This window comes from Mus musculus, chromosome 4, assembly GCF_000001635.26.
Source record: "Mus musculus strain C57BL/6J chromosome 4, GRCm38.p6 C57BL/6J".
NCBI classification, from domain to species: Eukaryota; Metazoa; Chordata; class Mammalia; order Rodentia; family Muridae; genus Mus; species Mus musculus.
The window spans coordinates 47446536-47517742 of NC_000070.6; the positions used below are offsets into that span (position 1 = coordinate 47446536).

Sequence of the window (71207 nt, forward strand, 5' to 3'; positions counted from 1 at the left end):
TCTTAGGTGGTTCTAGGTCCTGTCAAGTTAATCAATAACAATCAACTCAGATGGGATTCTTTCTTCGTTCTGAGAGTACCCTCTCAATCTGGAGTAAGTAGATTTAAAAAAAATGTCTCTCCAGAAAAAAAATCACACAATGGAGCAAGCAACTCTGTCGCCTAAGGAGGGAGAAGCCCCATCTCAGTTTGAGGTGATTGGTGGCTTTCTTTCTAGTAACAACACAGAGGGCTATCAGCTAAGAAAAACTGCGTCTGTGTACTGTGGTCTCCATTGTGACTGCCCTGGTCACTTGATCACTAAGGTGGCTCAGCAGGGTGTAGACAACCATTTAAATCATGGCATGGATCTTCTAGGGGAAGCCAATTGCTCCCTGGTTGGATCTGAGGACTGCCCTGGGAAGAACATATGCCGTCACTACAGACCTGTCAAAACTGGATGACTAGGGAGGTCGCAGGCCCTATGGGAGAATCCATGGTGGATATTTTGCCAAATGGAACTTGTGTGTAGTCAGAACGCCTCCTCAATCTATGTGTTTATACCCATTCTTCATTGCAAGCTCTCAGCTTTGGCCAGAGAAGCCTCTCTCTGCTGTGGCCATCAGTAAAAGCCGGGCCTCACAACTAACTGGGCAAAGTGCTAGGAATAAGTGTTTGCTGTGTGTTCAGTCTCAAGAGGAGGCCACGGAGCATCACGAAAGGGGTGTGTAGAAGGATCCTGGGAGCCAAAGTGTGAGGAGGAGGAGAGTGGCGGGTCTTCTCCATATGGCACGGCCATTGCAGGCATGAGTACATAGCAGCTTTAGCAACCATAGCGGCCATGACTGCCTGCCTAGGACTGAGAGAGGGGATAGAGGAGAGGAAAGAAAGTACAAGAGCCTGGACCACTCGGGGAGAAGGAGGTTAGCAGGAAGGGGCAAGAGAGGGTAATGAATGAGACTATAGTGGGGTTCCGGCCAAAACCCACCAACCCCCAGTAAATCATGGAAGCAAATTCTGTTCCTTAAAAAACAAAAACAAACAAACAAACAAACAACAAAAAAAACAAGGCTAACTTCCCGCTTCTGCTGAACATGAAAGATATGGCCGACTCCTTTTCTAAAAAAAAACAAAAAACAAAAACAAAAAAAAACAAAAAACCCCAATAATTTTATATTGTGCTGCTAATCTTATGTCACTTGACAAGGGCTAGGGTCATCTGAGGGGAGGGAACACCTATTGAGAAAATGCCATCATAAAATCAGGCTATAAGTAAGCTTATAGAACGTTTTCTTAATTAGTGATTGATGAGGCTGGGCCTAGCCCATTGTGAGTAGTTGCATCCTTGGGCTGGTGGTCCTGGGTTTTATAAGAAAGCAGTCTGGGGCTGGAGAGATGGCTCAGAGGTTAAGAGCACTGACTGTTCTTCTGAAGGTCCTGAGTTCAAATCCCAGCAACCACATGGTGGCTCACACCCATCTGTAATGAGATCTGAGGCCCTCTTCTGGAGTGTCTGAAGACAGCTACAGTGTACTTACATATAATAAATAAATAAATTAAAAAAAAAAAAAGAAAGAAAGAAAGCAGTCTGAGCAAGCCGGTAAGTAGCACTTCTTTATTACCTCTGCGCCAGCCATTGCCTCATGGTTCCTGCCCTGACTTCCTTTGATAATGAACAATGGTGTGGAAGTGTAAGCTGAATAAACCCTTTTTTCCCCAAGTTGTTTTGGTCATGGTGCTTCATCGCAGCAACAGTAACCCTGACTAGGACAGATAGCATGGCGTGTTTGTGGGTACACCACACTGTTTTTCTGTTGCTGACCTCACACATTGCTATTCTACTCTGCTGTTATAGTTAAGGGAACATTACTGGTCATTATTATTAATCGGTGTTAGAGCACATGCAGATTGTCTTAGTGTTTATCCATTTCCCCTCTGTCCTTCTGATGTCCCCAGCATCTGACATGGGGTTGAACCTTCCACATGGTCACTGCGTCTTCCTGTGCCCGTGACAGTTTCAGCTTTCCTTGTTTCTGATCCTGGCTGTTTGGAGGCTGTTTGGTGGGATGTCTCTCTGTTAGAATGTATCTGAGGCTTTTCCCTCAGAGTTTGCATTGGGGAGGAGCTGGAGAAGCAAAGTGCACTTCTCATGCCGTGTTGTCCTGTGACATCATAGCATGTCAAGAAGGCTACATCCTGTGATGCAACTTCTCACCATTGGTTCTAACCTCGGTCACCTGAGTGAGGTGACTTTCCCTATTGCTAAATTACTCTTTTCTCTCAACTTCCTTCATGTGCTTTTTACAAGGAAGTAACTGTGCCAGTCCCAAGATGGAGGCTGGAGAGATGCCCTCTGCATCCTTTGTCTACCTAACTTATTTGGAATTCTTCGTAAGGGAGACTGTACCACTTATTTATATGCTTATTCCATCATTTATGTGCGTCAGTGTGGACTCCTGGATATTTGTTTTACTCATTGTGGGACACATACTTCTGTTTTTGTTTTTGTTGGTCCTGTGTTTCTTTGATATTCCCCAATTCCCCCCATGAATGTAGGGCTTGTATTTTTCAAAGCACTTTCTTACTCTCTAGCCTTGTATGTAGCTCTGTGTCTTGTGGTTTCTCCCTTTCAGCAATTTCTCTAAGGAGCTTGGTACTGTAAGAGTGGAGCATGATAAACATCCTGTCAGCTGTGACAGTGCATGCTCGAAATCCTAGCACTGGGCAAGCTGAACTAGGAGGAGGCCAGCCAGGGAGACCTTATTTCTCAAGCAGGAAAATCTGAGTTCTGAATGAGGACGGGGGACACAACCATGACTAAATGAATGGAGGAAACCACCACGAGGGCGGGCTGCAAACCTGGGCTCCATCACACCACATGTGTGCAGACTTTAGATGTCTCCAAACCAAGTTCTCTCCGGTAGCAAAATTTTAGTTGCTTTGAAATGTGTTCTTCAAATTACATCTATTAAAATGCAACTCAAAATGGAGCCTCATAAACTACTTTGAGAAATCACCCACTGCCCCCCTGAAAGGTGATCTAAATAACACTCTGGTACTCATAATTATCCCAGTGGCTCTGAGGCTAGGGGCTTGAGGTCTGAAGTGACCTCCCTGTCAATGCGGTCCCTGGGGATTCAGAGCTAGTCTGACAGCTCCTTGCCTTTGATAAGCACCTTTCTTATTCTAATGACACCTTTCCCTAACTTAACTCAGTGCTTGGCTCCCCTCCACACCTGACCCTTGGCTCCATTTGAAAGGAGCTCCCAGAGGCAGCTGGTGGACAATGGTGCTCAGGGATGGCTTAATCGGGAAAGGAAACCTGTAGAGAGCCTTATCTGGGGTGAGGTCTCAAGCATCCAAGATTATGTCCCTGTCACCCCGTGACCCATCTTCTTCATGCCACCTTTTAATTTTGGTAGCAATTACGGTGTATATGGATAATGCCCATTAGCATATTCATAGTCATCTCTTCATATTTATTGTCCACGCAACTCATTAATCTTCATCTACTTTGTGTGCTTGACAGCTCAATCTATTTTGCAATCTCTGGGAAGCCGCCATAGCCCTCCAAAGCCTTTGTTTTCCTGTAAATAAACTGTGTTGGGGACCAGAGGACAATGGTGCATCCTGTGGTGATTGACACCAGCCATGGCTACTAATCAGGATGGGACTTCATTGCCAGCTGAGTCGAGTGCATTATGAGGCCATTGTTCCGATGCTGCCAGGGCAAGAACATACGCAGCCAGTCACCTTCGCAAGATGGGCTGATTGTTCTTCAAGATTAGCTCGAGTTGCCTTATTATCCGTCCTAGACGACAACGCATCTCACCCAAACAGACGCGTTTTCAGGGATGGCCCGCACAGCAGCCAGATTTGAATTGCTAATGTGTAATCTGCCCACACAGATGTGCAATGAATATTTGGATGTTGTTTGGCCCGTCAGTTGAGGAGGATGAATTGATGAGGTGAGGAGTATTCTGAGATGGGTCCTGGATGTTGGCCAACAGCAGAGTCTAAGCACCCCCATGGGGGATAATCAGGTCACTCTAAAAGTACCTTTACCACCATGCAGCAGCCAGGCTGCGACTGCCCAGCAGGGCGCATTTCTGGTGGTGGAAAGTCCCCTTACTATTCTTGGGCAATTAGAAGTTTTTCTGACTTGAAGAGGGAAGAGGATTCTCTTATGTGACATTCTATGGCTACAAAGAAGAAGAAAAAGAAAAAAAAAAACAAAACCCAAACGGTGTGGAAATCAACTGTGATTTCCTAGCTTTATTAAAGCTCTTGTACCTTAACTTCCTCTTCTGTTAAAACATTTATTTTTTTACCAATTCCATAGGGCTAATGTGAGGACCAAGCCAGTTGCTGGACCCAGGCTAAGTCCCAGAACACCTTGTAACATAGTAATAACTCAATATGTGTTACCATCCTTACATTTTTGGCCATTTCTCATCTCATCTCGTCTCTCTCCTCTCCTCTCCTCTCCTCTCCTCTCCTCTCCTCTCCTCTCCTCTCCTCTCCTCTCCTCTCCTCTCCTCTCCTCTCCTCTCCTCTCCTCCCTCTCTGACTTTTTTTTTTTTTAGGTCCAAGTTTCTCTGTATAACAAACAGCCCTGGCTGTCTTGAAACTTGCTTTGTAGACTGGGCTGGCCTTGAACTCACAGAGATCTGTCTGTTTTAATCCTGAATGCTGGGATAAAAGTCGTGCACCACCATACCCAGGCCAAGTAGTTGTGTGTGGATACACTGGAAATAAAGCCAAACCATCTTGATGGCCTCTGTTCTCTGGGCATCCCCTTAGCTATGTTGGCACATTTCTGATCGAATAGACTCTACCCTACACGTAAATAACCAAGGAGCCCCTTATTTCAGAGCTTTCATTTTTTTTTTTTTTCAGCTTAGGTCCTCAATATTTACTTTATAGGAAAACTTGACCCGGATGATAGTAGAAAATTTACAGAATTTTGAAAGAATGTGATTTAAGAATTTAAGTACAATGTGCAGAATTTTATGACAATGGGAACTATGCACATGGATATTATACCATTCTCTCGTGGGGAAAACAACTCAAATGTTCAACAGAAAGGGAGTAGTGGAGCTGAGGTGTGGACTCAGTGTCTGATGATAACTACTACAGATCATGGAATCAACTGACTACGTTGAAATAAGTCCAGTCACGGTAAATACATCCTCATACTTGAAACCATATTATTTAAATCTTTCTCCCTGCCGGACAGCCTTCTTCATGCTGGACAGTGGGGGCTGCTGTTAGGAGCAAGCGCATCAACAGTTCACCAAGATGGAAAGCAAGCCCTGCGTGCTACCAATTCCACCTGCCCTGTAAGGAGTGCTCTCTGATTAGACTGAAGCTCCTCCATATGAAGGAATACATGATTGCTTCTCTAAGCCTGGTGAAAAGTGCATGGCTCAATGAGGTCTTAGGTCTCCTTAGATGGAGGGGCTACAGAAGATGCTGATGGTTTGCTAAATAGGCAAGTTCTAACCCCTATAGGGATTTCATTCTCAGACCTGGGGAGGCAGAGATGCTCCTTTTTTGCAGTAGGGAGTGGTTACTATAGAGACATATCTGGTGCAAGTGCTGAGAATATGAGTGTTCACCCCAACATCACATCTGTGTTAGGCATCTCTATTGCCTGCTCCAAGGGAACATCTCACAAGCGGGGGTAGAGAGAACTAAGAGAGTAGAGAGCAGTGCTTTGAAAACTGCTAACTGGAGCGCACATGGTTGCAGTCGTGGACAGACACGACTGTGGGCACTTTTCACAAGGCTCCACAATCAGGGAACCCCTTAACATTGCATCATGGATGGGAAGGCATCCATGAGAGGCCCTGCTCCTTCCTGAGATGTTAGCAGTTAAGATTGGAAGGCTACTGTTAGCAATTTCCTCCTCTTCCTCCTCTCCCTCCTCCTCCTCTTTCTCTTCTTCTTCCTCCTTCTCTCCCTCCTCCTCCTCTTCCTCCTCTTCTCCCTTCTCCTCCTCCTCCTTCCCCTTCTCCTTCCTCTCCCTCTCCTTCTTGTTAGTAGTACAGTGGCTGGTAGACTGCCTACACTCCAGCAAATAACCCCTTTGGGTTAGTTGGGAAGCAGGTGGAGTTCAGGGTGAGAGGGAGGGGGTTAGAGAGGATGACAAAGGGTGGATATTATCACAGACTACATAAGCGTGAAGTAGTCAAAACATTAGAAAAAAATCCACTAAATAATGAGATAACTTCATTCATCAAGGGAGACAAAAGAAGAAGGAAAGGCAAGCGTTTTTCTGAAGGAAAATAGAGAGGATCGCATCCATCTGATTATCTAGATACAGTTAGAGAAACCAAGTAGTCTTTAACAAGTAGTCAAGGCAAACTCAAACCCACACCCCCAAAAATGAGCATCTAAAACCATGTGACTCCTAAATCTAATATTTCTCTGCTTGATAGACAAATAAACAAAAACCAAGATGGGTCCCCTCTGTTTCCCAGCCTCATCCCAGAACACCAGCTGTAGCCTTCCTTTTCCCTGCCCACCTTTGTGGACCCCACAGAGCTTCACCTCAGAGCATCCCTGTAGTGGCTATTCCTGGTTGTCAACTTGACTATATTTGGAATGAACTACAATTCAGAATTGGAAGGCTCACTAGTGACCCTTATCTGGAGGCTTGGAGATAGAAGTTTCTGATCTGGATCTTGGTATGGAGATCTGGAGGTATAGTGGCTATGGATTCCAGAAGATTAAATCTCCGAGTTCAAGGTCATCTGGGATTAAAGGTGTGGTGGAACACACCTTTAATCTGGGTTACACCTTCTGCTGGGGACAATATAAGATATTGGAAGAAGGCAGTCTCGTTCTTGCTCCCTCGCCTGCTTGCTGTGTGAGACTGAGTAACTGCTAGATTCTTGGACTTCCATTCACAGATACTACTGAACCATTGTTGGGAATTGGAATGCAGACTGTAAGTCATCAATAAATTCCTTTACTATAGACTATCCATAAGTTCTGTGACTCTAGAGAACCCTAGCTAATACAGAAGTTGTTTCTGTCAGTTGCACAGCTGTGTGTTGGGCACAGCTCGGTGGGACGCAGCCTTCTGGTCCTTGCTCTTCGCAGCCGTCACCATGTCGGTCCTAAGCGCACTCACGAAGCAGCCGCCCATCCAGTCTACGGCTGGGGCCGTCCCAGTCCCAGTTCGCAAGGAGAAAGGTGAGATCTCAATGGAAAAGGTGAAGGTGAAACGTTATGTGTCCGGAAAGAGACCAGATTATGCCCCTATGGAGTCCTCAGATGAAGAGGATGAAGAATTTCAGTTCATTAAGAAAGCTAAGGGACAAGAAGCAGAGCCTGAGGAACAGGAGGAGGACTCATCCAGTGACCCCCGACTTCGGAGGTTACAGAACCGCATCAGTGAAGATGTGGAAGAGCGATTGACTCGACACAGAAAGATCGTGGAACCTGAAGTAGTGGGAGAGAGTGACTCAGAAGTAGAAGGGGATGCTTGGCGCCTGGAACGGGAAGATAGCAGTAAGGAAGAGGAGGAAGAGATTGATGATGAAGAAATCGAGCGACGCCGAGGCATGATGCGTCAGCGAGCACAGGAGAGGAAAAATGAAGAGATGGAAGTCATGGAGGTGGAAGATGAAGGGCGCTCTGGGGAGGAGTCTGAGTCAGAGTCTGAGTATGAGGAGTACACAGACAGTGAGGATGAAATGGAGCCTCGACTTAAGCCTGTCTTCATTCGAAAGAAGGATCCGGTGACAGTTCAAGAACGAGAAGCTGAAGCATTGAAAGAGAAGGAACTGGAACAAGAAGCAAAATGCATGGCTGAGGAGCGGTGCAAGTACACCCTCAAGATTGTAGAAGAAGAGACCAAGAAAGAGCTAGAGGAGAACATGCGGTCTCTTGCTGCCCTGGATGCGCTCAATACTGATGATGAAAATGATGAGGAGTACGAGGTATGGAAAGTGCGCGAGCTCAAAAGAATCAAGCGGGAGAGAGAAGACCGAGAAGCGCTTGAAAAGGAGAAAGCAGAAATTGAACGCATGAGAAATCTGACTGAGGAAGAAAGGCGGGCAGAACTTCGGGCAAATGGCAAAGTCATTACCAACAAAGCTGTTAAAGGCAAATACAAGTTTCTACAGAAGTATTGTCACCGAGGTGCCTTCTTCATGGATGAGGATGAAGAAGTCTACAAGAGAGATTTTAGTGCACCACTCTTGAGGACCATTTCAATAAAACCATTCTTCCTAAAGTCATGCAGGTGAAGAATTTTGGACGGTCTGGTCGCACCAAGAACACCCACCTTGTGGATCAAGATACCAATTCCTTTGACTCTGCATGGGGCCAAGAGAGTACCCAGAACACAAAATTCTTTAAACAAAAGGCAGCAGGGGTACGAGATGTATTTGAGCAACCATCTGCCAAGAAGAGGAAAACCACCTAGTCTTCAGCTTATCCCAGCTGTGGGACACAAGGGGATCTGGTCAATTCTCTTGAACCATTTTTTACATGGTTCTTGTATAGAGCTTTCCAGACTTGCAGCCATAACTTGTGTTTGAAGGTGCTTTCTAAGAGGTTTGGACTCATACAAAGAAACCCACAGAAAAGCACTAACCAGGTAGGCTAGAGGCTTCCAGCTTAAAACCATTTCTGAGAAATCTTAGGTTTTTCACCTTGGCTTCCCATATTGACTTGGGGCAATTCTGAGTGTTTGTCCAGCCTGGATCAGATACCTGGACATACAAATGGATGGCACTTACTTCCTTCCTTCCTTCCTTTCTTTTTTTTTTTTTTTACATTATTTCTTCCTTAGGGTTAGGAGTAGGCTATCAGGAAATCCAAGTTCAGTCCAACCTGTTTTGCATTTGTGGTGTTGAATCTAAATATTTATGTGGATAGATCTCTCCAAATGGGCAAAGGATGTGAAGATATTTGTGTCCCATGTAAATGCTAACCAAAAGGTGACTTTAGCTGAGGAAGATTTCAGTAATCAAGTGGATAAGATGAACCATTCTGTGGACAGTCAGCCTCTCTCCCCAGCCATCCCTGTCATTGCTCAATGGGCACATGAACAAAGTGGTGGTCAAGAAACAAGCACAAACCTTTTGACACAAAACATCCAGGAAAATGGGGGCACCATGAAAAGACCAAGCCAAAGAATAATAGGAATAGAAGGAGAAGATTCTCAGGAACTCAAAAGCCCAGAAAATATTTTCAACAAAATCATAAAAAAAGAAAAATTTCCCAACCTAAAATAGGCAATGCCTACCAAAGTACAAGAAGCTTACAGAAAATCAAATAGATAAGACCAGAAAAGAAAGTCCCCTTGCTATATCATGAAACACTAAACACACAGAACAAAGAAAGGATATTAAATGCAGTGTACTGGCTAGTTTTGTGTGTCAACTTGACACAGGCTGGAGTTATCACAAAGAAAGGAGCTTCAGTGGGGGAAATGCCTCCATGAGATCCAGCTGTAAGGCATTTTCTCAATTAGTGATCAAGGTGGGGAGGTCCCCTTGTGGGTGGTTCCATCTCTGGGCTGGTAGTCTTGGTTCTATAAGAGAATAAGTAGGCTGAGCAAACCAGGGGAATCAAGCCAGTAAGTAACATCCCTCCATGGCCTCTGCATCAGCTCCTGCTTCCTGACCTGCTTGAGTTCCAGTCCTGACTTCCTTTGGTGATGAACAGCAATGTGGAAGAGTAAGCTGAATAAACCCTTTCCTCCCCAAGTGCTTCTTGGTCATGATGTTTGTGCAGGAATAGAAACCCTGACTAAGACAAATTGGTACCAGGAGTGTGGTATTCCTGTGACAACCTGACCATGTTTTGGGGAGGACTGTGGAAGGACTTTGGAACTTTGGGTCAGAAGATCTATTTGGTGTTAAGAACTCTGTGGGATGTTGTATGGAAGCTTGAAAGATAATGTTGAGAACAGTGCAGAAGATGGAGGCCTGGTTTGTGATATTTCAGAGGGAAGATTAAAGACTCTTTTCAGGGCCATTGCTATTTTGATTGTGAAGATTCTGTGGTTCTGGTTAGCTGGGGCTGAAGAATCAGCTGTGATTAACAAGATACCAGAACTACTAAAGCAAAACCTTTGCATTACTGGGACCATTGATGCTGGTTAGCTGGAGCTAAGAAATTATTGGTGATTAAGAAGAGACCAGCATCGTAGAGGTGACATCTTCTGGGAAGTGTTTTCTGAGAGCACAGAGGCTGTGTTCCAGAGATAGCCAAGGTTGTACCTTGTGCTGTGGCTGGACTTGGTAATGTGTAATAGTTACCCAGATGGTACTTGTTTTGAAGGCCTGAAGGGGTCACGCAGAGCAGCTGAGGCTCGGCACTGCGAGAGGCCATGGAAGGCCATTGGTGAAGGTGCAGCCTCAGTTGCAATTGATGTCCCAGGACAAAAGGGGTCATGCAAAGGAGTTGAGGCTTGGCATCATGAGGAGAGCCTATGAGAGGCTGTTGGTGAAGCCTAGTTACAGTGGAAGACAGCAGTGTTTTGGAGATGCCAGTACCATGAGATGACCACCAAGAACAGTAGAAGCAGTGGAGTACAGGCAGCTGGAGCCTAGAAGACAATGTGTGTGCTACAAAGGGCAAGGCTGGAGAAGTGACCAAACCCTTGGAGGAGCCCAGAAGATCGTGAGTTGGATCCCAGACATTGGATAGTTGGAGTTTGATTTTGCTTTTCATTGTGACTGTGCCCTGATGCTTTTCCCTCTTGAAGGAAGTATTTTAGTGGAACCCACAGTTAAGAGACTTTTAATTGTAAAGACTTTGGATTTTAAGAGAGTGAAATTTTAAGAATTTGAAAAGACTGTGGGACTTTTAAAGTTATTTAGATCTTGGGGATGAATAAGAAACTAAGGGTTGAGGCTTAATAGTGATGTGTTTGTGTGTCAAGTTGACAAGGGGTCAATTGTACTGGCTAGTTTTGTGTGTCAACATGTGGAAGAGTAAGCTGAATAAACCCTTTCCTCCCCAAGTGCTTCTTGATCATGATGTTTGTGCAGGAATAAAAACCCTGACTAAGACATGCAGCAAGGGAAAAAGACCAAGTAACATAAAACAGACCTATTGGATTTACACCTGACTTCTCAATGGGAAATCTAAAAGACAGAAGGTCCTAGAAAATGTGGTGCAAAGTGTAAGAGACCACAGGTGTCAGCCAAGACTACTATGCTCAACAAAACTTTCAATCATCACAGATGGAAAAACAAGATATTCAATGATAAAGCCAAAATTAAACAATATCTATCTATAAATTAAGCCCTCCAAAGGTGCTAGAAGGAAAACTCCAACATAAGGAGGCTAACTACATCCATGATAACACAGGGAATAAGTAATATTAGGCCAGCAAAATCAAAAGAAGGGAAATACACTTACACACACCACCACCACCAAAAGGATAGACTTTACTTCAGGGTAAAGAGTTGGAAAAAGATATTCAAAGCAAATGGACCTAAGAGGCAAGCTAGTGCAGCTATTTTCATACTATCAAAATAGACTTTTAAAAACCCCAATCAAATAAGATAAGAAAGAACACTGCATAGTCACAAAGGAAAAATCCACCAAGATGACATTTTAATTATTAATATCTAGGCAGCAAACACTAAAGCATTCAAGTTTGTAAAAATAAACACTACTACATCTTAAATCACATATTTATCCACATACCTGGACATGAAGCAAGTCTTAGCAGATACAAAAAACAAACAAACAAACAAACAAACAAACAAACAAACAAAAAACCTGAAATAACTCCCTGTATCCTATCAGAGCACCACTGCTGACTAAAGCTGGATATCAACAACAGAAAGATTACCAACTCATGGACACTGAACAACTGTCTACTGAATCAAAAATGGGTCAAGACAGAAATAAAGAAATTAAAGACTTTCTAGAATTCAATGAAAATGAATAGAGGGTATACCAAAATTTATGGGACATATTGAAAGTGTTTCTAAGAGTCAAGTTTATTGCATATGTATCTACCTAACAACAAACCAACAAAAGAGCAAAACTGGAGAGATCACATATTAGCAACTTAATAGAATACCCAAAAGCTCTCCAATAAAAAGAAGTAATCATTCCCAAGAGGAATAGATGGCAAGAAACAATCAAACAGGGTCGGAATCCATAAAATAGAATCAAAGAGAGAAGTCCAAAGTGCCAATGCAACAAAGAGCTGGTTCCTTGAGAAAATCAACAAGAAAGACAAACCCTTACCCAATTGATCTGAAAGGTGGCGAGAGAATATCCTAATTAGCAAAATCAGAAATGAGAAGGGCAATATCACCACAGACACAGAGGAAATCCAGAGAGTCATAAGACATACTTTATAAAAACAGTACTCCACCAAATTGGAAATTCTAAAAGAAATGGATAATTTTCTCAATCAGTGCCACTTTTAGAAGTTAAATTCAGACCAGACAAACAATTTAAATAGACCTATAATGCCTAGTGAAATAGAACTAATCATTAAAAGTCTCCCAATCAAAAAAATCCAGGGCCAGATGGTTTAAGTGCGGAATTCTACTAGACTTTCAAAGAAGAGCTAATACCAAAACTCATCAAATTATTCCACAAAATAAAAACATTTAATTTTATGAGGTAATAGTTAGCCTGATACTCAAATCACATAAAGACCCAACCAAAAAAAAAAAAAAAAAAAGAGAGAGAGAGAGAGAATTGCATACATACTCAATAAAATACTTGCAAACTGAATCTAAGAACACATCAAAAAGATCACTCACCATAATCAAATAGACTTCATCCTAGAAGATAAACTGTGGGAAACCAGACCTTCAATGGCTCCCTCCCGGAAAACCAAACGGTCCTTTGTTGAGAGTCAGAGCCACCCCCTCCATGCAAGGCTGACCCTGAGAGCTGGCCAACACTTATCTTGAATGAGTACCTGGGGCTGTTAGCCAACATTCAGAAACAGATCTACAGGATGACCTTCGCCCTGCATCTTCCCGTACAGGATGCCACAAAGCCTGCTATCAGCATACTCCCCAAGATGTCCTTCTTCTATCCGCCTCAGATGTCCTTCGCTCTGAAGTCCTTGTTCTCCCTTCTCAGCCCCTCCTTATTCCTTTTCTTTACTGTGTGTATATAACTAGGCTTTCAGCCTCATTAAAATCAGACCTTGACAACTCTTTGCTTGGTCTTGCTTCCCTTTCTCCTCCCATTTCTCTTTCAGGCCTCGGTCCTCCTCAACCCACGGAATAACTAAGTCCTGTTGGACGGGACAGTTTAAGTGCAGAATTCTACTAGACTTTCAAAGAAGAGCTAATACCAAAACTCATCAAATTATTCCACAAAATAAAAACATTTAATTTTATGAGGCCATAGTTAGCCTGATACTCAAATCACATAAAGACCCAACCCAAAAAAAAAAAAAAAAAAGAGAGAGAGAGAGAGAATTGCATACATACTCAATAAAATACTTGCAAACTGAATCTAAGAACACATCAAAAAGATCACTTATCATAATCAAATAGACTTCATCTTAGAAGATAAAGAGATGGTTCAACATAAGAAAATCAATAAATGTGATCTACCATATAAATCAACTGAAACCATACACACACACACACACACACACACACACACACACACACAGATAATCTTGCTAGATAGTGAAAAGGCCTTTGACAAATCCAACACCCCTTCATGTTAAAAGTCCTGGAGAAATTAGTGGAGAGGGACATACCTAAACATAATTTAGGAAAATTACAGCAAGCTTAAAGTCAATATCAACTAAAGTGGAGAGAACTCAAAGCAATTCCACAAAAATCAGGAACAGGACAAGGTTGTGTACTCTCTCCATATTTATTCAATATAGCACTTGAAGTCTTAGCTAAAGCAATAAGACTACTGAAGGAGATCAAGGGGGATACAAATTGGAAAGCAAGATGTCAAAGTATCTTTATTTGCAGATGATATGATAGTATACATAAATGACCCTAAAAATTCTACTGGGACACTCCTACAGCTGATAAACACCTTCAGTGAAGTGGCTGGACACAAGATTAATTTATGAAAATTAGTAGCCCTCCTATATACAAATGACAGACTGAAAAAAGAATCAGGAACACACCACCTTTCATAATAGCTCAAATAACATAAAGTATCTTGGGGTAACTCTAGCCAAGCAAGTGAAAGACTTGTATGACCAAAAACTTAAAGTCTTAAAAGTCTTTGAGGAAAGAAATTGAAGAAGATACTGGAAGACAGAAAGCTCTCTCATGCTCATGGATCTGTAGGCCTAATACAGTAACAAGGCCCATCCTACCAAAAGCAATCTACAGATTCAATGCAATTCCCATCAAAATTCTAACACATTTCTTTTTAACAGAACTTGAAAGATCAATTCTCAACTTCATATGGAAAGCAAAATAAAACAATCAAACAAACAGGATAGTTTAATAGTCTTATACAATAAAAGAACTGCTGGAGGTCTCCACATTCCTAAATTCAAATTGCATTACAGAGCTTTAGTAATAAAACCCATATTGAATTAGCATAAAAACAGACAAGTTGATCAATGGATGGAATTGAAGACCCAGGCATAAAGTCCACATACCTATGGACATCTGATTTTTTATAAAGAAGCCAGAAATACACACTGGAAAAAAAACCCATCTTTTACAAATGGTGTTGGTCAAACTGGGTGTCTACATGTAGAAAAAATGTAAACAGATCCATACTTATTACTCTACACAAAATTCAAGTCTAAATGGATCAAAGATCTCAACATAAAACCAGATAGATACATTGAATATGATCGAAGAGAAAGTGTGGAACAGCCTTGAACTCACTGGCACAGAAGACTTGGATAGTCATTTGGACAAAGTGGCAGCCTACAGAATGAGAAAAGTTGTTTTTTTTTTACCAACTGTACATCTAATAGAGGGCTAATATCCAAATATATAAAGAACTTAATAAACTAGAAATCAAAAAGTCAAATAACTCCATTAAAAATGGGATACAGATCTAACAGAGAATTTTCAATGGAGGAGACCCAAATGGCTGAGAAATACTTAGTTGTTCAACATTCTCAGCCATCAGACAAATACAAATCAAATTACTTTAAGATTCCATCTTACTCCTGTCAAAATGGCTAATATTAATAACACAGATAACAGCTCATGCTGGTGAGGATATGGAATAAAGGGGTACTCTCCTATTGCTGATAGGAGCCCAAACTTTTACAGCCACTATGGAAATCAGAAAGCTGGGAACTGATCTACCTCACGATTAGCCATACTACTCTTGGGCATATCTACCCAAAGGATGTTCCATCCTACCATAAGTATACTTGCTCAACCAAGTTTATTGTGGCTTTATTTATAATAGCCAGAAACCAGAAACCACCTAAGTGTCTCTCAACAGAATTAAGGATAAAGAAAATGTGTGCATTTATACAATGAAGTATTAATTTGGTTATTCAAAATGACAGTATTAAATTAGCAAGCAAATGGATGGAACTAGAAAATATATTCTGAGTGAGGTAACCCAGATCCACAAAGTTCAATATGGTATTATATGCTTACATGTGGATATTGACCATTAAATAAAAGAAAACCAAGGTACATTCTGCAGACCCAGGCAGGTAAGGTATAGAGGAGTGGGGCACATGATCTCCCTTAGAGGGGGAGAAAGAATAAATATTGTGGGTGGACTGGGAACAGGTGTGGATAGGGACAGGAGGATTATGTTGGGTAGGGGAGAGGAGATGGGGTTGAGGGATGGAATGTGGGGAGAAATAGCTGGAATGGAGGGGCATTTGAGGAATGCTATGGAGTCCTAGTGCAGTAGAAACTTCCTCAAATATATGGAAGACAGTATTTATCAATCAGGTATCCTAATAATGGGGAGATGGAGTTGCAATTGGCCATTTCTTGTCACCAAAGAAGCTTCCAGTAGTGGGACTGGGTTGCATTCAATTAAGTTGTTAACCAGGGGAGTCCTATAGAAATCCCCAAACAGCCCATGCTGTTGCTAAGACAATGAGTTACCCTCCACAAACTGAACCATTACCAGGGACTACACCCACAACTCATTAAACATGGAGAAGTTGAGCTGGTATCTATATGGATGGAGCCTTCAACCCTATGTTCTAGTGACTTTGGTATGGGAAGACACTCTGAAGGCTACCAGAAAAGAAAAGTAAATACTAACCTAGCCACAAACCCTTTGACCTATAATGTGTTCTCCCTGCAAGACACACTAGAGCAATGGTGGCACAGAACTTGGGGAGTAGTCAACCAATGTCTTATGTAAACCCAAGGCCCACTCCAGGAGGAGGAACCCATACCAGTCACTGCTTGGTTGACCAAGAACAAGAGACTAGATAGCCCAGAGAGCTAGGGTAAAACCAAACACCGTATCAAAAAATGACTCTTAATGCTATACTTACAGAGCAGTGTCTTTTTTTTTTTTTTTTAACTCTTAGAGAATTTATTTGAGGCCTTGCTTATAGTATTAGTCCAGCGGTTCTCAACCTTGTGTGTCATGATCCCTTTGCGGGATTCATGAGCCCTTTTGGAGATCAACTTTTTAATAGTATGGAAAACACAGATACTTACGATTCATAACGATAGTAAAATTACAGATATAAAGTAGCAATGACATGATATATGGTTGGGTGTCACCACAATGTGAGCAACTGTATTAAAGGCTCTCAGAATTAGGAAGGTTGAGAACCACTAGATTAGTCATCTCGGCAGGAAGCAGATCAACTTTATGCTGAAGTCGTAGCTGAGATCATTACATCCTGATTCACAGGCTGCAGGCAAAGGCAGGGGGAGAGGAGAAAACATTTGGTCTATTGGTATATATTGCAATGCTAGGCCTACAAGTGATTTTTCATGTGTACAAGCTTTTGTTGTGCAAACTTTATTTTTCTTTTCTTTTCTTTTTGAGGACTTTTTTCTTTTCTTTTTTTTAACTGCCCCCCCCCCCCATGGTTTTCTTTTTTATTAGATATTTTCTTTATTTACATTTCAAATGTTATCCCCATTCCTGGTTTCCCTTCTGAAACCCCCCTAGCTCCTCCCCACTCCCCCTGCTCATCAACCCACCCACTCTGATTCCAGGTCCTGGCATTCCTCTATACTGGGGCATAGAACCTTCACAGGACCAAGGGCCTCTCCTCCCGTAGATGACCAACTAGGCCACCCTCTGCTACTTATGCAGCTAGAGCCATGAGTCCTACCATGTGTTTTCTTTGGTGGTGGTTTAGTCTCAGGGAGCTCTGGGGGTACTGGTTAGTTCATATTGTTGTTCCTCATATGCACAGAGCAGTGACTTACTCAGCCATCATCACAGAAGGTTCCTCCTGAACCAGATGGGAACAGATGCAGAGACCTACAGCCAGACATTATGAAGTCCTTGTAACACAGAGCTCTAAGGTGGAGAACTTCATCAAGTCCCTCCCTTTGGAGCACAAGGAACCCCACAGAAGAGGAGGCAGAAAGAGTCAGAAGGGATGGAAGACAGCAGGAGAACAAGGCCCTCTAGATCAACTAAGGCTCATATGAACTCAGAGACTGAAGCAGCAAGCACAGGGCTTACCTGGGTCTGCACCAGGTCCTCTGCATATGTATTATTGCTTTCAGCTTAGTATGTTTGTAGAGCTGACTGTGTGAACAAGAAGGTCTCTGACTCTTGTGCCTGCTCTTGGGGCTCTTATCTTTATGTTGGGTTGCCATGTCCAGCCTTAATGTGATGGTTTTGGCTTTATCTTATATTTTATTTTGTCATGTTTGTAACCTCTGAGAAGCATGTTCATTTCAAATGAGAGTCAGAAAGGAAGTATATCTGGAGGGGAAGGAAGATGAGGGGGGAGGAATTGGAAGTAGAGGGTTGGGAAACTGTTATTAGGACATATTGTATGAGAAAATAACCTATTTTCTTTATTTTTTAAAAGATTTATTGATTTTGTGTATAGGAATACACAGTAGTTGTCTTCAGACACACCAGAAGAGGGAATCAGATCCCATTACAAATGGTTGTGAGCCACCATGTGGTTGCTGGGAATTGAACTCAGGACCTCTGGAAGAGTAGTCAGTACCCTTAACTACTGAGTCATCTCTCCAGTCCAACAAGCTATTTTCTTTCTTTCTTTCTTTCCTTCTTTCCTTCTTTCTTTCTTTCTTTCTTTCTTTCTTTCTTTCTTTCTTTCTTTCTTTCTTTCTTTCTTTCTTTTTTTTCCTTCTTTTTTTTTATTAGGTATTTTCCTCATTTACATTTCCAATGCTATCCCAAAAGTCCTCCATGCCCTCCCCCCAACCCCCTACCCACCCACTCCCACTTTTTGGCCCTGGCGTTCCCCTGTACTGGGGCATATAAAGTTTGCAAGTCCAATGGGCCTCTCTTTCCAGTGATGGCTGACTAGGCCATCTTTTGATACATATGCAGCTAGAGTCAAGAGCTCTGGGTTACTGGTTAGTTCATAATGTTGTCCCACCTATAGGGTTGCAGATCCCTTTAGCTCCTTGGGTATTTTCTCTAGCTCGGCTATTTTCAATTAAAAAAAAATGTGAAAAATATCAAAACTAAAGTATGGGAGCTGGAGAGATGCCTCAACCAAGCCTGACAGACTGACGTCAAGGCCTGGAATCCACATGGTGGAAGGAGAGAACTCACTTTTTCAAGTTGTCCTCTGAATCCCACAAGTGTGACATGGCATGTGTGCACACACTGCCACACACAAAATAAATGTGTGAAAACTTACAGAAATTAAGATACGGGTAAAATATGATTCCAACTGTGAGCAAACAAACAGTCAGGTCTCAGTAAAACTGAAGGCTGCAGAATTACAGAAGTCCAAGAAGAGTCTGAGGCTGGAAACATCGTTTCTTTTCCTCCAGTCTCCTGCATGACAGGTCCTACGTACACATTGGTAAGATGGGTCAGGGCAACAAAGGGTACAGTGTAAGTGGGGCTTGCTGGATGGTTGTCAGAGGCCTGTGGGGTGTCACACTGAGCACTGGGGAGCCACCTGCTTGCTCTGTCTGCCTAGCTCCTGGGGACAGCTTGCTTGGTCTTCTCTGCTTCCTCCTTGTACTCTTCTGGGCTGGATAGTTGTACTTCTAGGTGGCCTTGGGTTCTGGCCTTAGCCATGGACTTGAGGTAGCTCATTACATGAGCTGAGCTCAGAGAACATCTCTTACTTGCCTTTGGGGAGTTTTCTTTCTGACAGCAGTCCTTCTCTGACATCTTTTCTGAGAGAGGGCTGGCTCCCTTTTGGTGAACCAGCAGGATTATCTGCTGTTGGGGACCATGTTCCCTGCTTTGAAGGTTGTCTATCATGAAGGTTACAGGATATTACAGAAAGTGTGCTCTGGTGATCCATTAAGTGGATCACTTAAAAATTTCAAGTTTAGTAGCATCCCTTCATATGCCTAGTTTTCCTTGGATTATATGATCTATCCCAGTAGCTTCCTGAAATCTTCTCTTTTGCTTAGAGCCACTTGCAAGCGTTAGGACCATGCTGCTCAGTGTTCCAGAGGGTGGCTCCCAGGACCACACGTGACTCTGGTTTACTCAATTACACCGAGATATCCTTAGATTTCTGTATTCCATAATACAAAGTGAACCCACAATTCGGCTGGATCTGAGCTGGTTAACGTGGTAACTTGGTTCTAAAACCATTGTGGAGGGCAAGGCATTTTCAGTTTTTGAGACCTGCATCCTTGTACCTGCGTGTGATGCCCGGCAGTTGCTGCAATCTTCTTTTCATGTCTCTTTTTTTTTTCTTTCTTATCTTTGCCTTTCAATTTTGCTGCTCAGAATTTTAAATATTTTCTTTTAGAATTTAATTCTGTTGTCATTCCACTGAGATGCTTATGGTAGCAAAAAGTTGAAGCAATCTCAAATATATAACAATAAGAAATTATTATAAATAGTAGTGTACATTTCAGGGCATTCGTTGGACACATTGCTGTCCAATACTATGCTGTAAAAAGAAATGATCAGTAGGATTGTTTTTTACAGTTTCTTTCTTTCTTTTTTTTTTAAAAGGCAAGATCCTTTAAAAATATTTAGATATCTAGGCAGGGTCTCACTGTGGAATACTGGCTGACCTGGAACTTGCTATGTAGACCAGGCTGGTCTGGAACTCAGAACTCCACCCAGCTCTGTTTCTCCCAAAGTGCTGGGGTTAAAGTCATACACCACTATATACAGTTAAAAAAATTGTTTCATATTTTTTTTCCTTTTTAACATTTATTTGTGTATGGGTGTAAAAGTCAGACGACAGCTTGTGGGAGTCAGTTCTCTTTCTACCACGGGGACGGATTGAATTTAGGATGCCAGGCTTCGTGGCAAGCATTTTTATCCACTGACATTTCTCAAGGGCCCTATTCTCTCTCCCTCTCCCCCTCCCCCTTTCCCCCTCCCCCCTCTCTAAATGCTGGTATTCAAGGTGCATGCCATTATATCTAGCTGAAAAGGTTTTTAGTTGTCCCATGTTAGTTGCACACATTTATGACACAGCACGATTTCAGTACATGCATACACTGTGAAATAAATAAGGGCTCTTAGCTTTTCCACTAAGACTAAATAAGCAAAACAAACAATTCACAAACCAAAAAACCAACCAATCCCCAAAACAACAAAAAAACTCAACCAACTAACGAACAAAAACAACAACAAAACAAAATAAAAACAAAAACAAAACCCAAACAAACCTGTAAAACAAAACATCCTGGCCTGGCCCCCCTTACTTCTTTCCTTCTTGACCCTGGTCTTCTGGGGAGCTGCTGGCTTGAACAACTTTGGCTCCAGGTAGCTTGGAATGCGCCCCAACCCCACTCCCCCAGCCTCTATTATTCCCTTTCAACACTGGCTGTGTAACCAGTTTGTTTAGTCACCTGCCATTGGGAGAGCTCCTTACCTTCCACCTACGAGATGTAGGGGTGTTGGTGTCCAGATGGTGGTCCTCCAAGGGGCACAGAGCTGCAGGGGGTTGAGCTGGGGTAAGGAATGAAGGAGTAAATTCAGAGTGGCAAGAGGTGAGTGAGTATAGGTATGGTGGAGATGCTGAAAGAGGGGCTCCACAGAGACCAAGGAGGGCTGAGGCTGTCCCTTCAGACAGGTGGCTTTGGGCTGATCCCTCTCACCTGCATAAGAACAAATTAGGTTGGGTGACCTCTGGAATCTGTCAGATTCAGGGAGCTGCACTGCACAGAAAGGAAGTCTCAGGGCAGTTAGTGGCAGGCATGAAGACTTGCTGCCAGCAGTTGAGACTCAGGACAACAGACTGGGTAACTGAAGGTTGGCAACTGAGTTTGATGCAGAGCAAGCAGAGTGAAACAGGTTCCTGCAGCAGCTTAGAAGGCGGTGAAGTTCTGCAGAAGAGGCATTGCCACGACTGAGAAACTCTTGTCCTAGGCTGTCTGGAAACCCAGTTGTGGTGGTTGGAATAGGTATGGCTCTCTAGATTCATGTGTTTGAATGCATGGCCCATAGGGAGTGGCATTTTAGGATGTGTGGCCTTGTTGGAGTAGGTGTGGCTTTGTTGAAGGAAGTGTGTCACTGTAGGGGCAGGCTCTGAGATCTCCTATGTTCAAGCTATGCCCAGTGTGGTTAATAATCTCCTTTGCTGTCTTCAGATCAACTCTCAGCTCCCATTACTGTTCTGTGTCTGCCTGTGTGCCACCATGTTTCCCACCATGATTATAATGGACTAGATCTCCAAACTGTAAGCCAGCCCCAACTAAATGTTTTCCTTTTTAGAGTCATGGTCGTCTCTTTGCAGCAATAAAACCCAAACTTAGAGTAAGACACCAGGCTTCGATTACAGCATAACTACTTCCCAGATACACATCTGATTTCCCACCCGAGGTACTTGTAATTGCCTTTGAAGGATGTTATGGCCACTGAGGGTGAGCTCTATACCACAGGGAAAGGTTCAGAGGCCATGGGAACATTATGAGGGAGGAAGAACAGTAATAATGCAGCCTGCCACTGAGCAAGTTCATACCTTCTGTGTGTAAGGCCATCCTCACCCTAACTGGGTGTGCATGTATGAGGGGCGTGGTATTCATGTCTCAAGCTAACTGAGAAATCCTGGCCAGTCTTGAGGTTTAGAGGCTAGATGGGTTGAAGCCTGCCTCTGATACTTTCCAACTGTGCACACTTGGTTGTGGCTTTCATTTGTCTGGGCCTTTGAAGATGATGGAGGATTAGACCAAGCTCAGACCACCCAAAGATCAAGAGGTAAGTAACAAGGGGCCCAAGCAAGCATGGCAGCAGTGCTGTGGAGGGAGGTTCGAGGCAGACAATCATGGAACTTGATGACTGAAGCAGGTAGGGTGGGGTTCCAGGCTGTGATAAAGCAAATAGTTTACCCTCACTGATCCACAAGGGGGCATTGGATTTCATATGAGGATTAAATGAATGTCTACTATGCATCTCGGGCAGCACGCTGAGAAGTGGTTCCCTAATGCTAGAATTACTACTGATGAGGCCACAAGTCAGTTTCTGTGGTCCATGCTATTTCTCTACTGAATGCAATTTTGCAAATTCTGGACACCCTGTGGGGAAAGCTCCACCGTTAGCTGTTTATCTAGGAGCCTAGAGTCAAGTCATTCAGAGCAGGTGGGACTCTGCAGTCTGTCTACGCCTGGGAAGTTTTTTGTAATCCCACGGGCTCAGGACAAGGAAGACAAGTGCCAGGAACCCAGAGTTCATTTTAGAATGATAAACGCTCATAAGCAGCAATAGATTTTGTGCTTGCAGTGAGTAAGCCCTTACCACAGATATGTGACCAATTCTACCGGTCTTGAATCAAAGGGTCAGAGCTTTTTTGAAAAAGGGTCAGGTTTTGCCCGAAAGGCTCTAATTCTCCAATGTATGAACCAAACCACAGACTTGGGAAGACCTACTTTACTGGATCTTCCAAAACACTAGAGAAACTAAATTCCAGAGCCAGGCGTCCCATCCTTACTTGTGAAGCTTCCTTTTGGTATCGTGCCTGGAAAAATGCTCTTGAGATACAGATTTAAACTAAAACTACAGCTCTATGGAGCCTCAACAAAGTGGTCTCTCCCTGTGGCCTGAGTTCACATGGAACTTCTAGTTCGTTTTAACCTCTAAAGGTAGTGGCTAACATTTATACCATGTATTTCTTCTGCACTGTGTCTACTGATGAAATCTGTCACAATCACCCTTCCAGGGAAGCGTGACAGGGCAATTACCCCACTTCGCAGATGAAGAAGTGAGGTGTTAAGCAGAGATTACTGCCCTCTAAGTCCGGCAGGCTGTTCGGCTCTGTGCTCGCAACCATAAACTGGACCATCTGATTACAGATATTTATTATATTCTTACAGGTGAATTTAGCTTTAAAATTGCTTTAATACTTGCACTTACAAGCAACAGGTAAACAACAACGAACAGTTATTACTGGGCAGTGTCACAGGGATAGGGGAGTTGAGAGGTGGGGTGGGGGCGGGGTGTCAAGCAAGCTTCACACAAAGGCATTTACGTGAAGGACAGGAAACACTGGCATGCTAAACTGCAGAGAATACGATACAAACACTACGAGGGCTGGAGACACCAACAACATTAAGAAACACGTCTGAAATATGAAGCTTAGTATATAGTTCAGATGCGGAGTGTCCCCGGTGGTGGCCATTCTTGGTTGTCAACTTGACTCCATCTGGATTGAACTAAAATCTAACAATGGAGGGCACACCTGGGAGGGATTTTTGCTTAACTTGAAGTTGGCAGGTCTTCCTTTAATTCTGATCTTCAAGTGGGAAAACGTACCTCTAGTCTGCGCCATGCCTTCTGCTGGCAGCCTATACAAGGACATGGAAGTAGGGAGCGTTTGCTCTTGGCTTGCTTGTCCTTACCTTGCTGGCAAGTCCATCCCTTCACCGGCGTCAGAGCCTACTTTGGGATTCCAGTGTATACTGAAGATCAGCTGAGACATTCAGCCTCCTGGACTGAACAACTACTGGATTTCTGGACTTTCTGTTCATTGTTGGATTAGCTGGACAGAAGCCTGTACGCCATTTGTTCTTCTTCTTCTGGGAATTCATTCTGTTAAGTGCTGTTTGCTATTTTAGAGAACTCTAATACAGTTCCCAAAGGCCTGTGCCCTGAGGCCTGGTCCCCGGCCCACACTGAGAGCCACACTAGGAGGTGACAGGACTTTTAGTAGTGAGGGCTAGTGGAAGAGAATCAGGTCATCAAGGGATATTTTCTAGAAAGGGATATGGGACCCTTTTTGTCTTTGCTCCCTGCCTCAATACACTGTTCTGGCACAGGCTCAAAGGAATAAGGCCAAGCGTGACACGGTAGGCCAAAACATGTGTGATGGTGTTCCTTCATGTAAACTATCTCATTTATCCTAGTCTTCTGACTTCAGGTTTATGTATTTAACAAGATGAAGTCAGAGCATCGGGCTCAGATCTAATGTTCTATTCTCTTCTGATGCCAAACATATTTTATTGTCAAGTTGCAGTAAAAAACAAAACAAAACAAAAACCAAAACAATAAATAATACTGAGTACTCTTGTTATAGATCCAGCCAAAATTCTAACAAAAATTTTCTAGCAGCTACTAGAGAACACTTTAAGTAAACCGAGCTTGGGAGCTGCAGCAGCCTCGTTCCCATTACGCTCTGAAGTCAAATCAATTGACTGTGACAATGGTAAGACCTACACTACTAAAGCCAATTAAGGCACTGGATGATCAAACCTTTATATATAAAGGAACAATAATCCAGGAAAATAGAGTTAAAATAGTCTGCTAGCAGCAGATTCCTACCATACTTTCAACAACACTCACGAGATACGGAATGATTACAGCATTAAGAATATTTCAGAAATGACAGGTAGGTGTGGTGGACAGGTGGCTCACATTCAAGACTCAAGTCTACTTAAAAAAGAAAATCTCACTAGCACTAGATTCTAGCTCCTTTGTTTCCCCCTTTCTTTTGGTTTCAAAGGCGTTTCTACAACCCATAAGAGGGATCGCAGTGCATGTAGCATACAGACTCTACACTGTACTCTCCTGACTACACCAGCTTCGTGACATACTGGTACAGCTGGTCTGCAAATGCATCAGCTGAAAACTTCTCCGCCACCCTGGCTTTTCCAGCGAGGCCCATCGTGGCTTTTAAGGATGGTTTGTGGATGAACTTCTCCATGGCTTCTGAGAAGTGCACTGGGTCTGGCTCACACAGGAACCCCGTGACCTTGTGGACAATGGACTCCAGGGGCCCACCGTTATTAACAGCGATGACTGGGCACTGCATGTACATGGCCTCCAGAGGGACGATGCCAAAGTGCTCGTTGCTCGGAGTGTAGAGCACACACAAGCAGCCGTGGAGGAGTGAGATCTTCTGTCTGTCCGAGAAGGACCGCAGGAAGGTCACATGACGCTCAAGGTCTGACTCTTGGACCATTTTCTTCAACTCCTTATAGTGCTCCACGTTCTCCGGGATCCTATCGTCATAACCACCGGCCATGAAGAGATGAACCTTATCCCACTCTTGAGATGGTAACCGATTCCGAAGCTGCACCAAGGATCTCAGTGCCAAGGGCAGATTTTTCTTCCTTTCGTATCGGTTGATAGAGAGGAACAGGAATTGCTTCCCCTTGGGGACGAGGTCATCTATCTTTTCAGGAATAGCCAAGTCAAAGCTGCCGATATTCAGAGATGGGTAGAGCACATCAGGATTTCTGTGAGACAGGGTCTTGAAGGTTTCTTTAAAGACGGAAGCAGTGTACTGGCTGTTGACCAAGATGCGGTCTGCCATGCCTGTGGTGTATTCCTCGATCCAGTCGATGGGGGCCCTGTAGAACTTCTTCAGAGCTGAATTTCTCTGAGTAAGCAGCAGATCTGGGAAGTGACAGTAAAATAGGACCCTCTTACGCCGTCTGGCCAGTTTGAACACCGGGATACAGGCAGACACCTAACCAAGGTAAAACAGTAGATAAGTGACTGGTCGCCTTAACCTCCTTGGCCATAAGCCTTTTCCTGGTTGACTAGCTGCCTGGTATTACTGAATCCATAGGACCTGGGTAAATGTCTGCATTAACCATGAACATACGGCTTCCTCAGGGTGGTTCAGTGCAACTCAGGATCATAATTAAAGATTCCCTGGAGCAACTGTGGCTATTTCCACATGTCAGCTTAGATAAGAGCACTGGGTAGCCAAGTATAGACCTTGGAAGAATAAGGTGACATCATTGTAAGTAAAGGCTGGAAACTGTTACTGACATTTACAATGACCATGACTATCAGGAGATTCCTCAGAGGACTGTAAGAAGTGAAATAAATGCAGTATTAGGATGTCATATCTAGTGTCACACCTAGGATCACACACACACACACACACACACACACACACAGCAATGTTAGTGTCTTTTAGGGAAGACTGAAATATTTACAGGACAGGGGACTTTCCAGTCACTGAAGAGACTGATGTGGATCTTGAATATCAATAAGCAAGATGTTTCAAATTTTTGCAGAACAAAAGCAAAAAGTCCAACAGCAGGTAAACTGGATCCCAGCTGTGTACATATAAGATGTAGCAGGAAACAGACACATATACTACCAGGGCCACACATCACTTCTGGAAGGATGCAGAAGACACTGTTGACAATGGCTCGCCCTCTCAAGGATGGGGACAGGGAATTTTTACATTATACTTCCTATTTGAACTTTTACTCCTGAGTAAATGTTACTTCTTAATTAAAAAAAAAAAAACACTGAGGACTGAGGGTTGGCTCCAGGAATGTTGGGTATGGCAGTGCACACCTGTCCAAAAGTCTAGCTCAATCTTTCAGTTCCAGGTTCAGTGAGAGAGCCTGACTCCAATGTTCAGGTGAATATTAGCTGACCTCTGGTTTTGATATGCAAGCTCAGACACTTGTATAGACAAAATAACTGGATTTTTCTCCAAAGACCAATGGGGACCCTAATGGGGAAACGATATGTTTAGCTTGACTTTAATCCGTGGCACTGCTAAGTACTGGAATGGCAGTATTAGAAAGACTGGAAGGGTGGGATGGATGGGACCTGAAAGCAGAGACAAAGGAATAACGGAGAAGAAAGAAGAGTAAATTGAGTCACATACAAGGTGTGGCCGGAAGTCGTCTTTTAATGCCAGCAACCACCTGGATCCAATCATTTTAGTCCCAAGGCTAAACATTTAAAATGCAGACACATAAGCCCTACCTCAAGGATCTTCAACGAAAGGAAGGGGGCGGGGGAGAGATGTCCCTGAGATCTGCCATTTTAAAGGGTCTATCCATACTAAAATTGGTGGCCGTTCTCTCCCTGGGGACTCCTGCTGGACAGTTCCTAAAAACCTAGAACAGCGGTCCCTCCCCCCCTCTCGGCGCCGCCCCCCCCCCCCCCCCCCAGCCAAGAATTGGTGGCGGCCTCACCTGGTCGCACACCACCACGTCGAACTCCTCGCCGGAGAGAAACAGCACGTAGAGCGCCAGAAAGACCATGCGCACGTAGGAGCAGATGGCGGCGCCGCGGCCGCCCCAGCCCAGGCTGCGAGGCAGCCAGTCCCCTGCGCATTGCACCGAGAGCTCGCGGGTCTCGATGAAGCAGTGGTTCGGGTCGTAGTGCGCGGTCCATATCTTCACATCACAGCCGTACTCCTGCAGCGCCAGCGCCGCGTCCAGCACTAGGCGCTCGGCTCCGCCTATACCCATGTCTGGGTGCAGAAACAGCACAGATGGGCTGTAAACCCGGGAACGGGCTCGGTACAGGTTTTCGGCCATGGTAGATGAGCCGCGCTTGCGCTCTCCGCGCGAGCTTCTGCAAGCTCCTGCAAGCTCCGCCCCTGGCCCCCTCTGGCTACTGAAAGCCGAGCCAGCGCAACTACGCCTGCGTTAGTTTAGGCCACATCAGCGATAAGCTTGTGGGCGCTAAGAAAATGCCTGACTCAATTTCTCATGTGGACCTGTCCAAAGCTTGCAATTTGGTGATGTTTGACCATATTAAGCACGCTAAATAAATTACATAAAAGAAGCGAAAGGGCTGTACTTTCACACGGCCCAGTTGTTGTCGGCGTAATCTTTACAGGCATATCTCAGGACAGCCCAGTCATCCAAGAGTCTGCGAAGGCCCTGCCAGCCGGCCGGGGGGCGGTGCCAGAGCCTGTATCTACGAGAGTTCTGAGTGCTCGGCAACTTCACGACTTCCCTCTTCCTGCCTCCTGTGCCCACCGTTCTTAGGCATCAGCATGGTGCGCGGTCCCCGCTTCCATGGGGTGCACTAGCCCCTATCTTGGTCTTCCTTTCTGGGACCTCATTGCTCTTCCCAGCTTCTCGGGTGGGTGTGGGGTCGGGGGTGTGAAGAGGATTTGACCCGCGATGTTCACTGTTTGTCTGCTTCCCTCTGCAGCCGGGTCCAACGCCCAGTGGCACCAACGTGGGCTCCTCTGGCCGCTCTCCCAGCAAAGCGGTGGCCGCACGGGCTGCGGGATCCACTGTTCGGCAGAGGTAAGTGGCTGGGGGCTTGCGGGGGACGCCCGGTTATGGCTGGAGGAGGCTAGGTACCCAGGGTTGCATTGCATTGCTGGAAGGAGGAGTTCCAGGATGGAAAGATTAATAGGGGCCGAGTGAGCCCGAGCTGACGTGGCCATCTAGTTAGTTAAAGGCCCTTTAGGAGGGAGGCATGGTTTTCCTCTCCTTGATCAGCTGCACGCACCACTTTAGTTAAAGGTAAATTAGACTAGGATCAGGAATAACTTTAGGAAAAGCGTTGGCATAAAGCTGGTGTGTCTGAGGCTTTACCTTTCAGTCTTCCATATGGAGGTCCCATACACACTCAGTTTAACAAAATGTGTCTTACACAGTCTGTCACCCTGGTTCCCCATCCCAGCTGTGTGTGTGTCTTTCTTTTTAAGTCTATTTTGTGTATGTGTGTGTATTGCACGCACCTGTGTGTGTGTGTGTGTGTGTGTATGTATGTGTGTGTGTGCGCGCGCGCATCTCTTTCTTGCCTGGTGTCCTTGGAGGTCACCTGAAACTGCAGTTATGAATGATTGTGAGCTACCATATGAGTACTGGGGACCGATTTGGGGTTCTCTGCAGGAGCAACAGGTATTCTTAACCTCTCAGCCACTTTTCCAGCTTCAGGGTCTCCTTATTTTTAAATGTCACTGCTTATTTATAGAAATCTAGAAACTCCAGTTATTTATCTTTTTTAATTTGGTGTGTCTTCTCTGTACAGTCATATGCCATATTTCATAGGAAGACCTCACTACTTTTTTTCCTCCATTTCTGTCCCCCCAGTTTAGCCCTCAACTTCTTCTGCTTTGAATTTACACCACTATTCACCCTCCAGTTGCTCTTCCACTTAGGTTCTCTGTAAGTTTCTGGTGGTGCCTGTTAAAAAAGGCTTTCAGAGGGATTCCACGCCTCTCCTTTCTCCCTCCTGTGAGCCAGCAATTCTGAGCTTACTACCATTTCTTTCCTTTTCTTTTCTTTTTTTTTTTTTTTTAGTTAGTTAGTTTCTTTTTAGACATTCCCACACAACCTAGGGTTGAACTCAGATCATCCTTCCTTCACCTCCTATGTGCTAGGATTGTAGTTGTAATAGGATACTACTATTTACATCTGCATGTTCATCTCCTCTGCTTTGACAGAACACCTGCCCAAGCCCTCTTCCTTAGCTCTTGCCTTAAATCATGCCACAAGAAAATGTTGACTGAAGGAATCAGTCAGCCGTATTGTTGTGTTTGTTGAACTACTAGTAAAGGTTTTTGTAGAGAGGAGTAGACTTTGAAAACGCAAAGGAGCGCTTTAAAACCACCCTTAACAATGTGAAGAGGAAGGCTTGAGGATATAGCGGGGAGATAGCTCGGGAATAGAGAGCTTGCTTAGCACGTGTAAGGCCGCAGGCTTGATCACTAGCACAACCAACAAAACACAACACATCAGCAGAAGAGGACGTGAAGGACTTGTTGACTGCAGTATGAAAATCTAAATCTGCAGTCTGAACGAGGTGGCTTGAACATGTGTGCATCAGATTGCAGCTTGGAGGAGGAACTTGTAATAGAACTGTTAGGACTGGTAAGATGACCCCGAGGGACCGTGAACGTCCTGTTACTAAGATGTGCAAGGAAAGGATATTGTGCTATGGTTTACATTGTATGGGCCTGCGGTGCTTCTTGTTGCTAGCTGGGATTTCAGAGCCTTTTGGGCTACTCTTGTAGCTGTGTGTAGTTCTTTGGGGATTGGTTTTTGTTCAAGAAGAGTTATTAGGGAAATTTGGCCATCTGAGAGTTCTTAGGGAACCGGAAGGTACCTAATTATGAGATTATCAAAAGAGAATAAATAAAAATGAGGCAACCAGTGCACAAGTGAGGTGACAGATGCAACTTTGAAGGTTATGGATAAGGATGACATCTTTTAGGTTCTGGTACTGGAGGGCCCGTAATACTAGACAGCCAGTGGCTATCTGTATGGTGTGTACAAAATTCATTTGCACATGCTAGTGAGTGTGTGGCTATATGCATGGAGTGTACAAAATTCATTCCAGAAACGTATTGATGGTTAGGTAATTGTGACTGCTGTTGGCTATCTAAGAATATGTCCATTCTTTGAGAAGAAGTTGAAGCTATGGCTAGCGATACTTGGGCTCTGGAGTGTGCAATTTTTATTTCTCCCTGAATGAAGTGATAGAGTAATAAGGCCTCAGAGAAGAAGTGTGTGGGATTTAAGGTTAAGCTGGGATTGGAGCCCTTGCTCTGCACAGTACAGTGGGAAAGGAAGCTGCCACAGGACGAGAAGGAGTGATGATATTTCAGAGACCACAAATTATGAAGTGCCAGCCCATGGTGTTCCTACAGAAGTGATGGAAACTACAAGTTTAAGATGGTGGGATAGTTAGGGATACTAAGACAGCTATAAATAATAACTAAAGGTCTGTCATGCTGAGCCTTGCTTTACCTTGGAGAATGTAGTTGAAAGAAAGATAGCTAGGGCTTGTATTCATGCTGTGAGCTTCTTTCCAGTGTGGAGGCCATGAGTAGCCAGGGCAAATGAATAGGTCATGGAATTTTAAGTGATGAAGGCAATAAGTTGGGGAAGCTGGGTGAGGAAAGAGTGAGGGTGGATGGTTTGGATAGAGTACGCAGGGTGAGTGACTCGTAGAGACCCATGAGGTGCAAGGGAGTGAATGACACGCTGGCCCAGGGAGGACAGGCATCCTAGGCTAAAGGAACAGTAAGTGGATGGGCAGGTCAGAGAGCTGGGGTTGCTCTAGCACGTGCCAGCAGCCATAGCAGTAGGCCAAAGCACGCACGTGGTTAGGGTGAACAGCATTTGGTTAAAGGTGCAGGAAGAAGGTGCAGACTTGGTTGAAGGTTAAGAAGTTAAAGTGGGCTCTGTTAGGCACCTCAGCTAGCTTCCCAGATAAGGTAATGAGGAATATTGTGAGCCCAGTTTGATGTTTCTATGGACCCTGCTTTTCAGGGACTCTGCTCTGTCCCACTGCCGGTGGCAGAAGTAACAACAACAAATCCTATTGGCTTCTGTAGGGATCTTGAAATTCTAGCTTTGAAGAGAGCTAAACTCAGGGATTGTGCTTTGGAGAGTGGCAATCGTGTGGAGGTGGTAGTTGTGGCTCAGGTGATAACGTCCCACGTGGACACTGGCTTGTCTTTGGTTGTAGCTGTAACTCCTGTTTTATGAACAAAGAAGATTTCAGGTACCCACCTTCCAGATTAGAGACATGGCTGCCCAGGGAGGCTTTCTGCACACCCCGTACATCTTCTTTTGCTATTTACAGTCAGCCTTCCCAGAGAAGCAGTCATGCACAGGGTTGTATGTTTCCAGGCTACTGTAGCCCATAGCTAATGTATCTGAAATGTCATTCGCTAGCAGAGTAGACACAAATCATGGGCACTGACTGCCGTCAGAGTTGTCATGAGTACAACTGGAGTCAGACTGGACCAAGGCTCTAATCTTCCACTCATGTGGTAGGATGAGCTTCCTTGGCTATAGACAGGATTTCTGTCAGCAGCCCCCACACAGGAATGGGATTTCAATAGAGAGAGTATTGGGATTTGGTAGTGTTGCAAGAAATATTAGTTCCCATGCTCCTTCCAGCTACTCTCTGCCTGCCACTCTCTGGTGAGCCAGAGCTCCCGAGTTCCCAAGTTCCCTTCGCTGCCATGCCAGCACCACGCAATGAACGTCCACCCCAGGGTCAGCCCCCCACAATACCCAGCTACCTGGTAGAAACAAAACTCTAGAAGCTTATAATAAACAAGTCAGATTTATATATCAATAACTTCTCTTTTTCTCTTTTCTTTTTTCTTCGTTTTTCGAGACAGGGCTTCTCTGTGTAGCCCTGGCTATCCTGGAATTCACTCTGTAGACCAGGCTGGTCTTGAACTCAGAAATCTGCCTGCCTCTGCCTCCCAAGTGCTAGGATTAAAGATGTGTGCCACCACTGCCTAGCTTCAATAAATTCTCAATTCACAAGATACCCACACAATAATTTCAGGGCCAATTGATCATGGTACAAGCTGCCCACCTAGATCAGACAAGTTATCCCAGTTAGTGTATCCTTTGTGATAAATCTACCTGTGGCTATTTAAAACAGATGCTGGTTCAGGATCTTCTTCCTGTCTGTCTGTCTGTCTCCATCTCGCCTTCATCCCCCTCCCTCCTGTCAGTCGCTCTCTGTCCCTGCAACTCTTGGCTCCGCCCCCTTTTCCCTGTCCAGTCACAGGCCTCCTGCTGTACTAATATTTCAATGTAACTGGACAGGGAAAATTCTGCCACAAGGTAGGACAGGACATTCTTTTTGAACACCTAACACTTGTGGCATAATTATACGACTGATGATTTCTTTTAGATTTCTTCCTGTCACCCAGTGCTTGGGTCCTCGCTTTGCCACTCCAGCATGGGGTAGGGCAATGCCCCATTCCATAGGAGGATAGGAGAGTCTGTGTCTCGTCCTGGTCCTAAGTGTCCATGTCTCTGGTGTGCTCTGTCTGACGAGATGGCTCCGTGCATCAGCCGTTATCCTTTTGCAGAGAGCAAGTTTGGGTTGTCAGTTGTTTGCTTTTTACCTCCTGCTCCTCTCCAAGACTGACGGTCAGAATATTAAAATAGCTCAGCTGTGTTACAGAATTCTCATTCATCATGTGTCGTCTCCATTTTGGGGACCTTGCTATAATTACAGTTCAGTGTCTTGTCTTAATTTTGCAGCAAGTGCAGTTATTTTAAACCATCTCTTTGAATAGTCTTTTAAAAATGAAGTTATAATTTAAGGGCATTTCTGGATGGGTTTATTTCACAGAAGTTCCCATGAAGACAAACTGAGGGACACTGTCCACTGAGAAGGCTAGATATGGTAAAGGCAGTTCCTGTACACATCGGCACCTGACAGGTAGACTCAGTCCATAGAACCTAAGATCAGCCAGACAAAGGAAGAGTTTAAATCTAGTAAGAAGGTCTTCTTACAGCTTGCCTTTTTTTTTTTTTTTTTTTTTTTTTTTTTTTTTTTTTTTAGAGAAAGCCTGTATGCTAGAAGCATATAGTATCTTATTAAACGGATTTCTTAGAAAAACTACTAATTTTTCTTTTCTTTTTAATCTGTTACAGAAAAAATGCCAGCTGTGGGACCCGGAGCGCAGGCCGCACCACCTCTGCAGGGACTGGGGGGATGTGGCGATTCTACACGGAAGATTCCCCAGGGCTCAAAGTGTAAGTCGTGGAGTGGACTCGTGACCGAGGTGTAGGAGCCGTGTCTGACATAGCCTGCAGCTGCATTTGTGCCTGGTGGGCTGGGTCTGGCTCGCCTGCTCATCACCTGATGGACAGATTAGGGTGGTGAAGGATACCTTTCTGGGAGTGATTAAGAGATGGAGCCTCCTGTCGCAGTATCAGGGTAAACGGCAGGCACAGGGAACAGGAGGGAAGCTGCTTAATTAGAGGAAATCGCTCTTCATTTGGTTCCCCTGCCCCACATAGAGACACGGGGAGGGGGCGTTTGAATGGGAATTGGGTGATTTTTCAAAGCTGCCCTGAGGTGGAAGCTGATATTATTACAGCCTAATGGAAAAATTTCCATTATGTTGTGTTACCCAAAGTTCCTTGGCTTCCTTGCTGTGGGAGCGTGGGGGTGGACCCAGGAGGGTGAATGCATCACCTTTCAAGCTTAGCCTTGAGAGGACTGAGGGGCGGTGACCAAGGAGAGGTGACCGTCCGTCAGGCAACTTGTGTCCTGCGCCTCGCTTACCTCTTAGGCCAGGCTGTCTGGCACCACAGCATCCTTTGCTGCTACTTCCCGTCCACACCGGATCAGGGATGATGATAACAACAGCAGATCTCCCGCCTTTGTGTAGCCCTTGCTGTTTTTCAGAAAACTTAGTATCTTTTCTGCTTTGATATGGCCAGCCTTCCTGAGGTAGGACCTGAGCCATTTTGCAGATGAGGAGTTCCAGAGGTAGTGAGGCACTCAGACACAAATGGTAGGAGGCAGAGCAGACCTGACTGTTGGAGCCCAGCCTTCCTCTACTGTCCGTCTGGTAGAAAAGAGACAGAAATTCAGTTAGTTTAATTGATTTGGCTTACATTACAGATTTAGATGACTTCCCTATAACTTGTGGGATTTGGTTTAATTCATTTATTGACTTTTTTTTTCCTCTTACATTTTTTTTTCTCTTTTGGGGGCAGGGTCTTATAGTGTAGCCAGACTAATCTGGAATGTTCCTTCTCTCTACCTCAGACTCCTAGCTGAGCACCGGTGCATGTGACCAGGCCTGGCTAGTGTCTGTCCCACCCCCACTCCCCCACTGTCAGCTTGCAAGAATATCTTTATGAATCAGTTCTTCAGCTGGGAGGGTGGTGGTGTGAGCTGGTGGTGTTCTGACCGCCTTTGGTGATTTTCCTAGTGTCTCTTCCCAGTGGCCCTGCAACTCACTTTAAATTCCTCAGAAAGGTGGGAAACCCTTGTATGGACAAGTCTGGCTCATGCCTGCCCTTCAAGTCCTTCAGTTGTAGCGTTCTGGTCCTCATAGGAACTGGTAGAAACTGTCTCTTGAAGTGTCATAAGCAGTATCCTAACCCTGTCAGAGAAATGTGCTTCTGTGAAAGGACACAGTTGAGAATTCCTACCTACAAATCTGTCCACCAGCATCTTGGAGCTTATTTTTGGCTCCTCCTGGGGATTTTGTAAAATTTCCAGGTTGATAGTACTGTTTCCTGAGAACCTGCTGTAAGCCTGCCTTGTGTGCATGTAGCTCTAAGGTGGGTGCTGTTGTAACCGCTTTACAGATGGGGAGACAGACTTGAGGGTAAGGAATGGGCACAGGCAAGCTTGTGAATGTCAGGCATCCTCAGTCCGTGCCCCCCGAGAGCTGGATCCTCAGCTCCGTGCCCTGGCTGATGATAGCAGTGTGCCTGGCAGGAAGGGAGGAAGATAAGTTAGTGTGGCGGTCTCGCTCCATTTCAACCTTCTTACTCTCTAATTGTACAAACTTTAGAATGATGTAGCAGAGACCTTGGTCCCCGCAGTATTTATTATCCAGTCTGATCCAGTCTGGACCACTGCTACCTCACCTGGCCCTGCCTGGTAATGCTTTGATGAGTAAAGGATTCCTTTCTGGAATCTCTACCTCTCGGTTGTATCTGGGAGGGCAGTGCTTACAATAAATGCTCACAGCTCGGGTACGCTCAGAGGCAGTTCTTTATAGCAGCGTTTGATTCAAAGAAAGGCAGACGGGGGGGAAATCTATTCCTTGTCTGCAATTAAGCCCATGACTACAAGTCAGTTTAGTTTAGCGCACAGTGCCTGGAATGTGGTGCCAAGATATGTTGAGTGTGGTGTGTACACCTTTAATCTGAGTACTAGGCCAGCAGAGGCAGCTGGACCTCTGAGTTCAAGGCCAGCCTGGTTTCAGTGTGAGTACTGGGACCATCAGTTCTACACAGAGAGACCTTGTCTTAACAAAACAAAAGAAACAGAAAAAACTTGTAGAAGGTAAATGAGCTTAATGGGTGGGGTCCGAGATGTTCAGACTTCTGTATTCCGCGAGTCTATAGGCAGGAATCCCTCTGAGCCTTGTCTGTCTCCTTGTGTATAAAGGATCAATACTTGTCTCACTCATGAGATGCGTGAGCTTCTGCAGGTTGAATTCGATCATAGATTCACAAGCATTTTGTGCTAGTTCACCTGTATGTCTCATACTGTAGTGAGACGGAAAAGGTTGTCTCAATACATGTTAATTTGAGAAGGTTTGCAAATAGATTTTTTTGCGCATAAGAGTTTGGGAAATTTTTCTTTTTATTGTAGAACATATTAAGTACACAAAATTAGCATATCTGAGGGATTATCTCTAGGACATCCGATGTCGTCGTTTGTGTATAATGTGCTGCCCTCGGCAGTCGTGAGTATTAAGCCTACCTTGAGACTGAAGTAAGCATGACTTCTCTTCTCATTCCCAGGGGCCCTGTCCCAGTGCTGGTGATGAGTCTTCTGTTCATCGCTGCTGTATTTATGCTGCACATTTGGGGCAAGTACACGCGATCATAGATTGGGCTACATCCATCTGTCATCTGAAGAAGAAGAAGAAGGAAAAAAACCCAACATATCTTGGACCAAAAGTGTAGTGATTTTCTGTTCACGTGTATTATTTTACAGAGAATAAGAATTGACTTTGAGAAATCAGTTTTTTCTATGGCTAATAAACTTTGGAATTGCTTTATATGGAGACTGGTTGCCTGTGCTTTATTGTGAGGGCCCTCTGCCTTAAGATGTAGCAGTGAATAGGTCTTTCTTACAGAGCTCATTCTTTGCAGGATTGGCAGTTCCTCCTACAACCATGTAGTCACTCAAACTCAAGATGCTCTAATTGGCCTTGGCATGTTTTTCCCAAGGTATTTCTGTGCTAGTGATTGTCATTTTGGGTACTTGGTTTTCAAGAAGTGTGCCTTGGACTGCCATCAGGGATCTGTATGTGAGACAGGTGGTGCCGAGGGTAAAGAGTCAAAGAAATCAGAAACCAAGAGTCTTGGCTGGGGCGTCGGCTCATTCTGTTGTTTTGTTTTGTTTTTACTTTTTTGAGATGGGGTCTCGCTGTGTTGCTCAGACTCTTGGAGCTTGCCACGCTCCTGCCTCCACTCCTTGAGCAGCCCTGGCTCATTCAGTTCTTTGTGTCTAAAATCCAGGCAATTGTTTGCTTTTTCTCTTGTTCACATGTCCCTTGGGGATTTCTGCCCACTGATCTCTCATTTCTAAACCCACTTTGAAAGTACTGATTTGAGAAAGTGGATTTATTGGTATAATTTTGTTTTCATTTTAAAAAATAAAGACTTTGTAACAGGAGTGAGACAGCACTTATATACTACTATCTAAATGATTGTGTCCAAAAGTAAATATTGGGATTTGTCTTCCCCTGTGCTGCCCACTGAGTACAAATAGCATTTACTGTTCTGGGAATCACCCCAGCAGGGCAGTCCAGGAACCAAAGGCTCCACACTGGGATGCCCAGAGAGAAGGGAAGAAGGGACTGACTGTCCACCAAGATCAATGTTGAAGATACGTGCAAGTTTTGCATCTGTAAAACAGGCCATGGGAATGGATGGATGGCCCAAGTGGGGCAAACTGTCTGCTGATGATCTGAGTTTAGTCCCTGGGACCCACATGGTGGAGGGAGAGAACTGATCCCCACAAATTGCTCTTTGATCTCCACATGAGTCATGTTACGTGTATGCCCTCAAGTAAAATAAAGACATGAATTGAGAAATAAACGTAAAAAACATCTTGAGGCCATCTTGAATGGCAGCAGTTGAGGGTGTGCACTGCTCCTGCGGAAGACCTGCTTTCTGTTCCCAGCACCCACGTCAGATGGCTCGAAACTCTACAGCTTCAGGTCAGAGCATCCAACACTGTCTTCTGGCTTCCAGATGCACAGACTTAAAAACTAAAAATCAACCTTTGGCCTGGAGTAGTGGCTGCTCTTGCAGAGGTCAGCATCCACACCAGGTGGCTCATAGCTGCCTGAGATACTAAGTAGTGTATTGTACCAAATGCTGGCTTTCATTGGTATTTCTATATGTGTGCATAAAGTATTTAGTCACTGCTCTCTTCTCTTGTCCTCTGCTGGCTGGCTCCTTCCTCTTTCTAACTAGTCTCCCGTCTTTTATGTTACAAGTAGTCAGATCCAGAGCTTTGTACATGCTACATTATGTCTCGTCATAAGATTTATCTTTAAAAATTAAATTTAGTTAGTTATGTGTGGGCGGGGTGGTAAGTGTATGATAAGGCACATGTGTGGAGGGCAGGAGACACTTGGGGGGGTCGGTTCTCTTTTTCCACATGGATGTTCTGGGTCTCTGATAATCAGGTTTCTCAGCGAGCTCCACTACCTGAGGAGCCGTCTCACCAGCTCCATGAAAGATTTCTTATGGCGACATCAGTAGGTTTACACTTGTTAAGTCTTAGCAGACATTTTATTTGAGGGAAAATGGCTCGAAAACTGGTTTTCTTGGATTCTGTGAATATCTTACTGCACTAAACAGGTGTTTTTATTTTTTGAAACACAGGAAACAGAGTTCGATTCATTTGGAAAAAAGACAACAATATCCATAATAGAATCCCACCCTCCCCCGTAGCCAGTTAGAGGTACCAAACAAAACTAAAAGTTATTAACTTTAATTTGGAAAAGAAACGTGTGTGTGTGTGTGTGTGTGTGTGTGCCTGTGTCTGTTAACTGTCTCTAGGGTAGACATATTACAACCACATGGCTTTCTTTGCTGCATTGGCTTGGCTAGCCTGGTCCCCAATGGTAGCGGGAAACCTGATGCGTTTTCCGAGCCAATGAGTTATAAGGTATGTGCGCTCTCACTGGCAGGATGGGCAAGCTTCAGTCAGCAGAAGGAAAGGAAGGGAGCTTGGGAGTTGGATGGAAAGATGTGCAGCATGTATTCCGAAGCTGCCTTTGGCTCTGCGGTACAATGCTAATACTGTTGCTGAGAGACGTGGTGTTCAAGCTATTCCTTTCTTTTTTATCAGAAAAAAAAAATTATTTTTTTTGGTGGTAAAACACACATAACATAACATTTTTCATCTTAACCATTTTCAACTTACTGTTCAGTGGTATTCAGTACATTTATCTTGTAGGATGCTCTCTCTATCTGCCTCCCAAACTTGTCATCTTGCAAAACTGCCCTCTCCGAGCAGCTGACTGCCATCACTGTCTTCATGGTGCGGCTGTTCTTCCTACAGGTGGAGTCACACAGTGTTTGTCGTGTTTGTGACCTTAATTTGATTGGCATTATGTCCTCCATATGGGATTTCATTTGCCAGAATTTGCTTCTTTCTAGGCAGAGAGATAATTTCATTATATATGTATGCTACTTCTTATGCTGCTTTTTTGAAAATTATTTTTTAAACTCATAATGCTTAGGAGCCATTAATAATGTGTGTGCGTGTGTGTGTACTCCCTCTGTGGCCTAGGCTATCCTTGAACTCTTAATCCTTCTGCCTCAGTATTATAGGCATGTGCCATCACCACCCCTGGCTTTTATTTATAGCCCCTGTAAAATCCTAACACATTAGATCTTTACTTGAGTTACGGTGTTCTTGGCCCTGAGACGGATGCTTCCAGGCCCCTTAATGTGGGTTACAATTCTAACGGCTTCTGATGGCAGCAGTCCCAGCAAAGTGAACTGCTATCACACTAGCTTAGGCTGAGCCTTCAAAGTTCTTGGAGATGCCATGTTGGGGACAGTGCCTGAGTCCCTAAACTAGTTGAGAATGGGACATCTTGGGGTCCTAGTGTTAACTCTGAACACGGTGGGCCTGGGATGATGGCAGCTGTGTGCCTCTCCTGTTCCTACGCCCATTCTAGTCTAGATTCCAGGGGTCAGGACCCCACAGGAGTTGGACAAGACATTCTGAAATCATGCAAATGTTGGCACTAGGTTGAAATGCCCAAAGGTGTCTATAATTCTGGGCTGCATCTGCTGGGAAGTACTGCAGAGCCTGCGGAGCTCATGAATGCAGGGAGTGTGCCCTTGTTCTTGACAGGGTGCTGGGTAGCTCTGTAGACATGGCTGGCTTCAAACTTAAAGAGATCCGCTTGCCTCTACCTCTCAAGTGCTGGGGATTAAAGGTATACTCCACTAGGCCTGGCTGACAACATACTCTTGAGGCCCACACAGACGTTCCTTGGGAACCTTTAGAGCCAGGAAACGTGGGTCCAGGCCAGGACTAATGTGACTCTGGGCTGTACTACTGCACCCGCCTTTGAGGCTTAGAAACACTGCTACCACATAGCAGTCAGCAGATGTGGCCACTTTGCTTTCCTCCTCTGGGTGTCCTTATGTGTGGGTGATTATAGATGTAATAATTTCACAGTTAGTAAGCTTTCATGGGAAGAAAGTAATAATGTCTTGTGGGGTAGCTAACCATTGAATGCTTTAGCCATATTTTTTTGTTAATTTTTTTCATATGTATGTACATGTTTGTGTGTGTGTGTGTGTGTGTGTGTGTGTGTGTGTGTGTATACATGTGCAAGCATGTGCAGAGGCCAGGGTTGCCACCAGGTGTCTTTCTCCTTTGCTCTTCATCATGTCTATTGAGGAAGGGTCTCTGTGCTTCCAGCTTGAACCTCCTTCTCAGTGTTGCACTCACAAACTTGTAAGTCTGTGCTCAGCAGCAGGCTTCTGGGGCAAGAGCGTGGGCACTGGGAATGGGGTCACACTGGCAGTGCCGGGGCAGTGTTAATCAGGGCTGGTGACAGTGGACGGTGTTAATCAGAAAGGGAAGTGTAAGGACATCAGGGTTATATAGAGAAGTGGAATGGAGTAGTTAGCCCACTCAGGAGAAAGCCAGCATGTTCAAGAGACGACACAGAGAGAAACCGACAGAACAATGGTTTTCCCATTGGTGAGTCCTCCAACAGGAGGCGTCTCCAGACCATAGCGAATCTGATCAAATTTGTTTAAATGCTTTTTTTGGTCAGTCTGGCAATTTGATCTCTTTCTTAAGCTGAAGAAATTAAAATAAAGCATGCAGATGAACTACATAGGAATAGAGGGCAATTGCAAACAGTCTGAATGGGCTCCCTTTAAGGAAATGTCTAGAAGTTTATGTCCCCAAACAAACAGAACTCAAGGAACCTGCATATGAAAGGGTTAAACACTCTACTGTCTTGCCAACGAGCAGCGGCAGGCTGCATTTGTTCCCTCCTGGTCCACACAACCACACACTGGCCATCAAGAGAACACAAGCTCACTCTTCTAAAGTTATGATGGCCTGGGGGGGGGTGTTGAAGATAAATAATAAATGTCATGAGCACCAGTGGGCAGTTCTTTCCAAAGCAATACTCTCTTCAACAAAGAGCAATGGGATTTATTTACCAGCAAGCCTATGCATATTCCTATAGGGGTTGGCTCAGTCCTGCAGTGCTCATTTTAAGGTTAGTGTAGAAGAAGGAGACACATTTTTGGTATGCTTAACTCAAGGTCGTGGAGCACATGATTAAAAGGTTGAGAGGAGAGGCAAAGGTGTCTCTGGGCATGCTCAGCTTGCATAATAATACTTAACTAAAAATAAAGGAGAGGGCATTCTGAAGGTACATTAACATAGGAATGTACAGCCCATCGATAGTGGGTTACATGCCTTTACTATGAGCACTTGGAAGGCAGAGGCAGGTGGTGGTGTATTTGAGGCCAGCCTGGTCTACAGAGCAAGTTTCAGGACAGCCAGGGCTACACGGAGAAACCCTGTCTCAAAAACAATCAAACAAAACCGAAAAGAAAACAAAAACAAAACATAGGAGTTTGCCTGTAAACTCCTGGATAGCGGCTAACACGGGCTTGGCATTCAGAGCATTTGGTTCCCAAATGTCCCCATGGGTACTGCTCTCCAATGGGTACTGCTCTCCAAACAGGAGTCCAAAGTGGGAGTCATCTGGAGCAAAGCTGAGTCTGTAACCTGCTCCGGCTCATCTCATCACCATACAAGTCAGCTGCTGCTGTCCCACGTTGGCTTCTTGGAAGCTTCAGGAGGTGGTACATGGGGAACACCTCTTTGCACATTAGTGAGCTGGCAGTGTGGCTGGAGAGCTGGAAGGCCCTGGGAGGCCATAGTGTGCAGGGTCCCTTATTTCCATCCTCTGACTCAGTGGCACTATCTCCTGCAGCCTGAACAAACTCTCCTGAGGCGCCCTTTTGGCCTGCCCACTCTGCCCGCCCTGTTCTATGGTAGACTGTAGGTAGACACACTGTCCTAAAAGCTCCAGGTGACTTTGGGAAGAAGTGAGAAGCACAGTGTCAGGACTGCTGGGACAGCTCAGAGGCTAAAGTTGCCACGCATGCCTAGTGGTCAGCTTTTATCCTTAGAACCTATGTAAGGGGTACCAGGAGAAAACCCCACCAAGCTGTCCTCTGCCTTCCACATCTGTGCTGGTGTGCTGTAGCATGCTGTCTCTGTGCTTCTCTCTCTCTCTCTCTCTCTCTCTCTCTCTCTCTCTCTCTCTCTCACACACACACACACACACACACACACACACACACACACGTCATACACTTTTAAATAGAGACACGTAACAATCGTGCCAGACAGGAATTCCTTCTGGGTAGTCCTGCCTGTTCTGGAACTTGCAGTGTGTCTGTACTAAGAGATCAGCCTATCTCCTCTGGGATTATAGGTGTGTGCCACCACAGCCGGGCACATCATATACCTTTGAGAAACAAGAAAGCAGCGCGTTCCGATCCACAGCCTTCAACGTGATTTTCTGACAGCTCTGCATCTGGGGAGCTTACTCTGGAGAAGGGCAGGAGCACAAATTGGACAAATTGGAGTATCTAAAAGTGTATGCCCCCCCCCCCCATTATATAAATGGCCAGCTGTTATACGAGACCAACCCTGATTCCATGTAGACTGTGGAGTCTGGAGGTTTGACTTCGGGTGGTGCTCTGACTCAAGAGGACAACTTTGGCTGTGGAAAAATCCTTGGGGGTGGGGAGGGGGATTCGATAGATACCAGTTTTCTTAGCAGTGTGGGTGGCAGGCACTCTTCCCACCAGAGTTCAGGTCAGCGTGGCTGGCGCTGGCACAGCCCGCAGGGTCTGCTGGAATACTTTTCACCTCATGGAGCCAGATTCAAGCCAACACTGTATGCTGCTTTCATGTGTCTAGAAAGATCTCCTCTTGACCGTCGTGCCAAAATACGTTATCAAGATTGGCTTGGCTTGGCATCTTCTGGTCGTAGGAAGGCTTGCTTGCAGGTTGGCCTGTGGCTGGAATCTGAAAGCATGGTTTTGAACCATTGAACTGATATGGCTGTGGGATGCTATGGTGTTCTCGAATGCCATTTCTTTCTAAGGATACAGTGTTTTTGTTGCTTTTTATTTTATATGTATGAATGTTTTGCCTTTATATATGTAGGTGTACCGGGTGTATGCCTTCTGCCTGCGAAAGTCAGAAGAGGGCTTGGGATCCCCTGCAACTCAGGTTGCAGACGGTTGTGATTCTCCACGTAGGGGCTGGATTTGAACCTGGGTCCTCTACAAAAGCAACAAGTACTATTAAGCACTGAGCCATCTCTCCAACCCAGATAAGGTACTTTGTCAGTCACCAGGTGTTAGGGGCCTTTGTGACCAGCATCAATTAAAAACCCTGGGATCCAAAGGCCTAGCCAATTTTGAGCTAAAACACAACCCATATTATCACATCTGCCAGTACTGCAGAAAGAGACAAGCTGGCCCTCCTAGAAAAACACGCCTCAGGGAGGCCTGAGCAGGATCTCCTTTCCACCTGGGTCTGCGTGAGTCTTCTCAGGTGATCGCCATTTACCCTTTCATTGTAATGAATCTTAAGCTATGTATTAACCCTTGAATTGTCCCTCCCCTCCCCCCAAATCACTGAACATGTGGATGATCTGGGAGGAGCCCAAGACAATCATGCTGAGTCAGGCTTTGTTTGCTTTGGACACGCTAGCCTCTTGATCTCGGGGGTCCATCTCCAGACTCTGTTCTCAGTGCCCCTCAGCCCAGTTGCTATTCCCTGCCTTTCTGTCTCTTATCCCTCACCAGGCCCTGCCCTCCCCCCAGCCCAGCCGGCCACATTTTTCAGAATTACCAGATCTAATTTCCTTTACCATTCCCTTCACAAAAACTTCTTTCCTGATTTAATTACTATTTCTTTTAATTCACTTTCGTTCTCTCAATTGTCGTTAAACTCCTAAAGCTGTTTTCTTAAAGAACACGGCAGCCGGCCCTGTGCTTAGTTAGAGATTAATGTGGTCATTTCATTTGAACACAGGTGCTTTTTGTATCTCAACAATTATCTTTGGAAGGGAAGAAAGTCACCATCTTTCTTCCTAGACCCTCTCTGAGGATAAAAACCGCTGGTGAGAGAGACGGAGCTGAACCTTGTAAGCACTCCTTATACTTTCCACTGACTGTAGTCTCAGCATCTAGGCTGGTGGTTCTCAACCTGTGAGTTGTCACCTATTAGATTTTCTGCATATCAAATATTTACATTACACCTTATAACAGTAGCAAAATTACAGTTATGAAGTAGCAATGAATTAGTTTTATGGTTGGGGGGGTCACCACAACACAAGGAACCATATTAAAGGGTTTAAGCATTAGGAAGGTTGAGAATCACTGAGCTAGGCAGAGCTGGGAAACCCCAGGTCTCTCAGGGGTGCTCAGGTCATAAGTGGTCATAGGACAGCAACCGTGAGAAATGAGGCTCTGTGTCAGGAGAGTTTGGATGGTAAGGGGAACAGGTCTCAGCCTCATGTCCTGCCCACTCAGACTGTGGCTCATAAAAAACAAGACACTGGCCTGGAAGTCCCCCTTCTCTGGAACTGGATTGTTGCGTGACATTAACAAATGTCCCCTTCGGTCAACTTTCTACCTCCCATATCCTCATTTCCATGACCACATACATCCAGCTGGGGCAGGATTGCATACATCCAGCTGGGGCAGGATTGCATGCAACCAGTGGGGGAGGGGAAGGGAGTGGCTGGACTCTCAAGTGGGAGTCTTTGAAACCCTCCTGTCCTGTGAGGGTCCTGTGCATGTTCACGGCTGCTCTGAGTTCTACAGCGTCACTCGGAGGACAGAGTTCTCTAACAGGTTCCAACCGTTCCAGCCCTAGGCCCTGCATTTCATCCATCCGGGCGTATTACCCTCATCTTTTTGCATAGACTCTTGGAAACTGGTGGCAGAATTCCAGGCTGGGTCCCTTTTAGATATAATTGCCCTGTCCCAGCCCCTGAGTAGGTACGACATCCTGGAAAGGCAGAAAACACAGGTTCTGAGCCTGGTGCAGGGTCTCAGAGACGAGTCTCAGTTCCTGTTTGTGGATAATTGGTATAATTGCAAATGGAGTGACTATTGTGCCCACTTTTCTGTGTCGAGCCACCTGCGGTGCGTTCAGCACAGTTCCTGCTGCATGGCAAGCCTTGGGCGATGATATCAATAGCAGCTTTGGTCCTATTTCAGTCTGAATTCCTTGCTCATAGGACCAAAACTGACCCTTCTCTCTCCTCCTCACCTCACTAGGAAACCCCTCTTCAACCTTCAAACCTGCCTGGATTCCCCCTGTGGTAGGAGCTCACTGCTCTGGAGAATCTTTGTCTTTTGGAAGTCATTCTACAGATAGGGGGTGTGTGTGGGATGGCAGCTCAGTTTATAGGATGTTGGGTCACATTCCTTTCCAGGGGCAGGAGGCAGGTGGCAGGAAGCCTTTCTCCTATGCAGCAGTCACTCTCCTAGGGAACAACGGAGCAATGATGGAGCCATTGGAGATAATTGGGCAGGAAGCTTTGTGATGTGTAGCAGGTCAGAGCTCCAGACTCGATTCACCAGGCCCCAGGTTGTGGAGTCTGGCAGAGCTGACAGCGTACAGCTGGAGTAGCAAGGCTAATCCAGGCATATTTTATAGATAGCCTCAAAGACACCAGAGGAGCCTCTGGAAACTCTCTTTTCTTGGGCTCTTGAGGATCATAAAGGACACTATCCAGCTCTGCTGAATCATGCTCATTAATGCCAGAATAAAGCGACCAGAGTTCCCTAGGGCTCTGTCCCTGTCACTCAGGGGCCGTAGACTGCATTTATGAGAAGGCCTGGGGTGGTTAATAAAGTGTCTGATTTGTCTAATAAAACCCTCCTGGGTCGAGGAGCTTTCTGTCCCATGCTCGGGGCTCTGCTGGGCAAGGGCAGGGTGCATGTTAAATTCCTGCCAGGGCTATTTCGCCTTGGTTGAAAGGAAATCATGTTTGAGGCTGAAAGCAGATTTCCTAATGTAAATGTAGCCGAGGACCTAGGTGTGAGGGTTAGAACCTGCTGCTGGCGTTATCAAACAGCTGGGGAATAATTTAAAGAGGTGAATGTGAAGCAGCTGTGCACTCGTGGTGGCAAACCAGACTGGCTTGTGTGCACAGTAATGAATTCTCTTCATCCTGCGTGCGTGTTTATATAATGCTGACTTCCTTACATTAGTTAGTGATGCATACATTTTATTTTATGATAATGCTAGATTTTGTTTTTAAAAATTGTATATATATATGTATTGTATATAATATATGTATGTATGTATGTATATATATATATATGAATTAGAGACAGTTATGAGTCACCATGTGGTACTGGGTATTAAACTCAGGTCTGCTGGAAGAGCTTTTAACCACTGAGCCAGGTCTCCAGCCCTGCCTGTCCTATTTATTTGTTTAGAGATATGGTCTCTAAAGATCCTGGTTGCATATCCTGGTTATTCTCTAAATGACCCAGAATCCTCTTGCCTCAGCCTCCCAAGTGCTGGGGTTACAGACCTGCAGCAGCATCCCATATCCAGCCTTCCTGTAGATGTTTGTGTGTCTGGGAGGATCCAGAAAGATCAGATTTTAGGCGTCTGTCCAGTTCCTTCCTGACACCAGCAGCAAAGACAGCGGCTGCAGGGCAGGGACACAGTCTGGAAGTTGAAGTGTCTGTCACATGTGGGCTCTTTCTGCCATGAGAAGAGACCCTAAACCTGTGTTGACTTTGATGTAAAGAGCACACGGGAGAGGAGAAGCATGTTCACATACATGCTCGTGATAAGGGACCCAGCGGCAGCATCGTCCGATGACATCAGGACCCGCCTGGACCGGCCAGAGTCGGTGCCTTCCTCTCTCCCTCCTGCTGCTGCTGTCAGTGCTCCTCCTGCAGCCAAGTGTGCCTGTGGTTTGATAAATAGCAGACAGATGTCAGACTTTAGCTTCAGCCAGCTGTGTCTTCACCTCTGTGGCTCTCAGTTTCCTAGTTTGTAAGGGACTTCTTCCTCCCACCCTGTCATGACCTGCAGGACCATGTGGTGGGTGGGGAAGTCTTGGTGCAAAGCCCACACTGGCATCAAGGTTCTCTCCTCTCTACTCTGAGCCTTTTCTCTGAGTTCCTAGAGCTGTACATACATGTGTGTGCCTGTGTGTGTACATGTGTGTATGTGTATGTATGTATTGTGTGTGTGCGCATCCCATGAGCCCTCAGCACACAGAGGAGCAGTCTCAGCTCTTTGATTTCTCCCTCTGCTTAAGACCGATGCAGGTGTGTATTGAGAACAGGCTGTATTGAGAACTCGCGCAGTGGAGAGGGTTGTGGACTGGTGTTGGTTGTTTCTTCTTAACAAATAACTGGCCCAAAGGACTCCCTCAGCATCTGTTCCCTCAGAATCACAGACCATCCTAGCCCATAAGGTCTGTGGCCCTGACTCTTTGCTGCTGTGGAGACCTATGGGACACTTATAAACAATGCCTCAAGCCAGTTTCATTTCAGAGGGAGTGCCTAGCAGAAGTGGTTTACAAGGGTTGGGCTTTTGAGAGTTACACTCCATTCTGGAACATTCTGCCCCAGTTGCCTGCTTCCTGATCAGGAAGAAACAAGAAGTCTTTGTCCACACGGCCAAAGGGTTAGGGTGAGGGTTAAGGTTAGTGTGAGTGTTAGGCTGTAGGGTTAGGGTGAGGGTGAGGGTGAAGGTGAAGGTAAGGGTTAGGGTTAGGGTGAGGGTGAGGGCGAGGGTGAAGGTGAAGGTAAGGGTTAGGGTTAGGGTGAGGGTGAGGGCGAGGGCGAGGGTGAGGGTTAGGGTGAGGGTGAGTGGTCATGGAGCACTCTAGTATACCTTACCTGTCCTGAGGGACTGCGACCCCTTTCCTCCATAAGCTCTTCTGTCAGGTATTTTGTTATAGCAACAGTAAAGTAGCTGATGCTAAAGGGGAGAGGCCCTCATGATATTGTCACCTCTTATGCTAATACGTTGGCAGCATCTGAGACTTGGAGGAGACACGTTCAAATGGTAGCAACAGAGATCTGATGTGGCACTGTTCCAGTCTCCCTGACATCCTAATCATCTCTTGCATTCCTTCCTGTTCATGTCATCATCAGCACAGGCCTCAACATTACCTCATAAGAGCAAAATGGCTGCCAAAGCAGCAGCCATTGTCTTCATATCTCAAGCATCAGGAGACAGAAGACCAGTAAGGGGTCTGCCAACTGACTCAGGCCTCTTTTTAGGAAGTATTTCTCAAAGTTCTCAATAGTTCCCACCTGTCCTCATTCCAGGTATTGGCCAGAAGTGAGTCACACTGTCTCTCATCCGGTGTCTTCACCTTTTGTGACTGTCCTTAGGAGGCAGAGGTTGTAGCTGTCTTTCATTCATTCCCCCTGTTCTGTTACTAACCCTCTGACTGTGGTGAGAACTGCAGGCCAGCTGTTAGGAAGCATGTCGCAACTGTAACAACACAGGGGCGAGTGTTTGGTATTGTGATGAGTACCATCTCGTTACTTAAGGTTGTCTGCTCAAGTTGAAGGAGTGTGTCTTCTGAGAAAGGGGGAGGAGAAGAGAAGAAGGGTGGAGGAGAGAGAAGGAGCACCAGGTGTGTGTGTGTATGAGAGAGAGAGAAAGAGAGAGGGGGGGGCGGAGACCATTGGGCATGTGCATAGGAATGTGTGTTCATGTATGAGTGTGTATATGTGAATATGGCTATGTGTTTATGAGTGTGTGCATGTGTGAGTGTGTGTGTGTTTGAGAGAAAGAGACAGAGAGCACTCACTGGACATGTGCGTGAAAATGTGTGTACATGTACGAGTATGTGTATATGATTATGACTGTGTATTAATGAGTGTGTGCAAGTGTGAGTGTGTCTGCATGTATGTGTATGTGTGTGTGTGTGTGTGTGTGTATGGTATGCTGCCTTTCTGATGACTAAATAGTACAAGATGTTTCTATTTTTTGGCCCTTCTTGGTTTGAGGACCATCCTAGGGACTTCAAGGTCTAATGCCTTCATGTCATACAGGGGCAAGGTAATCTCCATACAGGGACAGGAACCCACAGTTGTCACCTTTTTGTAAGTCACAGAGCTGGGGTTCCCCTGTGTATGTGACTCAGATACAATCTATGCCAGGTACACACAGAAACAGCAGGGATTGCTGCCTGCAATTGATGGAAACCAGGGGCGTGCCTGCCCCAGACAAGGCAACACAAAGGCCAAGACTAGTCAGGCCACTGGCTATGTGATGTGTGGACGCATGGCAACTGGTGTGCTGGGGGGCTCCCACTTTCATCCTCTCTTAGCAGCCCTCCTCTCTTCAGTGGTGGCTCCATGGGACAAGTGGCTTGCGTCCTCTCTGCAGCACTGTGTGGTGACTGCAGAGGTAGACCCAGGCTGTGTACTGGGGCTGTCTGGAGGGCAGCCTCCCAGTTCTAGTTGGCCTAGGACTATATGGCTCCTTGCACATCTCCCTATTTGCCTCTGTGTGCTCTTCCGTGGCCTGGCCTGTGACAGTGGTCCCTAGTGACACCCAGTCCCTGAAGGCTGTTGTGTGACACGGATATGCCCGTTGTGCTTTCTCATCTCTCTCCTCCCCATTCCCTCATCTCCCCAGCCCCCACCCTGCCTCAGCAGCTGGAAACCACATTCTTCTTCCTGTTTAGGAGTTTGTCTTCCTTGAGTGTCCCCCTCCTCTGATTCTTAGCACATCCTGTGGAGGGGTGGTCAGGCGTTTAAAGCTCCACTGCACAGGTGGAGATACTGAGACCCTTGGGCTCGACGTCTTTCTTGATGACAAGATGAGGAGAGGCAGAGCTGGTCCTTGAACTAAAGCTGGTGGTGGTGGTGGGGGCATTGGGTACTGGAAGGGGCCCTCTTCTCTGTATCCATTGTCCTCATAAGCTCTATCTTTTTGGTGGCTGTCCTGGCAGAGGTTATGACCTCTTTTGTGGGTGAGGCCGAACCTCTCCTCTGTGCCTCGAGGACCTTCCTGTGAGTCTGAGGCACAGGCCATGGTTTATCAGAGTTGGTAGGTGGTGAGCCACCTGCTCAGTGTGACATTGGTGGCAGTCCCCTTCTTTCCCAACCTGGGTTCTCTGGAGACAGCTGACTCTAATGTCCATAGGTTGGTCTTGATGACTTAAAGGGAAATGAGAACATGACATGGCCAGGGAGGGCCTGTGGAGACGCCTGTGTTTATTTCCATGTGCGGTCTTGATGGTGATTTACTTAGTTTGCTGGGTTGCTTAGAGTACTAAGGAAAGGTGTTTGTCCTTACTACTCACCCCATGAAGGTGCCTGTCTGAGTGATGGCAGAGCCATCCATGACCCTTCTAGGGGCTGGGCAAGGCTGTCCCTCCCTGCTCTGAAAGAATTTGAGGAAGAGAAATAACTTGACAACAAGACTCAGATCTGTGCTGGTTCTAGGGCGCTGTGTGGCCTCAGCCCCTCCCACTCTCTGGGCACTTACTTTCTGCCCTGTGCCATGAGGATCTTGGACTGTAATTTGGGTACTCTGGTCCACAACAGCCAAGAGATCTTGCCACAGTCAGGGAGTGCACTGGCTAGTTTTGTGTCAACTTGACACAGCTGGGGTTATCACAGAGAAAGGAGCTTCAGTTGAGGAAATGCCTCCATGAGATCCAACTCTAAGGCATTTTCTCAATTAGTAATCAAGGGGGAAAGGCCCCTTGTGGGTGGGACCATCTCTGGGCTGGTAGTCTTGGTTCTATAAGAGAGCAGGCTGAGCAAGCCAGGGGAAGCAAGCCAGTAAGAATATCCCACCATGGCTTCTGCATCAGCTCCTGCTTCCTGACCTGCTTGCGTTCCAGTCCTGACTTCCTTTGGTGATGAACAGCAGTATGGAAGTGTACGCCGAATAAACCCTTTCCTCCCCAACTTGCTTCTTGGTCATGATGTTTGTGCAGGAATAGAAACCCTGACTAAGACAGGGAGTTACCTTCCTGTACCCTTGATTCTTGCTATGGGGGGAGAGAGGAGTCTGTCCCTCAGAGCCTGCACGTTCTTAACTGGTCTGGGTTCTCAGAGCCTCACTGGCTGCTCGGAAGCTGGTGGTTCAGAGGTCAGGACAGTCTGTCCTACCTCACATGTGAGCAGGATGCTGGGACCCCTGTCTCCTCACCGTGTCCTGAAGTCACCCTCAGGAGAGGGACACTGCCAGGATGCTTCTCAGGTTCTCTTCCCATCCGTCTGCCCAGGGCAGCCTGACCGTGTCCTCAAGCCACAGCAAGTTCAGCATGTCCTCCTGTGGTAACTGGTAAGGGGGCAGTAAAACCCAAGCTTCCTGGAGGGCAGGTGATCCTCACGGGCCAGCCAGGGCTGACTCAGAGCTGGGCTTGCCTGACAGCCTGGGGCCAGCTGCTCCAGGGGCCCAGCACAGAAATGAGGCAGCTGCAGTGGCCTCAGAAGGCTGTCCCATTACCAGCGCTGCCTTGGGAAGAATGCAGCCCCAGCCTGGCACAGAGAGGGCTGAAGGGGCAGCTGACTCTGCAGGGAAAGCTGAGACAAGTCAGTTCCTGGCTGGCCATGAGCCCTGAGACAGGGATTGCTGACAGTCTGACCCTCATCTTGACTGTGTGACCTTCATCGACCTTCTATCTGCTGGGGTCTTGTTTCCCTGTCTGAGCTCAAGGTGAAGAAAGTGCTTATAGAACACTCCCTATGACTTCACTACTTTAAAAGTTGGGTGTCATTGCTTCAGTTTCTAGGGAAATATAATTATTTGGAGGAAGCGTGGATCATGGGACTTTCTCCTAGGCTCCATGATCCCCCCCCTTCTCCCCATGTTCTTGCCTGAGCTGGCATCTTCTTTCCAAGATTCTAGAAGAAAAGTATACCTTTGTTCTTGACTTGCAGAGATGGGGGTCTCTGGAAAGACGTTTGGACTGACCAAAGAACTGTTTGCTTTGTCAGCTCCGCCCATCCTGAGAAATTCTTCCTCTCGTTTCAAGCCTCAGTTTCCCTCCTCAGACGTGTGAAGTGTTTGGGCAGGGTTCTTGATTTCCCTTTGGGAATTAGACTCTGTTCCCCCCTCCAATGTCTCACAAATGGGTTTATTCAGAAGAGCCAAGAAGAAAAACGACTTAGAGACAGGCAAGGAGAGCACAAGCCAACCTCCAGTGCGGGAACCTGTAAGGACACCCCACCCCAACCCATCTCTAAAGACTAACAGTGGGGTCCCTCACACTCGTCCATGGAGAGGTCTGTGGACAAGGGAGGGTGCTGGGCAGTGAGGAACTTCCAGGCAGTGCTTGTCCCCGAGTGAAAGTCAGGCAGGATCGTGTCCTGGCACTGGGACTAGCTGGGATTACCTTCACAGTCCAGACATGATTTATTTCCCACAGACCTCGGGATTGTCCGCAGAGATTCCAGAAGCTTCATGTGAGCATGAGTATCCATTATGCGGGGGCTGCCTGCCAAGAGGCTGGACTTTTTGCCTGCCACCACCACCTGCTGATTGTGAGCTTGCTGGCTACCTGGGGTCCGCATAGCATCCCAGGCACGTGGACGGCTTGGCCAGAAGCTGGTGCACTCTGATTCCAGTGCTTGGGTGAGAACCTCCACCCTGGCGCCACTGACATGGCCGTCAGGGGCCACCTTCCTGTGCCAGAGCCTTCCTGGAATAATGCTGCCCTGCCCAGGACTGGCATATGCACAGGCAGCCACCGCTCTCATAAATCTACCCCACGCCTGGCCTTGAATGCCTCCTTCTGGGCCACAAGGACAGTCAGATGAGCCGGTCTCTGTGTTGTCCCTGCTCTTCTCAGAGAGCCACTGTTCTTTTTATTGCTATGGCTTTATTGAGATGTAGTTCACATACCATGAATCACTAAGACATGGTTTAAATTGGACAACACAATGGTTTTCTGTCTTTCATCGGGTGTGCCAGCCATAAACACACTCTGAGAGAGTCTGTACTCTGGCCACCAAGTCCAAGTTCTTCCTGCCTCACCCCCAGCCTCGGGCTACCAACTATTTCTAGGTAGATAGATTTTGGGTCTTTCATAGGTAGGTTCTTGTGGTGTTCGCATCTACTTTTTACTGAGCGTGTTTCTAAGGTTCATGTTGTAGCATGTGTTGGTTGGTGTTTTACCCCCCCCCCCAGCTTATGACAGTAGTGCACCTCACAGACTGCTCCATGCGTCCACTGATGGACAGTGGGTTCTTACTGATTCCAGGCTGTCTGAACAAAGCTGTTATAGGTATCTGTGGGTGTTCCCCACTTTTGAGACAGGATCTCCTCTGTCCGAGGCTGGCCTCAAATGCATACTAGAGAATGATCTCTCACTCCTGACCCTCCTGTTACCACCCCTTGCTGGGTGCTGGGGTCACAGGTGTGAGCCATTACATCCAGTTCATGTGGTGCTGGGGACTGAACCCAGGGCTTCATTCATGTTTAGGCAAAGCCGCAGACCCCTCCTAACTTACTCTGCTCTTCTATCCACTCCCATGCACTGCTTGTCTGGCCACAATGAGGCCCCCTCTACCCCAACACAGTCCACATTTTCAGATCTCTACATTTCTTTTCTTCTCAGGAAGGGGGTAGTAAGAATCATACTATGTTGACATTTTTCAAACTCTAGCTTACAGTCTACTAGGGATCCATGAAATCAATTTGGGGGATTATTTTAAAGAGGCGCCCAAATAACTAAAGCAGGAGACTCTGACAGTAAGTCTGGGCTGAAGCGTGGGAGTGGAGATACATGTAGAAATGGAGGTGGCTACATTTAACTTCCCTTTCCTGCACCCATTCATCCATTCCTCCATCCCTCCATTCCTTCCGGGCGTGGTGGCCCACATCTGTAAGCCCAGCACTTGGAAAGTAGAGGATGCCCCCCTCAAGGTTAGAGGGCTATCCCGGGCTACATGAGGCTCTGGCTTAAAAGTACACCAAAAAACATAAGCAGAAAGAAAGAATGAAACTCAAACAAAAAGAGTCTCAGGACAGCTTAGGTTCTACAGTGAGACCTTGTCTCAAAATAAAACAAACACCCTAAAGCCAAAAGTCCAAACCAAATAAAACTCAATCAATCAGGTTGAGAGCAGTCCTCCTCCTAGACGCTTAACATAATCTGATAATGGAGGTAGACTTCATACTTAGCTATTTCTCCTGAGTGCTTCTGCCCTCTGTTTTGGGCCTGGATTTTATGTTTTTCACAAAGCCCTGTTGGAACATCCCTTCTTCCTGCAGTTCTCTTGGGCCACATGACTCCACGCACCGGTGCTGTGATGTGAGATCGTTTCAGCCTTGGATTACAGGGTTTTGTCTATGGTTCTTAAATGATCCTACTGTGTTCTCCCCCTGCTGGCTTCATGGGGTCACCTTTGGGGTTGTCCCTCTAGTTTGAGTGCTTCCTACAAGCAGGTCCCACCCGTGCCTTTCAAAGTGATGTTTTTTCTTTAAACTTTATCTATTATGAGTACATGTATATGTCTGTGTGCTGTGTACGCGTGCAGGTGTGTATGCACGCGACATGATGCACATATGGAAGTCAGATGAAACGGACAACCTTGTGCAGTCCTTCTCTGCTCCTTTCTGTGTGCTGTGTGGACAGACTCAGGTCAGCAGTCTTGTGCTGGGTGTCTTCATTGGCTGAATCATCTCCCTGGCCCTAGTGATCCTTTGATGTGCTTTGTTAGGGACTGGTGTGCCCTGTAGTTCTGGGAGGTCTGTGGTAGCACTTTGGATCTTCTAGGAATGAAAACGAAGCCGGCATAGCACTGCCTTTGGTTCCTCTGGCCCCATCCCCTGCGTTCAGGCTGGTGCGAGCATCCCAGCTGCTCTCTCAAGTTTCCAGGTAAAATCTAATGAATTACGCTGAAAAACAAGGCTGTGTGATTTGGATCCTGACTTCTTTGAGTGCTGATCATGACCTTGGGATTTATAAACACAGACAGCTGTCGTCCCAGATGACCTAGCAAATTGTGTTTCCCTCAAAAGCAGAGCCCAATTAGAAGCCTAAAGCACAGGGCGGTGCAGAGGACTAGATGACTTCCTGCCCAATGCAAGGTAGGAGGAGGCGGCTCACCAGGAAGCCTTTCACAGTAGCATACACAGTATGGGCGCCCAGCACACAGCAACCATCCCCACCTCCAATGGGACAAGTGCACTGGCATGAGATTTCATTCTCCTCCTCAGAAAGCCACACAACTGAAAGTGTATGAGTCATTTCTTGAATTTTCCATGTGACCTCTGTACAGGTAACTGAGAAAGAAAAACAACAACAACAACAAAAAAAAAACCAAAATTCTTCAGACAATGGGGCTACTGTAACGGTAGTTTGAGACACATGCCAATAATATTATAATATTAAAATGTCAATATTTAAAAAGTATCATCTTTAAAATCTGATTATTGGGTATTAAGTATCGACTCGGCGTTGGGCTGAGCATTTATCATTATTATTACTCCTGTTTATAGATAGATAATCTGACATGCAGAAAGGTCAGGTGCTTCGCAAGGGTCTTCTAGAAACGTGTGGAGATGGTCTGGACTGACATTAGGTCTTCTGAGGGCACAGCCTCGGGAGTGGGCTGGCCTTGCGCTTCCCTGGTTCACTGAGAATCGGGAGACATGGACTCTAGTGTGGACACTCCCAATTTGGGATTTGAATCTTCACAAGTCCCCTCCTTAAACACAAAGCTAAGCAAGACTCAGAGTCCAGCATTCCACCCCCTTAATGTACTAGAATTTTCCCTACCTCCCGATCTCTGAGACATATATTCATCCTCTGCCACTGTCAGCCAGTCTGGCCTAGGATCTTTACCCATCTTTAAGAGATGGGTGGAGTAGCTCCCCCTGTGGAACCCTCTGGGAAGGGCAACTTCAACTCCCTCCCTCCCCCCCCCCCCCCTTTCACAGATCTCTGTTGTACAGCCTTCCACAGTCTTCTGATGGACTGTGAACTTCCCAAGGGCAGACACTGGTTTCTTTACCACAGCGATGTCAGCATTTGGTAGGTGTGGGCCTGGTGTGGTCTTCTGTCCAGAAGGACTCCAGAACTGCCCTGGTGGTTATGATGCAATTTCACACTACTTCTGATAGGTGGCGCTGTGGCACATAGCAAAAAAGCCAACCTGTCTTCTACAAAATCCAGGTCCTGTGGTCTGTGGGCAGACCGCACCCATTTCATGGCGTTGGAAGATCCTTAGCCAGAAACCCTGGAGAAGTGTTTCCCTGTTCTACCCACCTTATGTGTTTTGAACAGTAGCTTCAGGCTTTTTCTTCTCATTTCTTCAGATTTAGGAAGCTGGGGCTCCTGCTTTCTTCCCTCTGTGGCAGACCATTCTCGTGTCCATAGCTGGGTTGTTGTAGGCTTAACTGTAAAACATGTGATCTGCTGGCTTTTGTCAAATGTCATTCTCACTCATGGAGAAAAGAAAAAGTACAGTTTAGGATCTCATGGCTACCTTTCCGACTCACAGGGTTCCTAGCATTTCTAATCCGCTTTGTGTCTGTTCTCATCGGCCGTGCGTTTGCTCTCTCATGGTTTCTTTCTGCTTTTCTGTAAGCACAATAGCTGGTGTTCTTGTCCTTCTGCAAAGGGGGTGGGGTGTGGCATTGGACTGCACAGTTTTGAAACTTGCTTTAGTCATTTACTGTTTGTGTGTCCTTGCACAAGGTTTTAACCTATTGGAGACTCCATCTTCATCTATAAAGTGGGGACTTGGATAGTAGCTATCTAAAGGCAAGGGTGTATCAAATAAGTCCTCAATAATGCATTTTAGAGAGGACTGAGGCTTAAGTACTGCAAAGAGTGTACAGTAGAATTTACAATTAGAGTCAACCAATTCTTTCTTTCTATCTTTCTATCTATCTTTCTATCTATCTTTCTATCTATCTATCTATCTATCTATCTATCTATCTATCTATCTATCCTACCTGAGACAGGGTCTCATTATGTAGCCATAGCTGGTCTTGAACTCACAATCATTTTGCTTTGTCCTCTTGAGTGCAGCATTACAGATGTGCACAACCACGCCTGGCTTGTGCACATTGAACCGTAACGAACTTCTTATCTTAGGTTGTGAATGTAAAAGATCAGAAGCATTGTGGAAGGGAATTTGATAGTGGGAAAGAAAGAGCCAGGACAAAGCCGATTGCTAATTTCTTGTTTATTTGGAGTGCCAAGCTGGACACAAGACTGAAGAGATTCCTGATAGCAGTGTCCATTCTATAAAAAATCGTTAACGAGGCCAGAGACGGCTCAGTCAGTAACGTGCTTGTTGTGTAAGTATGAGAATCTGAATTCAATTTCCCAGAATCCATGTAAAAAAGCTGGGTGGGCGCGGCAGCGTATGCTTGTGATCCCAGTGCTGGTAAGGCAGAGGCAGGAAGAGCCAGTTAGCCAGGGGAGCCAAATCAGCGAGCTGCAGAGACTGTCACAAAAACCAAAATGGAGCGTGATTAAGGAAGACCTTCAGTATTGAATTCTTGTATACACACAGACACAGACACAGACACACATGTACACAGTCTATGGAAATACTAAAATGGTTGAACGATGACCTGACCACATGATAGAATTTAGCTATTAAATGGATTTCTATGAATTATTAATAATGTGGGAAAGCATTATTTAAAAAAAAACATTTATTTTTGTGTTGTGGTGTGTGTGTGTGTGTGTGTGTGTGTGTGTGTGTACAGGCCAGAGGTCAATCTCAAGTGTCATTCCTCAAAAGTGTCTACCTTTATTTTTTTTGAGACAGTGCCTGCCATGGGACCTGTGGCTACCTATTCAGTTAGACTTAGTGGCCAGCAAGCCCTGGGGTGGCAGTGGTGGCAGTGGCAGTGACAGCGGTGGTGGTGTGGGATTGGGGTTCCTCCTGTTTCTGCCTCCCCACACTGATATTACAGGTGCTTGCCACCACACACATCTATTTTCAAGGCTTCTGGGGACAAAGGCAGGTTCTTATTATTGTGGGGCAAGCATTTTTATCCACGGAGCCATTGCCCCACCTCTAAGGGAATTTATTATAGCAACAATTATGGCCTTTTCTATTTTCTAATTGCCTAACCGATCCTGACATGAACTCTGTGAGGCTCTGTGACAGCCAGAAGGCAAGCTGGGGGTGGATGCCTGTGGGCTTTTTCCTTTCAGCGAGGAGTCTGATTCTGTTCTATCATCGGCTATTTTAAGGCTTTCCCATGATTCCTGCCTCGAGGCCATTCTGAAACTGTTTTGTTGATAACACCTTCCTTCTATGACTCAGTAGGTTTTTCTCTTGCCTTCCTCAAACTTTCCTTTTTCACAACAAATTCCATGACCACATCACTGCCTCCCCCATGTTACCCTGCGCCACACTCCCTTCCCATCCAAAGCAAACAGTACTCTATCCCCTCTGAAGACTGAGTCAAGATGGCTGATCTCAATCTTTTCTACATCTTTTAAGTCCAAATAAAAACTAACTGTCTGGGCAGGTTGGGGTTACACTCTCCAGAGGAAAGGATGACTAATTTGATGTAAGAGATTGGGAAATTTGACCAACTATTTTGGAATAAAAGGAGCGAGATTCCTATGGCATACCACGAAATAAATTCCAGATGGACTACAAAGTCCTAGGAAAACCCGAGGACGATATTAGTGAAGGCCCCGTCTCAGGAGGGAGCGGCTGCCTAGAGATTTATGACATGCAAAGGCTTATGTGTCTACATGAGCACAAATTGCTTCTGAATCAACCAAGCCCCAAATGAAATGGAAAACAAATAGAATACTTGTGGCCAAGATAGAGCTCCTTCAGATAGAAAGTCTTTGGACGTTAATAAGAAAATCTGAGCAAGTCATTACAAGACGAGCAGAGACAGCACATTTAGAGATAACACACGAGGTGGGCAGTTTTTGCAGCACATTGAGCAGGTAATTTATTTAAAGAACTCCTCTGATCCATAGAAAAAGGGCAAATAACTCAACATACAGCCCATCATAGGCCACGAGCAGGCAAGTCCCCAGGAGAGAAATAAGCATGGCCGACAGAGACTCAGCCTCACGGGTGACAAGGGAACACAGCTGGAATCCTCCATTTCTTCCCGATGTATCTGTCACACCTGTTACCCAAGAACTCAGCATTTGGGACAGTGAAGCAGGAGGATCAAGCGTGTGAAGCCATCCTGTCTCTGTAAGAAAAAAGAGGGGAAGAAAAATAAAATTGACAAATGAACATTCAAGAGTTAAAAGGAAACAATGGTTGTGGATGTAAAGATACACACAGCTGTGTTTTTCTCACACACACTCACACTCACACAGACAGCACACTCTCACACACACTCACATTTACACACATTCTCACACACACTCACATACTCACACACTCACACAGACAACAATTCACACACACTCACATACTCACACATACTCACACATTCACACACTCACACACTCACATTCACACTCACACACTTATACTCACAAAGAAACTGTCCATACACACTCACATATGCACTCACACACTCACATTTACATACTTACACAGACAACATATTCACACACACACTCATACATACACACTCACATACTCACACACACTCACACACAGACAACACATTCTCTCTCTCACACACACACTCTCACAGACAACATGCTCACACACACACTCTCACAAACAACATGCTCACACACATACATACTCATACTCCCACATTCACACATACACACATAGACAACACACACACACACACACACACACACACACACACATGAGAATTTGTCTATTCTCATTGGTAGGTCTTTGGAGGACACTTTGAATGTAAAATTTAAAACCCATTTGTTTCCTTTGGCCTAGAAGTTCTCCTTACGTTACTTATCCTCTGCAGCACTCACACGTGTGCATGGAGACATATGCAGGGAGTTTTCACTAGAGTAAAAACTGCTAGAATATTCACAGATGTGCGTCTCGAGGCTTTGGAAGGATTTGGAAACAACTCAGCAGTCCAGTAAGAGCAGGTTTACACAGAGATGGTATACAGCATCCTAATGGACCACTACTCAGCTTGCAAAGTGAATGAGGTAGATTTATATGCATGGGCGGGAAGAGATGTGCACTATAATAATAAAAAATAATCATGACCGAAATCATTACTTCTTGAAAGCAGCACTCAGGGTTTTGGGTAAGTCTAACTCCATTTGGGGAAACAAACGGTATGACCCGTGCGGTGGTGCTGCGTCCTCTGTGGGCTTAGCAGGGCTCTCCAGATGGTGGCTGGCCCTTGACTGCACACTATGCTGAGAAGCATCCCCAGTTCCCAGAACCTCTCACCTTGAGCAAATCTGAGTCTGAGGCAGACTCTTCCTCGATTTCCTTCCTTTCACAATGTTGATGAGTACACCTGAGATGCCACAAGCTTTTTACACTGATATAACGTGGGACGTGACCTATAGGATTCTAAAGGATCTACTTAGGAAGGGATAGGGCAGTAGTCACTGTCTCTCTACTAGTGTAATGAAGGAAACAGCAGAGGCTCCTAAACTACTTTTGGCTTAGTACTAGCAGGAATTTCTCAGCAATGACAGCAAGTCATACACAGGGTAGATAGGGTGGCCCTCCATGTCAGAAGGAAGTAAGGCTGGTACAGGAGGAGACCTGAGGCCTTTCTGGGTGCAGGTAAAACTGTTCGAGGTTCTATTTGGTTTTATTTTCTGTCCTCAAGATCAAGCCCTTCTTAAACAAATCCAGAACCCTTGGATTTAGAAATTTTACAAAGGGACCTCACGATATTGTCTTGTTCTCTGTGTCAACCTCCAAAGTAGAACACCCGTTCTTGAGTGTTCCAGACTCAAAGATGGGAGACCAGACTGGGTGCCCCCTGCCACCTAGAGTCCCTCAGAATCCCTCACGGGCTGTGATCTGTGGCTTGACATGACATTGTCATGTTTACTGATCAATTCCTACCATCTTTGTTTCTTTGTACTGTGTAGAAAAACTTGGTAAATGTAGAAGGGGAGGGAATCTCTGCATATCAGGTGGTGGAAAATGAGTCCTAACTCCCAGATAGAGAGAGGGAACACCAGGCTTCCTGAGGGGTTCCTCGCCTTCTGAGTGAAGGTCCTCACTGGGACACCATGCCCCCTTTCGAGCTGAGCTGAGACCATTCTGCATCTGTCTGATACCTGTTTTATAAAGGAAAATAAAACTGACAGACAAGTGTTTACTAGGAATCACATGGCAAGGATGGCCACATTGTCATGTGGGCAATGACCAGAGAAGTCACTTTCCAGTCACTGTTCTTTAAAAAACAAAACAAAACAACAGCAACCCAAAGAAGGCTGATTGGTGATCACGACGAAGTGGCCACATCTCCTTTTCGGTTTGGATTCGGTTACTCAGATGCGGTTGTAGGATTATCTGGAAGGGTATACCAAAACACAGTTTCCTGAATTTTCTTTCATTACAGTTTCCGAACTTTAGTTCTTTGGGTGGATCCAGCATTTCTGGAGGTGTCATAACTTTAGTAGATCCTATGTTTTTAAACATGTTTCATAGGAATGGAATGATTTTAAGATATGAAGAGAGTAAAAGAGGAAAATAATATATAAACTGTGAAATTATAATGTTGTAAAACTGACCTAGGGCTATGAAACAAATAATGAGATATTTGCTTGTATAGATGTCCTGACTGGAACTTAGCCCTAGGAATTCTGAAACCGTTGATCAATTTGTCTCTGTGTGATCCCTCCTTCTCTCTTGGATCTCACTCTGTCTTTCCTTCTGTGTATCTTTCTGTCTCTCTGTTTCTTTCTCTTTCTGATCCGACTTCCTCTCTCTTGGATCCCATTAGCAAGTTATCGGTGGTTACTGTCCCTGGTCCGTCACATCTTGTTATCCCAGTACTCCCCTTTAAGAAAGTCCTGACAGCCTGACTTTGATTCTGGGGACCGACCTTGTGAAAGGAGAGGACTGACTGACTCTGGCTACTTATCTTCTGGCTGCACACATATGCATGGTATGAGCCACTCTATACAAGATTTAAATTAATGAAAATTTAAATAAAAGGAAAGTGCCTTCTATCTTATACTGCAGTGTTGGCTGCTTTTCTTCACACACTTGTCTGCACTTCCTGCTATCTATCTCACTCTCTTGAAGAGCTTTAGGTAAAATATTTCTTTTGCTGAGTCTGAAACAATCTCTGGCCCTTCCCGAAGTGCCCAGTGATTCAAAGCTATAGTCTCTCAGAGCGGAGGACGTCGGTTACCCAGTGGCATCCGTTGTGAGAGCATCTTGTTCTTAACACTTTACATTTCAAAAGCCACCTCTGATTTTGTTCTCCTCACAGTAAAATCTTTACAGCTGATGAGAATCACACAAAAGATATAATTAGAGAGCATTTTATTTCATTATTTATTTCATTTATGAACACATTGAGGCTGTACATACAGAGTTTTGTATAATGTTTCAAGGTAGGTACCAATTGCATAATGTTCAATATTTTTCACTTCTTTGTGGTTAGAATGTCCACAGTCTTACCTTCTAGCTTTTGTGAAATACATGGTTATTGTCACTGGTAGTTCCTCTACTATGTAGTAGTACATGGGAACCCACATACACTTCTTATCCAACGGCAGCTTTGTGCGCATTGAGTGTCCTTCCTCCATCAGGAAGAATCCATAGATGCGATAACAGCCTCAAAAATCAGAATGTCTCAAAACAAAACAAAACAAAACAAAACAAAACAGGACAACAGGAAGGAGAAATAAAGCATATCCATGAATTTAGTATAGCCAGAAGGGTTACAGTGTCCCAGTTGCAAATTTACCAACAAGTATATGGAGAAATAAGTTTTCAGTGAGTTTTCTTTATGTTCGGTTCACTGCCTAACCAAGGGCATGGTGTGAAGTAGGAAACGTTGTTTGGTAGAGGGAGGGGGACTGGTGAGAAGCTTGAGGTTGATCGGAAGTCATCGCCAGAGAGGAGGGATTTGCCCGAGCTGGCAACTACTGATAGGAGCCTGAAAACTCATCCTATGTTAGAAGGGCAAAGAGAATTGCTTCAGGGGAAGAGAAAGCAAGAAGTAGGCAGGAGGTGCTGTGGTGAGGAGGTTTGGTGGTGAAGAGGAAAAGACCCCAAGATGGGAAACTTGAGTCTTTCAAGACAAGAGACAGCCATGAAATAGGAAGGCTGATGATTCCTGCTGCCCTGAAAGCAAACAAGGGCCACCCTCAAAATAAATTCCACATTAGCCAGAAAATGGTGTTGCCCTCCTGATATTTCAGTAGTCAGGAGGTGGAGGCAGGAGAATTGCAACCTTGAGGTTGGCCTGGGCTACATGGTGAGACCCTGTCTCAAAACTACCACAAAAATAACAAAAAGCAGAAGGAATTATACATTGATTTAAAGATATAAAGCAATGTCATTGAATTAAGAGCCAGTGAACTGACTGAATTTAGGGAGGAGACAGTATCCAGTAGAAGTTATAAAGCACCAAGGTAGGATAGACCAAAATAAAAATTCGATAGGAATTTGTCTCCACAAATAGACCAGGCTTGCCTTGAACTCGAGATCACCTGCCTCTGCCTCCCAAGTGCTGGGATTAAAGATGTATACTACCATATCCATCTATAAAGAATTATTTTAAAAAATGTACAAGTAGAACACTTTCTCCACACAGTGCCTTTGCTTACAAAAGGTATTTGGAGGTAACGTACCAGAACGGTCACTCTAAGTGTATAGAAGTTCACTGGGTTGTGTAGCATCTGGGTCTGGTGTGTTTGTGTGATATTTTCTAATCTGCATTTCTTTAAATGATAAAGTTTAAAGTAAAAATTAGATGCTACTTTGGTTTTGGTTCTCTTTTATTTTTTATTTTTTTCATCTACTTTCTTCTTTCTGCTAATAGGCAGGGGAAAAACATAATTATTCAATGAAGAAGTTGTGAATTGGACTTTTTAAAAAAATATTAGATTTGGCCAAGCTTCTCTAGTTTCATCTTTAAAATTTTTTTATTAGATATTATCTTCATTTACATTTCAAATGCTATCCCCAAAGCCCCCTATGCCCTCCCCCCACCCTGCTTCCCAATCTGCCCATTCCCGATTCCTGGCCCTGGCATTCCCCAGTATTGGGGGGCATATGATTTTCTCAAGACCAAGGGCCTCTCCTCCCATTGATGGCCGACTAGGTCATCCTCTGCTACATATGCAACTAGAGACACAGCTCTGGGGGGTACTAGTTAGTTCATATTGTTGATCCTCCTATAGGGCTGCAGACCCCTTCAGCTCCTTGGGTACTTTCTCTAGCGCCTTCATTAGGGGCCCTGTGTTCCATCCAATAGATGACTGTGAGCATCAACTTCTGTACTTGCCAGGCATTTCATTTTTAATCAGTCTTGTTTGGGACTAGAAAATTTCCTTAATATAAAAACATCTTTCTTTAAATTAAAGAAAAGCTTTGTTTATTCCTTTACTCTGTGCATATTTTATTCATGCCTTTGACTAAGATAAAAATGTTTATTGCTTATCACTTAGGTCTACCGCATTCGACACCCCCAAATTTTAGTTTTTTCTATTTCTGACTTTCTTCGTACATTCATTGCTATATTTGGGATTTTGTTTTGTAAAAGCCCACTCTTATTTTCAGACACAAATGTATCTTCTCTTTCAGTTTATGCACTAAGAGCTTCATTGAGGATGCTATGTTGTTTAGAGCCTATAGAGTTGTTTAAATTGTTGGATACAGGGGAGTTTTCTTACTACAGTTGTCACCTGGGTCTCCATGTGCCTTGGGATGCCTGCTCACCACTCTCTGCCCTGACTCCTTTGTTTTGATTGCTGTACTCAAGTTAAAATAGGTGTTCTTCTCCTTAACCCATTTGTGATTGTCAGCTAGACTCCTTGGGATCTCTCTAGGATTGGGTAGGCCTGGGAAGTTTTGGTCTTAGGGGCAGCAGTGAACAAAAATTGTCTTCCTGGTTCTTGCAGGTGGAGGGAAGAGCTTTGTCAGGTTCTAGGGGTAGCTCCTCTGCTGAGGGGACCAAGAGTGACCATCCTGCTTCCTCTGAGGCCGAAAGGGTTTGCATGATTCTGTGAGGGTCACATGAATGGACTCTGTCAGTGGACACTGTCTTCCCAGTGAGCTGGAAGGTGCAGACATACCATTTCCTTGTACCCCACTATCTTTGCTTGGAGAGGAAGTTAAGTGGGACAGGGAGTGGGAAACCTTTCACAGGAACCGTTATTCTAAAGTCAGTTTCAACATATCCAAATGAATGTATGTAGGTATGTAGTTTGACACATATGTGCCATATTTGGCTGGTCTGGGGCTCACTGTGCAGAACCGGCTGGCCTCAAATTCTCAAGGGCTGAGATTAAAAGCATGTACCACCACACCCCACAGCAGTACTTTCTTTGTTAATTTAGAAAAGCCCTTAGAATTTCCAGCATCATTGTGAAGGAGGAGAGAAGGAAGGAAGAAGGAGCAAAGGATGTCACCAAATGAGTGCCGTGCTTGTCTAAGGATGAACACAGGTGGTCAGTGTGTGTCCATGTAAGTGTGTGTAAGCAGCCGTCCTACTGTTTCAAAGTCACCCGAGTCTGATGTGACACATCTCATGTTCTCCTAGCACAGTCAGGAGCCACCACCTCTTTTAAGAGTTATTTTTATTATTTTTAATTGTGTGAGTATGTGTGTGTCTGTGTGTGGGTATGGGCACAGGGCACAGATGCTCATGGGGGCGCGGGTCAGAGCATTTGGATACTCCTGGAACTGAAGTTTCAGGAAGCTGGGACTGGAACTGTCTACTCTGAAAGAACAGAAAGTGCTCATGACCTTGGAGCCATCTCTCCAGCCCCACCACTTGCTTTGTGATTAGCAGGTTCAGGTTCCGAGGTCAGCAGTTTTCTGAGGCATCCGATTAACCCATGTGTGGCAGTCCAAGCTCCACTGTGTCCTGTCTCTGACAGCTTGACTTCTCTCCTCTGATCCTGCAGCCAGTCTATCCCTCACCCAGTCTCTGAGGGGCACAACCTTGTTTTCCTCTGACCTGCCCCTACTTGTGTCATCTGGCAAATACACTCTGATATTTGAGTAAAGGTTCTCTCAGTGGAGTTGACCTCATCCACTGTGGGTCCTGGTTAGCTCATGTGAGGTTGTTACTTCTACCCTGGGTACTGCAGCTGGAGGCTGGAATGACAGACATCTGTGCAGGGGAGATGAACAGGAAGAGGGGACTAGGGACTGGAACACACAAGGACTGACTGGAACCACGGAATGGGCTGGAATTCATGCTGGTTGTTCAGTCTATGACTTAACTTTGTGATAGGGGCATTTTTTAGAAGTTGTGCCTCTTCTCATTGAGCCCTTAGCTGGCCCAGGGTGCTGGGATGCTAAAGACGGGTCAGTCATCAAGATCTGGAAAAAGGGGTCCTGATCAGTTTCCCATTCTCATCTCATTATGGGGACAGCAGAGATAAGCAGGTTGAGATCTGAAGTAAGAATTTTGGTTCTGGTTTTTAATGGGTTAGATTATTATGGACCAGTAAAGAGGGAGACGGAGCACACATTCTTTTATAAGCCTCAACTAGGCAGAAGCAGGCTCTCAGAGATGCTTGTACATCTCTGCCTCCCTATTTACTGGACAAATTCTTATACGACTGTGTTTACAAAGTCAGACAAGGGTTTATAGAGGACTTGGAGATGGACATTTATAGAAGGCTTCATGTGTCTGTTTGCACACTAATTTTCTCAGACTCCTTATTCTGTTCCGAAGTTGTGTGGGCTGAGCTGTTGATGCTCTCAGGGTGAATTCTAGGAAGGCATGGCAGAACTTCCACCTTTTAGACTAGTCTTAGAAAGGGGATGCCACAGTAGGATAGCTGCCTCTCACCCACTCAAGGCTTTGTCTGGCGTTTAGCCAGAGCATCAGTCCCCTGAATTAATTTGGAACACACTCAAATATTATTCCCAAGTGCCTGCTCTACGGCTTCTTACAGCTGGATAGAGGGCGTGTGAAGGCACGATGACGCCTATCCAAGAGAGAATGTTTCTAGAACCTCTTTAACCAAGTTGCCTGTGGTGGGGTGAGGGAGCCCAGGAGATGTCACAGAGACTTCTTGGAAGACTCCTTCCTAAGTCTCTTCCAAGTTTGGACAGGTGAGGTTTGGGGGAGCAGCGTGGCTTACCTGGAGGGCACTGACTATTTGATACTAGCTCAGAGTTTTCTCCTGTAGAGGGAAGACTGTCCAAGATGTCTCCCTTCTATCATGCTGACATTCCAGCACTAACAAGGCAGTCCCAAGCCTTTTGAGGAGGAGCACACTGCTTGGTGGTTCTCATCCTGCCCTCATCTGACCACCATCCTCACAATGTCTCCAAGAAATAGATAGGACAAGGGACAAGATTTCCCTGTATACAGATGAAGCAACTAAGGCTCTGCGTGGAAGATATGCCCATGGTCATGGCCAAGCCTGGAGTTCAGTTCCCTCTTCACCCGTCTCAATTGCTACAGGGCCTTTGGAATCGGATGACCTATAGTTTTAGAGCCAACTTCCTATCAGCAATGTATCTATGGAGAAGTGACCATTTGGATAGCTGGTAGCTTTTATACAGGTGACATCTCCATACCGAAGAACCGTATAAAAGGAGACGAGGAAGGGAGAATAGACTGTCTCTAAAATGATGAACTTTTGACAGTTTATTAAAGGCAGATTTATTGCCGAGTCCCTGGCCAAAGCATAGCTGTTTTCAGTTCATAACAATGAAGCTAGAATGGGAATTTCTGGAGAATCTGAGAAAAAAAATAAAAGGGAGGAAGTCTTAACGGCCTGTCTCTGGGAATAAATCTTAGAGGCCATGTAAACTAGCGTGACTGGAGTTTATACCTCTCCTCAGCGCCTGAATGATAATGCAGTTTGAGTGGAGAATTACAGAAATGGCTTCTCTGAGTGAGTCCACTCTTGCCTGCAGACCCCTCTGGGCTCTTGAGGAGGCAGAGACACTGGCATGCCCTTGTGGGTGGCCACCTTATGCTTAAGACATAAGTAGCATGGCAGCCTTACCCTCACTCGGTTTTTCTAGGAGATTTAGAAAATTCTGAGTTGACGGAGATGCACCCAGAGAGACCCAAGGTAGTGAGGGCAGGGCATGAAGGGAGGGTAGGGGTAGCTGCAAAGGGTCAAATTGGGGAGGGGTGTACACATCTGAACCATTCTCTCCCAGACCATATAGGCTTTTAGATAGTTGCATCAAAATCACCGGGCTGGAGTGTGCATAGCCTTCAGAGACTATTTCTAGATTCTGCTTTTCAGATGAGAAGACTGAGGTCTGTTACTTGTACTGAATAATTAATGCAATGTCACAGGGTCAGCCATCCTGTAAGGATGCTCCCATGGACCCTAAAATTCCTTTTTGGCAGTCAAAATCCTGATGTCCATGCCTACACCTTACTTTCATCTATGCGGTCATGTGACATGAGTAGGCTCTAAGTTTTATAGGCTCAGTCTATAAAAACAAACAGAAAGGAACAGAGATCTGTCTGATGTTGTGAGATGATGGGGTGGGCTCATTCACTTCCTGTCCCTTCCCTTCTTCCTTCTTCACAACCACACAATACAGAATATTTTCCTTTATTATATTATTATTATTATTATTATTATAATTATCATCATCATCATCATTACCATCATTATTTTGTTGTGGTGGTGGTGCTGTAGTTTTAAGACAGGTTCTACCCTAGGCTAGCCTTGAACTTGTGAAGTGCAGGGATTACAGGCATACATGATCACGTTCAGCTTAGCTATTTTTATTCTTAGTATAAAGAGGTAAAAACAGGGGTCTGGGGCTGTAGTCAGTTGGGAGAAATCTCGTCAACAAACTATGATTCCACCCTCAGCATAACATAACCTAGGTGTGGTGGTACAGGACTCTAACCCCAGCACTTGGCAGATGGAGACAGGAGGATCAGAAATTTAAAGTCAAATTGTATAGTGAATATAGGCCATTCTGGGCTACGTGAGGCCCCGTATTGGAAAGATGAAGAGGAGAAGGAGAGAGGTAGGAAGAGAAGTCTTGGGAGGGGAGGTAGGAGAAGAAGAACCTTAAAACATAAGCACCTCCAGTATAGTCTCATCGTGCGAGGAAGTGGGCCGTCTCTCCACGCTGTGCCTCGAGCAGTTCAGGGAGTGGCAGGAGTCACGACTGCTGCTGGTTCCACTAGGGGTGCAGAGAAGCCCCAGCTCCTGCTCCCTGTCCTGAGACACACCATCTAGAGGGGAGAAGGACATCAACCCAACATACCCAGCCCCACCTTTGTCTTCCAGAGCCCCCACCCCCGTAGTCCTGGAGATTCAGTTAAGGCACAAGCAACGCAGAGTTTCGTATTTGATCTTCGAGCCCTAATTTCTTCATTAAAAAGGAAATCCTCTTTAATGATTTAAAAACCTTTTCAACTCAGAGTATACTTCTGGCTGATTTCCTTACTTCTATTTGTTTATCAAATTTATAGCATTTGTGTAAGATTTTTAAAAAAATCTGCATAGATGTCTTTTCTATTAAAAGATGTAAGATGACTTTTCTTCAAAAGGATACGTAGCTAGCAATAAACACCTGCATTACGATTTACATGCCAGACAGCTGTCGGAAAGAATATGCTTGAGTCCACCTCAGTCCTCAGGGCATGCATCTATCTGTGCTGGGGGTTTGTAAATGGTTCATAATCAACCACTGAAGAACCGAGACATGGAGGCAATGGCTCAGATGAGTCAGGGCTAGATGTTGTAGATCTGATTTAGTTTAACCTAACAGTGTGTGCTAGGGGTTATTGAGCATTTCTCAAGAAGCCAGGGGAGGGCACAGTGAAAAGTCAAATTCTAAATGTGTAGAAAAGAGGGTGGAGAATGGCAGGGGCCGTCTATCTAAGTCTATGCAGATGACCCAGGGCAGCTATGAATGTAGCTGATTCAAAATCACAAATTTAAAGAATTATGCGACTTGACCCCCTGGTTTTTAAAAGATGTGACTCAATTGCATGGTTTTCATGCATGAACCATGAAGATAAAACGTGAAATAAAGAAGTTGGGTATGTCTGATAGAGCTTCAGGTTCACTACTAGTGAGGACGTCAGAGCTAAGTCATCCACAGATTTGTGTCATTTTCTCATTCTTTATCAATAGCATCTTGACATTGTTTGGGATTCCTCTGTGCCCAGGGAAACAACTTCATTCCTGGTCTCCCTTGCATCTGAGGGCAGTCACGAGCATGGCATGGCCTGTGCAAGTGGAGACTTTGTTGGGATTTCAGGAAAGCTTTTCTTCCCTGAGGGAGGAGCTATCTCTTTCCCCAACCCCTTCCCCCCTCCTCACTTTCCTCCTCCTCCTCCTCCTCCTCCTCCTCCTCCTCCTCCTCCTCCTCCTCTTCTTCTTCTTCTTCTTCTCCTCCTCCTCCTCCTCCTCCTCCTCTTCCTTCTCCGCCTCCTCCTCCTCTTCCTCCTCCTCCTCCTCCTCCTCCTCCTCCTCCTCCTCCTCCTCCTCCTCCTCCTCCTCCTCCTTCTTCTCCCAAATGTGAGGCTGGTCGTGAGCAGCCATCTTGCAGCTCTAAGATGGCCAGTCAAACTGTGAAGACAGATGGCAGGATGGCTCAGTGGTAAAGGCACTTGCTCACTGCCAAGCTTGACAACCTGAGTTTGAGCCCCAGAACCCACAAGGCAGAAGGAGAGAAGTGGCTCCCTCCAGTTGTCTTCTGATCTTGTGCAGCATGACACTTGTATACCCTCCTACTCCACTCCATATAAAAACAACGTGAAAAGAAATTTAAAACTCGTTAAGTAAAAATAACATTCAACTGTCTAATTAGGCACACCAGTGCCTACATCTCTCTCACACACAAACGTGCAGTTCCTACTGACACATTCATGAGTACGCTGGATACGAGGGTACCAGCTCAGAAAGAAGAGGTAGTAGGAGGCTAGAAAGGTTGAGCCCAGCAGTGGCAACTGGCACTTCTCAAA

General features: G+C 45.4%; 2 protein-coding genes, 1 long non-coding RNA gene and 1 pseudogene across 4 annotated transcripts; 2 read left to right on the plus strand and 2 right to left on the minus strand.

Annotated features, from left to right (window-relative positions):
- Positions 7020 to 8861, plus strand: Gm12430 (predicted gene 12430; annotated as a pseudogene).
- Alg2 (asparagine-linked glycosylation 2 (alpha-1,3-mannosyltransferase)) lies at positions 23298 to 27832 on the minus strand. Of its 2 annotated transcripts, none has more exons than NM_001355496.1 (2): positions 27404 to 27832; positions 23298 to 25850 (listed from the first exon to the last, which is right to left on the minus strand). In NM_001355496.1, the coding sequence occupies exons 1-2, from the start codon at positions 27603 to 27605 to the stop codon at positions 25024 to 25026; spliced, it is 1029 nt and encodes a 342-aa protein (NP_001342425.1). In that variant the 5' UTR covers positions 27606 to 27832; the 3' UTR covers positions 23298 to 25023. The 2 variants fall into 2 exon arrangements, with proteins under 2 accessions (NP_001342425.1, NP_064382.3); NM_019998.3 differs by having other exon boundaries at positions 23298 to 25923.
- A 293-nt stretch (positions 27833 to 28125) lies between these two features.
- Sec61b (Sec61 beta subunit) lies at positions 28126 to 36698 on the plus strand. The gene is made up of 4 exons (NM_024171.2): positions 28126 to 28218; positions 28377 to 28474; positions 33596 to 33697; positions 36440 to 36698. Exons 1-4 carry the CDS (start codon positions 28216 to 28218, stop codon positions 36525 to 36527), a joined length of 291 nt encoding a protein of 96 aa, NP_077133.1. The 5' UTR covers positions 28126 to 28215; the 3' UTR covers positions 36528 to 36698.
- Positions 36699 to 42706: 6008 nt separating this feature from the next.
- On the minus strand, positions 42707 to 48320 carry Gm42283. Its single transcript, XR_881260.1, has 4 exons — positions 48116 to 48320; positions 46789 to 47174; positions 42869 to 43250; positions 42707 to 42767 (listed from the first exon to the last, which is right to left on the minus strand). It is a non-coding gene; the product is annotated as a predicted gene, 42283 (long non-coding RNA).
- Between the last annotated feature and the right edge of the window lie 22887 nt (positions 48321 to 71207).

What these genes read in the sequence shown, in the direction of transcription:
- Alg2 (NM_019998.3), bottom strand. Translation starts at nt 27,751, where the DNA reads ATGGCCGAAAACCTGTACCGAGCCCGTTCCCGGGTTTACAGCCCATCT. An exon ending in ACGTGGTGGTGTGCGACCAG is followed by an intron (nt 25,924 to 27,403) that starts GTGAGGCCGCCA and finishes TACCTTGGTTAG; the next exon opens with GTGTCTGCCTGTATCCCGGT.
- Sec61b (NM_024171.2), top strand. An exon ending in GGATCCACTGTTCGGCAGAG is followed by an intron (nt 28,475 to 33,595) that starts GTAAGTGGCTGG and finishes AATCTGTTACAG; the next exon opens with AAAAAATGCCAGCTGTGGGA. An exon ending in GATTCCCCAGGGCTCAAAGT is followed by an intron (nt 33,698 to 36,439) that starts GTAAGTCGTGGA and finishes TCTCATTCCCAG; the next exon opens with GGGCCCTGTCCCAGTGCTGG.